This window comes from Gossypium hirsutum, chromosome D09, assembly GCF_007990345.1.
Source record: "Gossypium hirsutum isolate 1008001.06 chromosome D09, Gossypium_hirsutum_v2.1, whole genome shotgun sequence".
NCBI classification, from domain to species: domain Eukaryota; kingdom Viridiplantae; phylum Streptophyta; class Magnoliopsida; order Malvales; family Malvaceae; genus Gossypium; species Gossypium hirsutum.
Window position 1 is genome coordinate 24480538 of NC_053445.1, and position 72089 is coordinate 24552626.

Consider the following 72089-nt stretch of genomic DNA (forward strand, 5'->3'; position numbering starts at 1 on the left):
ACTTCGTTGAATAATATTGTTAAGTGGCTAATGTGGATTTAGAAAAAAAAAATCTAACTCATCAACATAGGGGTTTTTTTTTCCATATGGGAATTAAAATTGCCTTGAATGTCTTTGTTCAAACCAAATGTGTAGACAAAGTTAAGCTTATTGTTGAATCGGATTCCTGAAATGCTCTACAATGGATTATTGATGCCTGTTCTTGCCCATGGACTGTTTGGAAAATTTGCGAAGAAATTGAGGAGCTGTTTGCTGCGATCCTTTACGTTTGTTGTTAGAGAAGCGAACTGTTTAGCTGATACCTTGGCTAAAGCAGGCATGGAAAGATCTTTGTTCTTAGCTTGGTGGTAATCTGTTGTTAGCTGGATTGTTCTTGATCTCGCTCAACATTATGCTACAAAAAAAATGTTAATATAATTTTCCAAATGAGACAAGCATTTTAAGGATGTAATTGAGTCGTGGTGGAATAAAATACAAATACAAATTTGGTAAGACTTTATGGATGAAAACCATTATCCATGTGAAAGGAAAAAATTCCACACCACCCGATGAAGATTTTTAACAGTATCATTCTAAAATATAACAATAACAGAAATGCAAAAATATTAATATATAAAAAATGTTTAATATCAAAAACATTTTCCTAAAGTAATAAAACAAATCTTGAAACCAATATCAATGAAATTGAAATCTTAACTTTTAGATCCCTAATCTTAAACAAAGGGTTTATGTATAGAAATGGTAATTCTTAAGCCCTAAATCCCTTAGCCAATCTCATAAATCTTAAACCCAAATGACTACATTTCTATTTTGATTCATTGTTTCATTCCAGATTTCCTTTATAATTTCCATCCGTGATCTTAATATAAAATTTTGAACAACCATTTTCCTTCAATAATCAAACTCAGGAAGATGCCATGATATAATTATTGTAATTAGTATTTGTTTTATTAAATCATTAAGATTTCAGCATCAAAAACAAAATGAATCATGACAATATATACATATCTTAGATTTGTTTCTTTAAATACAAAACTATGTCATTGTTTTTGGCTTTTTAATTAGTTAGGGATATTATTTGCTAGTTTTAGATATTTCTTTCCTTCACTCATCAAAACATAAAACTTCAAAGCCCTTGCAAAATTAAAAACAAAATGAGACTGCTCATTTATTTAATCTTCTTAAGTGGTTTTAGATTTGATGTTATTGCCACCATAAAATAATGGCTTCTCAACTAAGCAATGAGAGAAAGAGCATTATATACACACACTTAAGATCTATCAACTTTCCAAGCATAAAACAAATTTTTTTCATCATGATCTAGAGAGAAACTTGTTATACCAAGAAGAAGCATGGTAAAGCGAAAAAAGAAAAAAAGTTTATCCTTGTATATATATGTATATTATTTGATATACACATAAGATAAAGGAAAACCTAAAATGTTTACTTGAGCTTGCTAGCTTTAGTTTCCATGTGGTAGGATATGCAGGGATTCTTAATTTCTCCATAATATATACTTTCAGTCGTGCCAACAAAGAAGCATAATGATACATCTTCTTATTATGTAAAGCCTACCTCTTTCTTCCCTAAAGAACCCTCCATTTCCCTTCCAAGACCATGGACAACTCCTCTTTGACCCTCCTATTTTAGAACTTTTCATCTTCATCTCTTGCTTTTATCAAATTTGTGGGCTTGATTGCTTTCTTTTAAGTACTTGAGAGAAGCTTCTCTTCACTGGAATGAGCAATGATTGACTCTTTTTCTTCTTACTTTTTTTCTTTTCGGTTTGCATGAAAAACTAAGCAGCACAAGGTGTGTTTTTTATAGGGACGAAAAGCAAAAGTTTGGGCTCCACGATTGGCCCCAAACTAAAGGAAATTTAGATAAAATAAACTTTCCCTTTTCAATTTTGAAATTAAGTAAATAAAATATAGAATAATTTAATCCGTATTAATTTTAAAATGAGCAACTAAAGAGAATTAATCACAATATTAGTGTTTTTCATCAATTATACATTATTTTGATTAGTATAATAAAAAAAACTTAGCCTTGAAAGTTACACATTATATCAATTTGGTCATGATTTAATAAATTTATCTTGTAACATTTGTATAAATTTTGAGGCTGAATTTGTTGAATATTTTAGAATTAAGACCAAAATGACAAAATATATAAAAATTGAAGATTAAATTTGTTATTATACTAATTAAAATTATGTACAATTAATTAAATACATTAATGTTATAATTACTTGTTTTAAAATTTTCACTTTCGAAATTAATAGAAATTAAATTATTTTAATTTTTAAAAAATTTCTAATTTACCGTATTTCGAAATTGAGAGTACTGAAGAGGTTGTTTTTTTCCACGAAATTCAAACCACTATATCTGTTTTAAACAAGGGAAACACCGAGCTCCTAATAAGGCATTGGTACCGAGCACTGTACTTTGCACCCCCACCACCACAATGCCATGCCGAGCAATTCAATCGTGGCTTGTGGAATGTGTTGAGAAACCAGCTTGACATGTGTAAGCAAGCCTGGGGGGCCATTTTCTTGGTCCAATTTCTTATCCGCTACAACATGTTTTTTCTTTCTCAGCCTAAAGGAAGAGAGCAATTTGTGTCCTCAAGATGTCATTATCAATTGGACTATTTTGGCACGAGTGGACTATACTTTTAGAGAGTGGAAGACCACAAAACAAAATGCTCCCATAGAGTTTCTATAATTTCTAGCCTTACATTGTGTCTAAATCCCTCAACCACCATAAGTACTTGTTTCACCTGAACCAAAGCCTCTTCAAGTTCTTTCATACAGATATAATTGAAGCTTCATTCTTAATTTTTTAGGTTAATATATCATTTGGTACTTATATTTAGTTTTAATATTTAATTTGGTACTTGAATTTTTTTCTCAATTTGATACTTAAGTTTGACTTCAATATTCAATTTGATATCCAAATTAAATATCACATGGCTCGATAAATATTTAACATATGTGTGCTCTAGTAAAAAGTAGAGGCACCTAATTGGCACAAAAAAAAACTCAAATATCAATATAAAAGAAACTTATGTACTAAATTGAATATTAAAACAAATTCAAATATCAAATTGAAAAAAAAACTTAAATATTAAATTCAACATTAAAACCAAATAGAGATATCAAATAGTTAATAATTAATCAATTGTTTTGGGGATAATATTTGTGGTAGTGAAAGAGGTCCGATTAGTGAACTTTTGATGAATTCAATGCACAAATGTAAGTGGAAAAGACATAGGTGTCTGGTTGGAAGAGATAGGGTCCGACGGTACACGTGAAATTCACACGACACACACGGTTGTTGTCGGTGACATGAACGACAACCTAAGCTTATGACATGGTTTTCAACCACATTCTCTCTTTTCTTTAACCATCACCTCTATTTTTGTTGGTTTTGGGGGCTTCTTTCTCCCCTCTTTTACCTTTTTCTTTTCCTACAATGGAGCTTTTCTCTTCTATTATGCTTGGAAAAAAGCATAAATAATAATTATTTTTGTTTTGATTAGAATTTTCAAAGATGGCACAATTCGTCTAAGAAATTATTAGTATTTGGATCAAAATATTGAACTTTATAATTTAGTTAAAATAAAATCCGTTTAAAATATGAGTTAAACTCAAGCTCAATCATTTAAGGCCTGAGCTTAGTCAAATTTGTCCAACTTTTATGTTTATAATATATATATATATATATTTTTTAAGTTAAATTCATTAATTTATTCAATAAATGGAACTTACAATTTAGAGAAAAAAATATCAAACACTTGTCGTAGATGGTGAAGGATAAGTTCCATCAACACAACAAAGACTTTAGCCTCAACATCAATAGAACATTATGACATGTTGAAAATTGGTTTTGTCACAACTCAAACAAACATATCTGGAGTAATTGCAACCATTTAATACGATAAGGAAATCAACCTCAGATGGTCCAAAGTGGCGAGCAAAAATCGACAAAAGAATCGAGCATTCACCAAACTAGAGAGGGCGACAACAAAATCATCCCTAAAATCACTTGTAAAACTAAGATTACATGCATAAGCAATACTAAAAAACGTGCTACAAGAGCATATAAGAACTTATAAAAGTGAAGACTTATAAAACAATGGAAAAACAAACAAAAAAAACATACAAAACTTAAGACAACATTGGTCCAAATCGACACGTGAAATCATTTATTATTCTAAAATACTCTCGAAATAAAAACGGATTAAGAAGCTGACGAAGAGCCACCCACTTTTTAAGAAAAAACTACAGGTGGCCAGTGGAGTTTTAGCGAACGACAAGCACCGTCATTTGTCCATCACAACTTGTGGAGACAACAAAAATACCCACAAAAGAGATATGTAAACTGAAAAGAGAGAAGACATGTGTAGTGAATGAGAAGAAAAAAGAAATAAAGGGTTGATGGGAGAAGAAAAAGGCAGGTAATAACCAGCCCGGAGGCTGGCACCGTCGCTGAACAAAACAAAAAATAAGAAACAAATGGCTTGGAGAGAAAAAAATTTTAAGTTTATAATATATTATACTATGCTATCTTTATATATACTATTTAATACATAAAATTAAATTTATAGTAATATATAATACTATAATTTAAATTAAAAATTTGTTAAGTTGTCTATATATATTTTTTAATAACTGAAAATATATTAAATATTAAATTAAAAATAAAATGAGTGAACATAAAATTAATGTTTTAGTCATTTACAAATATGAATGAGTTTAGATAAAATTTTAAATTGATTTTTCAAATTAAACCAAACTTGAATAAATATAAAATATGCTAATATCATACTTAAACTAATTTAACCCAACCCAACAACATCTCAAATTTCGATAAATAACACTTCTTTCCTACCACTTTTCAAATCTCTTTCATATATATATTTTTCCTTTTCCTCACTTTGACTCATTGAATGTAATATGTACTTAAAAATGGAATATAATTTAAAGTTCAAAATTTGTATGATTTGATGGAGTTATAGACTTCCCTTTTTGGGTCCTGTATAAGCTATAAGTAAACAAAAATTATGAATCATTTCAATTATATTATATTACACGTGACCAAGAAAATACATGATTAAACAAGTTGGATTTGGTACAAATCCCATTTCAATAACCAAAATCAGATATCAAATCATCCAATTAATACATGGAAGGTATTCTTTTTAGTGCTCATGGGAAGCAACTTATAAATATCCCTAATGAGGATGAAAGGTAGTTTGGTGGAATCCCCCAAAATTAAACTCTTAAACACATCAGTTAATAACCAATCATTCTAGTTATATAAAGTACTGAAGAAAAAAAAGAGGCTTTAGGGCACTTTTTGATCATGTTCCACTCATATTCTACATTCAAAAGCAATAGTTCATACATTGTGTTTCCTTGTCCCATTCTTCAAAATAAATCCCTAAGTTTAAATTCATATATTCTGTATCATATTTTAATATCTAAATTCGAATACGTGAGATATAGATACTTACGAATTACAAATTTCAATATAAAAGTTAAATTTGTTTAAAAAAAATAAACACTTAAATCAAACTTAATTTATTTTTATTCAGCATTAATTTTCAAAAGTACTTTAATTTTGGATTATACACAATGCTAAACAGACAATTTTTAAAGTGAAATGACATTTTAACTCTCCTTTATAATCCAGTATATTTTATGTAATATTTAAATGTGATATAGAATTATTTTCTTATTGAAATTTGTTTCAAATATATAATTTTATATATTTGAATGTGTAAGGGTTAGATTTTAATATTTAAACTATAGTTTATATAATCAAATTAAAATTTAACATTAATTGCTTAAAAAGTATTTAAAATTTATATTTTATATTTTAAAATATTAATAATAAGTTATAAAAAAAATTTATATCTTTATTGAAATATTAAAATATTAACGAATTCAAACATCATTTAAATGTATATATATAAATTACTTTACATCATCATGTTCAAAATGAACATTTTATTTCTTAAAAGCACTTTTTTACTCTAATACTAACCGCATAAATATTAAACTAAAATTTTCAAAATCATTTTTTTTATGAGCGTGTATGATGATACAAGCCAGCTAATGGTATTGGAATAATAGGAGTCCAAAAACAGTGAGTTAGGTTGATTGAGGAAATGACATGATGCATGCCAGGAAAGTTCAGCTTCAAAGGAAGTAGGGATCCTAAAGAAATGATATCAAAATTGAACTATTGAGAGAATATGTGAAGAAAATAAGCATGCATGCATCTGTGAATTAATGTTTATTTATTTAGGTCCCTAGAAGAAACATAGCATATGCACCATACCTAACACTATGTTGAGAGCCTTAATTGAACCATTCTAAGTATCTTTTCTACATTATGAACTTTCAATCTTATACTAGTTGTCACCATTTCAATCCCCTTTCCTTTCCTCCATCTACCCTCAACAAGCCCCCAATATGTATTTGCCGGTTTGTTATACACTATTAGTGATTTAATAGTGTATTACAAACTTACTTTTGATGGAAATCATTAAGGTTGTGTTCTCCAACGCTTCACCGATAAACTTTTCTATTAAAAAGTGTTTTTCTTTAAAAAGTAATGAGGAATAGACGTTTGTGCAGAAAATTTTTTAATTTATTTTAAGTGTTTTTTCACAAATGAAAAAGTAAAAATTTTTAACTTTTTTTAGCTCAAAAGTGCTTTTGGTTGGTATTTTACTTTTTTAACATTACTATTTCTTCTTCCAAATAGACGTTAGAAGACTTTTTTTTTCCTTTTCTCTTTTATTTGAACTTTACTTTTTCCTCTGGTTCTTTGTTCCTGTTCTCCACCGGTGAGTTTATCTTTTTTTTTCTCTTCTTCTTCTCTTTAATTGATCATTATGCTTTAGTTTTTAGTTATTTTCTGATTGTTTGATTTTATGAAATAATTATGAAATATTATATATTAAAATATTAAAAATAAGTTATAATAAATTATTTTTTATATTTTTGCTAGAATAGCATAATATTAACTAATTTGAAATTTATTTTAATGCATATTTATTACTTTATAATATCATGTCTAAAATGGAGATTTTATTTCTCAAAAGTACTTTTTGACAGCAATACCAAACACTCAAATTTTTCAAAAGCATTTCTCAAAAATATTTTTCCACAGCACTTCTCAAAAGTACTTTTTAAAAGCATTACCAAATTAGCCCTAAAAAAAACCCAAATGATGTTTGTTGATTCCTTGACAATGTAGTGCATCAAATATAAATCTAATATTTATTATTATTAGATTTTTTAATTCAATCAAGTAATTATAAATAAATTTAAATTTATGAATTAATGTAAATTATATAAAAACACGAGAAACACACGCAGTATCATTAAAATGAAATAAATATATGATCATTCGGCCCCTTTACATAATGCGGATAAACAATTACGTGAATTATGTTTATTAGTAAACAAATCTATACATTGACATTAAATTTCATGAGGAAAATTTATTAATAAAATTTAAAAATAAATAAAATTGTTTAAATTTTATTATGAATATAAATCCTATTAATAAATTTTAAAAGTAAATATTCATAGCTTTACCTTTTAGCTAATGGCATCACTTGATTCAAAATCAATGTAGATAATGTATAAATATTTTTTTTGGGGAAATAGGTCATTTTTGGAGAGAGTGTGTGAAAGCGCATTCAGTTGAACGCGTTTTCTGCACAGTTGGCTAGACATACTTTCCTCCAACTGTCATTTCCCAACAGCCAAAATTTAAATGTTGCCAACGGTAAAATTTTTTAAAGGGCAACAGTAATTTTTTTTCCTAAAAATACCAGGTCATTTTTCGTTCTTTTCACTCAAATCTAACTCTCTCAATTCTCTCACCTCTCTTAATTTTCTCAAGTTTTGTTTGAAATTTTTCAATACACTTGTTTAAAAATATTGTAGTTTTATTTAATTATTTCATATATTATTCAGTTCGATTAAATTTTCAAGAATGACAAGTTCTATGATTCGTTTTGATGACAAACACATTTTCACCGCTCAATCGATAATGGTAAGGAAAAAATTTTAAATTTCATTATTTTCCATTAAGTTAATTTTAAATTTTTTTAATTTTTAAAATATTTTAAAATATTTTATTTTGTCAATAGAAATAGGTGAATAATCGTGTTTTGGAGGGGTTTATACATAATTTGCCAAAAAGCCCAGACATTGAAATTTGTGGTTATTTGCAATATGCAAAATTCTTACATGCGTTTCGTATGCTCGTGGGCTACAAATTGGATCCTAAACCCTAAACCCTACACTTATCAACTCATTGGTAGAAAGATAGAGACCCGAGACACAAACATTCTATCTTCCATACGGTGAGTGTACAATCACACTCAAGGACTTAGCTTCACAACTCAGTTTACTAATGAATGAGCCAATAGTTACGGGGTCAGCGGTCGTTCCTGGTAAAGAGGACCTTTGCGAGACATTTTTGGGGAATGTGTCAAACAAGTTTCAAGGTGGTCAGATAGATATGAAATGGTTGCAAGATAACTTCAAAGACCTTCCTTCGAATGCAACTAATGTTGTCAAAGAAGAATATGCCCGAGCATTCATCTTGAGGTTAATTAGAATACCCAATAAATCTCAAAATTTAGTCCTGTAACATCCCACCCGGTGAAGCCTTAGTGTTTGGATACTATTTAGGGAAATAAGATAGATGAGCTAAGTTTCGAATATGTTAGAACTAGACTAAGTATAAGAACCCTTTGAGCATGCCAGTGACGCCCTGATGTTGGCGAACACTAGGTTGACACATAATGACCAAGAAGTGTGCCTAGTAAGGAAGGATTCGCCCAAAAGCTTTGACGACACATAAAATGGGCAAACTCTATTATGGATAACGGAAACGATCTTTATGATGCAAATTTACGTCAACAGTGTAGAGTATCCTCTAAGGTTGGCTTTGAGGCAGTCAAGATGGAAGGAACAATAGTTAGGAACCAACCAAACAAGAACCAAGACAGTTAAGGACCAAAGTTAAGTACTCGATTAGTTTTCTTGGGCATTGTAGATTGGATAAGGCCACCCAATGACTGATGTGATGTTTAACAAGTTTCAATAAAGACTTGGTTTGACTTAAGTGTTTACGATCAGTTAAGAAGAAAATATCTTCTCTCTTCTTTTTCAAAAAATAGTAGGACTAGAAGAATGGTGAGGTACTCCTCTAAGCTAAGATTGAGACCACAATGTTTGAACAAGATTTTCTTAAAAAGTAAGGTAACGTCCAGTATTTGGGTGAGCTCTGAACTTAATAAGTAAAGTAAGTGTTACTTCAAATGGTGAAGTATTGTCCGCCCTACTAATGCTCTTGGTGTGTTAAGTAGGCGCATAACTAATATTGGACTAGGGCAAAAAACTGCCTTAGAAAGAATAAATCAATAGGAAAAAAAATTAGTAAGGTATTAATAGAACTCGAGTAATAGGGTCATTGCCAAGAAGACATGACATGCCAAGTGTGATTGGTTAAGATACTAGCTACGCTCAAAAGTAATAAGTAAGGACAAATGATTGATTAAGGCCTAAAGGTATATTATATAAATATATGTAATTTTGTACACGTTTTTTTTTACAGCTGTCGAACATTTACCTAAGGACTGTGATGCGTGTCAAATATTCATAGGAACAAAGGTAAAATATCAAGGTAACTCGGATAAGAAATAAGAGACATTTCTTCTTCCTTTTCTTCTTCTTCTTCTCCTTCTTCTTCTTCTTCTTCTTCTTCTTCTTCTTCTTCTTTTTCTTCTTTTTTTTTTCTTCTTTCTTCTTCTTCTTCTTCTTTTTCTTCTTCTTCTTCTTTCTTTTTCTTCTTCTTCTTCTTCTTCTTCTTCTTCTTCTTTTTCTTCTTCTTCTTCTATCTATTTATAAAAAGGGGAGAAATAGAGAGAATTCCTCTTATCCTTCAAGCTGAGTTGAAGACATGGATCTAAGCTTTGAGATAACCCTTGATAAGGTAAGATCTACAACCTTACATGATAAGTTGTTAAGGAGTAGCTCAGTTTAGCTGGGTAAAGTAAGTATGGTAAAGCTTTATTTAGAGATTTTTTATGCTCAAAATGAAAGAAAAAGGGTTAAGTGTATAGATATTAATGAGTTCTCATATTCTAGCAATTAGGGGCTGTCAATCTACTCAATAGAAACCTGGATCTGGTGTTTGGAGTTGTTAAAGACGCAAGTCATGTGAGTCCCTAAGTCGACAAATGTATTATGCATGTTAGAACCTTCTAAGAAAACAAGCTAAGAATGTATGATGTGATGATTCTGTGAGAAATGTATGTCTAATGAACTTGCATGAATGATTCGTATGGAAAATAGATATGATCTCTAAGGTCAATGCTTAATATGTCTGAATGACTAAAGTTTATATATGTGTGTTTTGATGACATGAAGAAGTCTACTGCGAAAGAGTCTGTCATGAGTAAGCTAGATGTGAATGAGTCTGTGTCTATATTTGGAGTTGTCTAAATAGGTCCGTCGAGACCAAAAACATGAATATCTAAAAGGAAAAGTACATAGCACTCTGAAGACCATTCTAACACTCCTAACCCTTATCTGTCGCCAAAATAGGGTTACAAAGCATTACCAAACTTTACGGATTAAATACGAACATTTCACAATATTTAATAAACATATCCAAAACCAATCATAAATTATTCATATTGTCCCTTATATGAGCCCTCGAGGCCCAATATGCACCTTAGAAGTGAATCGGGACTAAATTGGATACTCAGGAAATTTTTTCTAAAATTTTAAAAATTTTCTTAGGAGCAGGGGACACACACCCGTGTGGCCGGCTGTGTGGCTCACACGGCCAGAAGGCACGCCCGTGTCTTAGGCCGTGTGGGCATTCGATGTGAGGCACACAGCCGTGTCCCAGACCGTATCCATACTGTTGGATCGCCGGCACCCCTACGGCACAGCGAAAAAATTTAAAAATCGGTGACCCTAACCACGGATCCATATGTGAAGAACGAATCGGGGTGAAAAAGGTTATGAAATTACCTAATGTTATTCTGAGTAGACAGTAACTTCTCAACAATGTGTAGTCTGATCTACAGTCGAACCAAGCCGCAATCTATTGAGACTCCGACCTCTACGTAATCCACCCAGTTGACTACAAATGGAAGAAATCCCCAAAACAATTTTGAAAGTGGTTTTTCTTTTACGGCTGCTAGACCCACAAAACAAAGAAAAACAGGATTCTAATATATCCTTTTATTTTTAGGGTTTTTAGGAATTAAATAAATATAATAATATTTTTAAACCGAAAATTATAATTACATTAATTATAATATAATTTCGGTAAATCATATATTTATTTGAATTCATATGTTAACCAAATTCATGTCCTCATTATGCGTACAACAACCTTGTACATAATGTGTTGGAAATTTGATTACCGAATTAAATTAATTCTATAATTAATTTAATTCAAGCGAAACCCAAAAACAATACCAACTATGGTTTATTCCGTTCATTTCAACTATAGGGTGTGACCCTGTAGGTTCCTGTAACATTAGCAGTAATATTTGAACGATTCCAATGTTACAAACAATGAGTGGCATCTAGCAATGCATCATTGCTACCTAAGTCACAAGAGATCATGATTCAACATAAACTTTTTATGATTAACCTTTTATGCAATAATCCTTAAGTCCTTTATCTCTGGATTGGACACAAGTCATGGAATAGTCACACTTGTATAGTCCATTCCATGTTCCTTGATATCTTAAGCAGACTACAATATACAAATAAGTACGACATCTCATATCAACTTATTTGAGCATGGCCATGCATTTCTAGTCTCACTTAATCAAGTGGCCTAAGATATTACTCCCATTATGGACGAAACTAGGTCATTTTAAAACCATTTTTCTCACCCAATCTTGGTATCAACCTATGCACAACAAATTTTACACTCACAAATCATACAATACCCTCAATTCAAGCCAATACCAAGTTCTTATAACTAACATATCATCACATACAATCAAATATCTTAACTTACCAAATTAACAACTTACACCTAGGTGTATATGCAACCATGCCTCAATAGACCCATTAATTTTCCATCATCTAAACATTTCAAACGTGCTTCATACATTATTTATCCTTACTCATATAAGTTGGGTTGAAATGTAAACAAAATATAACTCTTAATATTTACACAAACCATTATCACCCTATACATTCCATATAAACCAAAATATACATTGCAAAAACTACCAGAACAAGTTGGCAATTGTGGCTTGATGTGTTGATCCAATTCCCTGACCTCACGATAATCTACAAAGACATTAAACAAACATAAGCTTAATGAATCTTAGTAAGTTCGTTGGTTTTAAACATAAATCTTACCAAACATTGAACATACTATAACCAAATCAAGTAAATAAATCATTCAAATTACATTTCCTGCCAACCACAACTTCAATTTATGAATTCACTTAATTCACATCAAAGCCATCAATAACTTTAAGTCCTCATATACTAATTTCATATGTCACTTACCAACCTTACTGAATCTAAGAACGACTTGCGGATATGAGTACATCATATACAGAAGCTCGAAGGCTGGACAAAAGCACACAAGTGCTAAACGGAAACCCATAAGGGTTGAACGGAAGCTCATAAGCGGTGAATTGAAACCCATTAGGGTTAAACGGAAACTCATATGAGTTAACTAAAGCTCATGAGAGTTAAACGGAAAGTAAACACGAAAATTCATAACAAATACTAAACCTCGGTTTACTTAGGAAATTTTCCATCAATTCCTCCTTTGCACTGAATGACTATACTCAATCTCGCGTTCCGTTTGTTTCTAACATTCAATTCAATTTCATAACTTTAACAATAATTTTATTTTTAACTAACATACAATATTAAAGCTTAACCATACGAACTTGCCTAGGTTAAATTGTGAAATTTTTAGTAGTTCAGGGACTATTCTGCTAATTTCCCTTTTTTACGATTCTCTACGGGCCATTGATCTAAAATATAAAATTATTCATTCATTAGCACATAATTCAGTTTCAATTCAATTCACAATTAATACCCCTCAATTTTAAAAATTACAAAATTACCCCAACTTTGATAGTTTTTACAATTTAGTCGCTCATCAATTATTCTATCAATTGAACTAATTTCTTCTCAATTGAAAATTTATCTAATTATTCTACGCTATCATACAACCTTTGATAAACAGAATTTATTAACAAACCCTAATATCTAACCTTTTTTCACAATTTGGTCCTAAAATAAATTTTCTATTGAAATTACTTAATAAAATCATCATATAATAAAATTAAAGCTCTAAATACATGTTAACTCATCACAAACATCCAGCACTCATCAATGGTAACTTTCCAAATTACCCATAAAATCAAAAACTAATGACATAGATAGTTGGACCTAATTGTAAAAGTCTTAAAAACGCAGAAATTTCAGGAAAAGAGTAAGAATTGAACTCACATGATGTAAAAATATGAAAACCAGCTTATAGAGACTCTTCTACGGTGTTTTTTTGCTGAGAATTATGAAGAAATTCTCTAGAATTCTCTTTTAATTTCAATTTGTAAGTTAAATTTTTACTAATTTTCCAATTTTACCCTTATTTCACCTAATTCAATGATTCTTCTCTGCTTATGCCGCCCAAGCCATCCTCTTTGGGCTAATTTTCCATTTTAGTCCTCCTTTATTTATCATTTGAGCTATTTAATCATTATTTCTTTAATTATCAAGTTTTACACCTTTTTCAATCTAGTCCTTTTTAATTAATTAACTATCAAAACGTTAAAATTTTCTAACGAAACTCTAATACTAACTCAATGCCACTCCGTAAATATTTATAAAAATATTTACGACTCAATTTAAGAAATTAAGGTCTCGATAACTCGTTTTCAAAACTACTTAACTTAATATTTTCTTCTAAAACACAAATCACTATTTCAAAAATCTTCCTAAATCATATTTAACTCATAAATATTCAGTAATAAAAGTTTTGATCTCACTCGTCAGATTTAGTGGTCTCGAACCGTTGTTTCTAACACCACTAAAACTTGGGCTATTACAACTCTCCCCCCTTTTAGGAAATTTCGTCCTCGAAATTTGTTACCTAAGAATAAGTTCAGATATTGTGATCTCATCGATTCTTCTGTTTCCCAAGTAGCCTCATCCGAACCATGACGATGCCATAATACTTTAACTAACGTTACCCGTTTATTTCACACTTCTTTAATCTCTCGAGCAAAAATCTTTACCGATTCTTCTGAGTACGTCGTATTTAGTTGTAGTTCAATTTCACTATGAGGAATCACATACGAAGGATCAGATCTTTATTGTCTCAACATCGATACATGAAACACATTATGAATTTTCTAAAGTTTCAAAGGCAGAGCTAATCTATAAGCTACCGGGCCGATTATTTCGATAATTTTATACAGTCCAATAAATCTTAGGCTTAACTTTTTTTTCCTACTGAACCGTAACACTTTCTTCCATGGAGAGACTTTTAAGAACACTTGATCACCAACCACAAATTCTATATCTCTTCTTTTAAAATCTACATATGATTTCTAATGGTCATAAGCAGCTTTCAAACTGTCCCGAATGATTCGAACCTTATCTTCAGTTTCTCGGATCAAATCAACCCCCACTAGCTTGGATTCACTTAGTTCAAACCAATACAATAGAGTCTTACATTATCTCCCGTAAAGAGGCTTAAATAGGGCCATTTTTATACTAGATTGATAACCATTGTTATACGCAAACTCGACCAATGGTAAATACTTTTCCCAGCTACCTCCAAACTCGAGTATACAACATCTCAACATATCTTCTAGAATCTAAATCACTTGTTCTGATTGCCCGTCTGTCTGAGGATGAAATGTGTGTTAAAACTTAACTTTGTACCCAAAGCTTCTTAAAATTTATTCCAAAATCTTGATGTAAACCTCAGATCCTGATCTGAAATAATGGACGTGGAAACCTCATGGAACCTCGCAATCTCAAATATATACAATTCCGTCAACTTCTCAAGCGAAAAATCTATTCTAATCGGAATAAAATATGCTGACTTAGTCAATCTGTTAACAATCACCTAGATCGAATCTTTCTTTCTCGGAGTCTCAGGTAATCTGGATACAAAATTCATCGTGACATGCTCCCATTTCCACTTAGGAATCATGACAGGTTGTAATAAACCCGTTGGTACCTGATGTTCTGCTTTCACTTGCTGACAAATTAAGCACTTAGCTACAAACTCACAAATTTCTCGTTTCATACTCGGCCACCAATACATCCATTTTAAATCACAATACATCTTCATACTACCCGTATGAATGGAGTACATACTGCTATGAGCTTTAGAAAGAATATCATTTTTCAAATCTGAATTATTCAGAACACAAATTCTATTACGATATTGCTACATACCGTTATCATCAATGCTATCCTCTAAACTCAAAATTTCCCAAACCATCTGTCATTTCAGCACTAATTTCGGATCCTCATTTTGTAATTCCCGAATTCGTTAAAGGAACACAGGTTTTTCTTTCAACTCCGTTAATACAGAATCATCCTCATTAATAGACAAATGAGCGTTCATTGCTCGAAGTGCAAAAAAAGATGACTTTCAGCTAAGTGCATCTGCAACTACATTAGCCTTTCCTGGATGGTAGTCAATAACCAAATTATAATCCTTAAGTAACTCTAGCCACCTTCTTTGTCTCAAATTCAACTCTTTCTCAGTCATCAAATATTTCAAACTCTTGTGATCCGTAAACACATAACATTTCTCGCCGTATAAATAATGTCTCTAAATCTTTAAAACAAATACAATTGCAGCCAACTCGAGATCATGTGTAGGATAATTATTCTCATGCGATTTCAACTGTCGAGAAAATAGGCCACTACTTTTCCTGACTGCATCAATACACAATCCAATCCATTTAGAGATGCATCACTGTACACAACATACGGTACACCCAATTCTGGCTGAGTCAAAACTGGTGCTTCCGTTAACATTTTCTTCAACTAATCGAAGCTCTGCTGACACTCATAAGACCTAACAAATTCTACATTTTTCTGCAATAATTGAGTCAATGGTGAAGCAATCATCGAAAAGTTCTTGAAAAAACATCTATAATAACCTACTAAACCCAAAATACTTCGTACTTCAGAAACATTCTTCGGAGTTTTCCAATTAATCACTACTGATACTTTACTCGGGTCCACTCAAATTCCTTTGGCTGATACAATGTGACCCAGAAATCGAACCTCGTGAAGCTAGAATTCAAATTTACTAAACTTTACATACAGTTGTTTCTCTCTCAAAGTCTATAGCACAATTCTCAAGTGTTGCACATGTTCTGGTTCTGTCTTGGAATAGATCAGTATATCATCAATAAACACAATCACAAATCTATCCAAATAGGGTCGAAAAATCCTATTCATTAAATCCATAAAAGAAGCAGGAGCATTAGTCAAACCATACCTAGTTCTGAAAGTAGTCTTTGGCATACCACACTCTTTAACCTTCAATTGATAATACCCGGATCTGAGGTCTATCTTCGAAAATATCACAACACCTTTCAGTTGGTCAAATAATCCATCAATGCGAGGCAAAGGATATTTATTTTTAATTGTGACCTTATTTAGCTATCTATAGTCTATACACAATCTCAAAGATCCGTCTTTCCTTTTCGCAAATAAAATAGGTGCACCCCAAGGAGACATACTCGGCCTAATAAACCCTTTGTCTAATAATTCTTACAACTGTGCTTTTAATTCTTTCAACTCAGCTGGTGCCATATGGTATGGTGTTACTGATATCGGAGCTGTTCTTAGAACCATATCAATTACAAACTCAACTTCACGATTAGGTGGTAAACCCGACAATTACTTAGGAAACACATTAGCAAACCCATTAACAACTAGTAACTGTTCTAAGTTTGATTCAAAATCCTGAGTATCAAGAATGTAGGCTAAAAATGCTTCACTACCTTTACGCAACAATCTTTGAAAAGAAAAAGTTGCGACAATTCTAATAGTATCATTCAAATTCTCTAATTCAACCGAAATTACCTTCCCTGTCTATCCTTTCAGATTAATCCATTTCTCTAGACAATTTACTATAGCATCATGCTTCGTTAACTAATCCATTCCCAGAATAACATCAAATTCCTAAAACGGTAGCAACATCAAATCAGCAGGGAATTCACAACTTTTAATTTTCAATAGACAATTTCGACACACTAAATTAACTATCACAATTTGGCCTAATCGATTAGTGACTTGAATATCATAATCAGTATACTCAATAGGCAATTTCTTTTCTGTTACTAATACAATGAAAACATAAGAATGCGTGGACCCAGGGTTAATCAATGCATATACAATAACATCAAAAAGATAAAATGTACCAGCAATTACGTCTGAAGTCGTAGCTTCTTCTCTCGCTCGGATGGCATAAGTACATGCAGGTGCCCTAGCCTCTGACTGGGCAGTAGAATCTTTCATACCCGAACGAGCAGTTCCAGTAGCACTGTTTTGGCCTGAACGTCTACTTCGTTGAAAAGTGGCCAAACTATTTCTCTTTTTGCTCTTCCTCCCCTCTTTGCAATCAAAGACAGTTCCGAATAAAATGGTCAGTGGCACCGCACCTGTAACAAGCCCTCGCTTTGCCTCTACATTCACCAGGATGATATTTTCTACAATATTTGCATTTGGGCCTAAGAGTATTCTTTACACAGCCTACACTAATAATAGGTCCAATAGATACCTCGAAATCAGGTTGAGTCACCCTATTCTTATTTGATCGTTCTAGCATTGGGGTTGCCCGACTGAAATAATCTCTAAACTTTTTCGCAGGTAAAGCTGAAAATGACTTGGAAGAACTTTTTTGTAGGATTCTTTATTCCTTCAATCCCGTTGCATTTTTCTATTGTACACCTCTTCCATTTTCTGAGCACGATCTAACAGAATGACAAATTCTTAAATTTCTGTGCCCCCAATCGTCATTCTAATTTTGTCATTTAACCCTTCTTCAAACTATATGCACATTTCTTCTTCATTTGGTATAATTTTCCGGCATATTTGTTGATATATACGAATTCTCTCTCATTTTCGGCTATTGATCGATTTTCTTGTCGTAAGTCAAGAAATTCCCTCTTCTTTTTATCCAAGTATCTTTTGCCGACATATTTCTTTTTAAATTCACTCTAAAAGAATTCCCAAGTAATTTTCTCTTTCAGCACCACGGTCACTATAGTCATCCACGAATTATAAGCTTCTTCATTAGGTAGTGACACAACACATCTCAGATAATCTTCGGGAAAACAAGCTATTTCCTCAAAAACTCTTATTGTGTTCTGAAGCCAATATTCAACTTTCACAGGATCATCATCCGATCTAGCCTAAAATTCTTCAACCCCATACTTTTTAAGTTTTTTATCAGAGTACGTTTACTGGATTCAGTCATCGAAGGAGGTGAAGGTGCAACTAGAGGCACTTCGAACGGTGCAGTAGGGGGAGGAGGCTACTGAGCCATATTTTTCTCTTGCATGAATTCACTAAACCATTTATTCACAAACCCAAAGAAGCTCTTATTCTTGAGCCGGAAGAATTGGGACGTTACTACTTGTCCCGTGTTTAGATGTGTATACTCTACTATTAGCCTCATCATGTTCAATCTGTTTAGATCTATCTCACATCTTTACAATCTATAAGAAAAAAAAGGGTTATATCAGATCATACACATTACACTATTATAGATTTATATGGCATGTATTTCTGGACATTTTACACACTACATTCGTTCTGAGAATTGGCTAAATCGGGTTATGATACCAATAAATGTAACCCTTATTTGTCGTCAAAATAGGGTTACGTATCATTACCGTACTTTACGAATTAAATACAAACATTTCACAACATTGAATAAACAATCCAAAACCAATCATAAATTATTCATATTGTCCCTTATATGAGCCCTCGAGGCCGAATATACACCTTCAAAATGAATCTAAACTAAACTAGATACTCAGGAAATTTTTTCTCAAATTTTAAAAATTTTCTTAGGAGCAGGGGACACACGCCTGTGTAGCCGGCCATGTGGCTCGCATGGTCAGAAGACACGCCCGTGTCATAGGCCATGTGGCCATTCGATGTGAGGCTAATTTACCCTTTAAGTCCTCCATTATTTATCATTTGAGCTATTTAATCATTATTTCTTTAATTATCAAGTTTTACACCTTTTTCAATCTAGTCCTTTTTAATTAATTAACTATCAAAACGTAAAATTTTCTAATGAAACTCTAATACTAACTAAATGACACTCCGTAAATATTTATAAAAATATTTATGGCTCGATTTATGAAATTAAGGTCTCGATACCTCATTTTTAAAAGTATTTAACTTAATACTTTTTTCAAAAACACAAATCAGTATTTCAAAAGTCTTCCTAAATCATATTTAACTCATAAATATGCAATAATAAAATTTTTGATCTCACTCGCCGGATTCAGTGGTCTCGAACCACTATTTCTGACACCACTGAAAATAGAGTTGTTACAACCATGTAGTGTAAGACCATGGTTAGGCCATGGTGTCATATGAAATATGTAAAGTACTATTGGTTGAGTACTAGGGATAAGGGGCAAACCTCATGACGGTGAGTTTAGGCAAATCCCTATCGTCAAAAACACCAATTTTCGTATAAGTGAGCATTTGTGGGTATTTCTGAAAAAAAGTCTTTATAGTGATCTCTGTTAAAAGAAATCCTTTGTGGCGATCTCTGTTAAAAAAAAGCATTTGTGGCAATCTCTGTTAAAAGGATCCCTTTGTGGCGATCTAAGATAAATGAATGTTTTGTGGCAAGACTCTGAAAGGAAAGTCTTTGTGGCTATCTTTGGAAAGGAATGCCTTCGTGGTGGAATCTGAGGAACGGATATCATGGTAACTGTCTAAAGACAATGCCTTTGAGTGGACACCCAATGAATGGCGAAACTTATATAGCTACAAAGGATGAATAGAATGGTTAGTGTGGGCCAAGTACGTGGCAAGAAAATATATGAGTTAAAACTAAAACTAGAGAGTGCACTAAAGTAAGAAAGATATGGGAAAATTCTGAGATAAGTATTGGTCGCAATCTACACCCCCCGTAGATAATGATAAGACTAGTGAGTAAAGAATAAGTTATTATATCTAATAATAAAGGTAAGTGAAGATGTTAAGGATTATGAAAAGATTAGATTTAAGAAAGGGTATAGAAGGTAAAAATGGGTCAAGTATAATACACACAAGAGAAGGAAAATGGTTTTGAAGAAAAAAAGATCGTAGCCTCAGTGTTGCATTCGCCAAAGAATGAAGAAACATCAAGAAATACTCAAGGATGCGCAAAACAACATATGCTATGTAGAATGAATGAAAAAGATCTTCTAAGGTTTAGCTCACTAAGTTCTCTAACAAAATTTGTTTTTATTTTCAAGTCTATAAAGGAATATGCATCAAGAGACGATGTCTGGGCTACGCCAAGGAAGCGGTGCACTAGGCTGTTATACATACAGAGGAAAACAAGTGGCGTGTCAAAGTCTATGCCGAAGTTTATTAAGTACTATCCCAAAGTGTATCCTGTAGACTAATATATAAAGTAGGAAAGTCTGAAATTTTATTAAGCCAAAACAATAACCATACATGGTAATTTTACAAGAAAATCAATAGTGGCCATAGATAGACATTTGTACATAGGCGAAATGTAAATGTAGTCATACAATGTATGCCATAAGAAATTTTGTTATAGAAATATAGACGATACATCAATGACTAATAAGAAAGTTTCAAGTTACATCGGTTAAGGCATAACACCTAAGATTTGGATCCGATAGATCGGGTCAGGTCGAGGGCATTACAGGTAAACATAAGATGGCTACTACACCTAGTCAACTTCAAAGAATGTGAAAAAATGAGTTGGAGATCAACTATGTTAGCCACGTTGTACAGGAAGTTGTGTCAGATGACGAAACCAGATAAGATTTCAATCGGTGGTTGCTTGCTCCTACTACAGTCATAGGCGTGGTGGAAACTACCATTCTACGTCCCTAAATGAACGACCCTTATACATTCCTATTGGTGACAAGGTAATGTTCATTTGATACTAATACATAGTTAATATAGTAAATGTTGTTTATTTATTATATCTTTGAATTAACTAATTGTTTGAGTAGGTGGAACCATGGGCCGAGTTACGTGGGACTACCGGAGTAGCTCAAAGATATTTGATTGTTGTTAGATCAACGCTCAGAAGCCGATGTTAGTTATTGATTTTTTCAAACCTATAATAATTACACAATGATTTGGAATCTAGAATAAAATTTATAATTTTGCACTACAATTTGAATGAATGTCATACACCTATCCGGATATCATAGAATGTATCCCATGCTAATTTTTGGTCATTCGGAGTATGTGGGATGCAGTACTTTGGGTGGGGGCAAAAAATTTCATCGCCACTACGATACATGGAAGCACTGCACAAGTTTCATCTTCGAAGGAAGACCAACAAAACTTGGTGATATTTTCACAATTAGTATATTGATATTTGGGATTGTAGGACGAATATCTTAACCATTCATGAAACTTTTTTCTTATTAGACACGACCTATTTGGAGTACATGCCTTGGTTCAGACTTGCCGGCAAGCCATATCCACTGTCGATAGAGGCAATGAGTAGGTAACTTCCTTCGAAGAGGGAACAATGACCACTCCAGCATCGTAGGTCCAAAACCAGTTCCGCGTTGGGTTCATCGTCAACTCCAACCTAAAAAATGTCACCGATGTCTGCACCACATCCCGATCAGTTCTCTCCATATATTCATGTTCCTTTCACTAACCCCATGTTTTTTTTCACAAGCACCACATTATGCGCCACAGTATGCACAACAACAGCATCTTGCATCTACACCACCAATAGGCATGCATTTCGGGGAACCTCCGTCCCTAGCATACTATGCCTCAATGCCAATATCGATGTCGACGTAAATGTCAACACTTGTACCAACACCAATGTCAACACCAATGTCGTCATCAATGTCAATACCAATGCCCACATCAATGCTGACGTATCCAAGTTTTACGACATTATACAGTTATTCATCGATAATGTCACAAACACCTACAACGTCATTATTTTATCAAAGTGGTTCATCATCACAACCACCTTCTTATAGAATGGATGACACACGATGGAAGGCTAGGATGACACCGCACTCAAGCATGGAAGAAGATGATGGTGATGAAGACGAAGACAAAGGTGGAGATGAAGATAAGTATGAGGGTCGATGTGAAGAAGAAAAAGGTAAGGAGGATGATCACGAGTAATAGGAGGAGCTGACACCCTAACTTATATGTAGAAATCCTACTCGCAACCTTCAGCCACTGTCCTATGGCACACATTCAGGCCAACGACGCCGATGATATATTTCTCATTTACTTTTTGTGATGTAAATATAAATGAAAGAAATAAAAAATGAATTTTTTTTATATTTTTGTTCCAGCTCATAATTGTCTTTGTTAAGTTCTAATTTAAATTGTATATAATTTTCCATATATTATATTTGATATGAAATATGTAACTGTCCAAAAGTCAGTGGTGTCAGAAAATGTTGTTTCGAGACCCCGTTCTCATAAACCGAAGCCAAAAACATTTTTACTTAATATTTACAGAGTTATATAGTAGGCGAATTGAACTTTGGATAGGTAGTTTTATCGAATTAGTGATTAATTAAGGTACAGGGACTAAATAGTAAAAATGGTAAAATTTCAATTGCTAAAGAAATTTTAATTGGTACATGAAGTAACGCTTAAAGTAGCAATTTTTCCACTATATGAATGTTAGTAGGTGATGGCAAATACAAAAGAAATAAAACAAAAATGAATAAACAGATTTTTGTAGCAAAAAAAAATTGTAATATTTTTTTGTACAAAAAAATGTTATTGACGTTGAGGCCTCAACGTATCCCTCAAAACATGTTGCCTTCATATGCCCTGGGTTTCTAAAATAGACGCATAACCTCTGTTGATTATCCCTCTCTTGAACATCCATATTGGTGTGTATCCGAATATAAGTCGGGTGGTCTTTTGGGACACAACGCAAGTTCATATTCGGGGCCAACTTGAACAAGGTGTTAGACATTAGAGGCCATAAACTCTCATCTAGGATGGGTGGGAATTCATATCTCCATACATTATGCATACGTTCTAATCTGTACACATCGTTAATATAAGACAGGTTCTCTATTCGTACATTTGCACATGAAATAATTACAAGTGCGCATGGGAATCAAAGTGTCTGGAATCTCCCATAATCGCAAGTCCCTTCTCGTAGGTCAACACGATATGATGCCCCTGACATGTCTTGGTTGGGTCTAGCATATTTCGTGACCCGCAATCCGAGGTTTGGATGCGAGCGATACCCTACATAAATAGTGTTTACTCTTTCTGTATTTTGCCTAATTTCTTTCATGACATCTTCGCATAAAACGTGATCGTCCACTATCTGGCCAGTATATGTTGCAGCCCGCTTTGGAAATAAGGTTTTCAAGCGAAAGTATATATCTTAGACAACTGAGATAATCTAAAAATTGTGCATCCCCTGTAGTACGAAATTGATGCACTCCACTAGGTTTGTTCTCATGTGTCTGTACCATAAACCCCAATCATACGATTGTGTCAACTATTCATAGGGTATGTTGGCAAGGTAGTCCGCACCGACACTATTAATAACGCGTAAGTTATTCAACATTTCATGGAAACGATGTTGGATGAGCTCGTACTCTATCAAGAAAAGTATACCCATGAATGTAAAAAAATGGATGAAATATGATTTACCATGATTGTGGAAATAGTGGCAACTACATACCCATGTCAATCCATTAATCTCACTCACTTTTCGAAGGCCATTTTGAATGGTAGTTGGAGTCGACATGTTCTACACAGTACCTATTGTGTGTGCGATCAAAAAGGCTACTATGTCGTTCAATAACAACCAAGATTTCGGGTCCTCTGTCGGATATGACACATATGTCGAATTGTTGGCAAACGCAATGACGCAATCAACTAAGGAAGAAATCTCAATCATCGGTCTTTTTGAAGGGAGTTATTGCAAACGTTATCGGTAGAATCCTTAGATTACCATCCTAGGCAACAACCATCAATAATCGATGCTTATACCTCCCATACAACCAAGTGTCATTAACTTGTACTAAAGGTTTGCAGTGTCAGAAAGCTTCCCTTATTGATCGCATATCCAAAAGAATCTATGGAATACTATTTTTTCAGGGACCAAATGATCACCAAAATAAACTGGGTGCGTTTCCAAATTAGTTACAGAACTTGGTACGTATTGATCCGATACCTTACACCATTGCCACAAAATGTTATACGACCTGTCCCAGCCATGATACAACTTATCCATAACCTTTTTTTTTGGGACCCATTCCTTGTAATACGATGGCATCTAATCGTACTAGCTACAGATGTTGACAATCAACACCAGGACAGGAACCTTGGGACTCGCTTTCAACATAGGTAGAATTATTTCAAATATCATTTCGGAGTCTACCCTTGGATGATTCTGACTTACACTTGCAAAGTATGAGTTAAAGTTACGTCATTGGGAAAAACGAAGAACCTAGTTAGGTCACATTATGTTACATATCAGGTGGTCGTATCCTACGCCTACTGCCACACAAGTATGTGGACCGGTATACTTCTTTATCATCGACAAGCCCGTTTTCTTTTGAAAAGATGTCATGATTTTCCATTTGCACCTCTCGTCGTGCATTGCGAGCTTTCCCTTTAATTTCTCCAAACAGGACTTTGAATGCAATAGTTCATGTCGTTCTTGAAGTAGTGTCACTTCAGTGCAACAAGAAAAGCATCTTTGTTGGGATATTCCATGCCACCTTCCAACACCCGGACATTTGACAATGAACCTGAATAGCTAGGTGTTTTGTGCGGGAGCTGTCAGAACTCTAAACCACTTCCAGCAGATAGGTTGATCTTGGTCATATGGGGCAAAGGTTCATCTACCCTGAATCATGGATTTGGATCCGTAGCAGTTTTTGAACCGCCATCGTTAGAACCGCAAGGTTCTAGCTCATTTGGAATCTGCTTTGACTTAGAAGAAAAAGTGTTACTTTTGAGCCATCCAGACCAGACTGCCAAATTGGATTGGGGTCTGATTTTGATCCGTCAACAGTATCTGCTACCCTTTCTTCTTTGGTAGCATCTTCTTCCTCAGCCACTTCTTCATTTTCATCTTTAACCAAAGGGTTCGATGTACTTTCGTTGGACCATATCGTATGAAGTAAGTCATCAGTTCTTCTATACCCCATGTTACGATCCACATCTGCATTGGATTACCAACTGGTGTAGGTTGATGGCCCCCTGTATAAGTTCTTCTGCTCCAAGACATCGAACCACCAAATTTGAAATCAAACGTACTGACCGAATATCGTGCCCAGGTTTTGAGGTTCGGGTTATGCTCTTACACTAACTGATATTGACCGCCCAAGTTGAAATTGGTTTCTAAAATCGAATAATGTCTACCCATTGATCCTTTTGGGACATCATAATAGGAGCATTGTAACAAACCGGTGAACTCACCGCACAACCGTGTTGTAGGACATCCTAATATGCTCGACAAACTTGACATATAACTCCATTATAACATTTCCACTTGAACAGTGCAATGATATGGCCGCCTTCAGCTTAAGCTCTCCTTTCACATACATCAAATAGCTTATACTTAAAGGGGTAAACCAATGCCAGATATCTACATTGTAAGCTTGAAATTCTTCCTCAGCTCAAACCCCTAACTTTTCTCCTAATTCTAGTTTGTAGCTCACACAATCGAATGGTATGACTGAAAGTCAAATCCACAGACTAGGCTCCTACAAATACGACCCCAACGTCTGTATTACAAAATTGACCATTGTAATAAATTACGGATTTCACTTGTCAACTCATCTCAATTTAAAATGAATTAGATATTTAGAACAAAAAAATCTTCATATGGTTACCCAAAGAAATGTAGACGAGACTCGAAGTGTAACTTTTCAAAAAAGAATGAATTTGTTGCGTGTCTAAGTTCTGAATACTTCTTTAGTTTAATAGAAAAAAAGAATGAAGAGAACTGGAAAGCGTGCTTCAAAGTGCATTTCAGAATACGTGTTTCCATCGAATAATAATAATGAAAGGCTCTTCTTTGCTCAATAACGTGTTTCAGAGGTCACCTAATTCCATCAGATGCATGCTTCAAAAGGTCTTCAATGCTTCAAAACGTACCTAAGATTTCCAGGGGTAAGGCACTTCTGGCAAGCTTTTAGTGGAAATGGTAAGAAAGCCCATCTAGCTGGGCAAGCTTTCCTGCTGAGATGGCAAAAAAATGCACCTAGTTGTCCATGCTTTCCTTGTATTTAGTGGAAAGGGCATCTAGCTAGGCGTGCTTTCCTGCCATGTCAGCAAGAAAGGTCGCCCAGCTGGACGAGCTTTCTTACCACCACCACTCAAAGCCTTCCAAAAGTGCCCTAATCCCGGGAATCTTGGGTAAGAATTGAGGCTCATTTTTTAGATATTCAATGAAAACGCGTCTCCTGCAACGTGTCTCCAACCATGGGTTTTTTCTTTCCAATTTTACCCTTCCTCTGCGTCTATAAAAAGGGGCTCTTCTTCCATACTCCATCATCCCTAAACATATCATCTCTCCCAGCCTCCATCCTTCTACTTTATAATATTTTCTCTCTCGGTTCTTTTCCTCACTTCAATGTTAAAAAATTTCATCGCTAATAAAATATCTTGTTTGAGGTATTCTTCAGTTGTCAGTGATGCAATATCAGTCTGAGACACACGCATGTTATATATCTTGCCGAGATGGGACCATTACCTAGGAAACCTATCCTATGAAAGTCGGGTTTTGAGGTATTTTTTATACAATCATGTGCAAAAGTCAACGTAGAGCTCTTCATTGATAACCATTATGAAGTCATGGATTGGAGTATAACTATAACACCCCTAACCCGTATTCGTTACCGGAACAAGGTTACAGAGTATTACCAGAATAAACAAATCAAATATAAACATTTCATAGTATTTAACATTCATGTCAGGTATTATTCATAAAGTCCCTTATATGAGCCCTCGAGGCTTAAAACATACATTAGAAACAAGTTGGGACTAAACCGAGTACTCAGAGAGTTTTTCGTAAAATTTTAAAATTTTTCCAACGTGCAGGGGACAAATGCCCGTGTGGTCAAGCGGCTCACACAGCCAAGTGAAACGCCCGTGTCCCAGGCCGTATGGGCATTCAAAATAGGGCACACGGCCATGCCCCAGCCCGTGTCCGTACTCGTGTAACTCTCTGACATGGGTCATACGGTCAAGTCACACGCCCATGTGCTAGGCCGTGTATAGGTGCAGAGGTCACACAGCCAAGCCATACGCTCGAGTGTTAGGGCGTGTGATCAATACTGAATATTCTATTTTGAAATTTTTAAAATGTAGGGGACACACGGCCAATCCACACGCCCATGTGCTAGGCCGTGTGTCATACACGGCTGAGACTAGAGGTGATCATGGGCCGGGCCAGGCTGAGTTTGGGTCAGGCCCAGACAAAATTTTAGTCCCGTTTTCTAGGCCCGGGCCCAGCCCAACCCAAAATATAGGCCTAAAAATTTATCCAATCCCGGCCCAAAAGAAAATTACTAAGCCCAAGCCCGGCTCGGCCTGGCCCATATTAAAATTTACAACACCAAAATAGCATATTTTAAAAAGAAAATAGCATATTAAATTTTAAAAAGTATATTTGATTAAAAATAATATATATATATTTAATATATAATTTGGGCTGAGCCAGACTAGGGCCAAAAAAGTTTTACCCGAGGCCGAGCCCGTTTTCTAAATGAGCCTCATTTTTTGCCCAAACCCATATTTTGGGCCTATATTTTTACCCAAACCCTCTCATTTTTTAGACGGGCCGTCAGGCCGGGCCGGGTAGCCCAACCCATGATGACCTCTAGCTGAGACACACTCCTGTGTGTCTGCTCGTGTAAACAAAATAAGGTCATTTCCAAGCCTTATTTCTCAGCCATTTGGTCTTATACCTACATTAACATTTTAACACATTCAAAAACGAATCCAAGACATTTAAACTAAGTCATAAGCATTTCATATACCTCATTTCTCAATATTCAAATTTACCATATTAATCAAAACATTTATTTGCTTACTTTTACCTACTATACTATCTCATCTCATGCATCAATATGCTTATAACTTATCCATCACTCAACCACTTCAAACACAACAAACATGAAGAAACCACACATATTTATACATAACAAAAGTATGTCTAACTTAAGTCATTCCAATGGCTAATTATAACCAAAACACATATTTGTCATCAATGGCCCAATTGAACCTATCATGCCATTATACCAAAATTTAGTTTGTTACATATACCGAAATGAGTCGAAGGATAGTGTGATGATGCTCCAACCAGCTTCCAACCACTTCGAGCTTCTGAATTACTATAAAACAGGAAAAATAATACAAGGCAAGCATATTATGCTTAGTAAGTTCGTATAACAGGAAATTAACTTGCCAATCATTTACATTTAAAGTAAGTATGTAAAATTCATCCAAAGAAAATTTGGCAATTTACCTAAACACATATAATCTCAAGAAATATGTTAGTCACGTACTTCATGTGAATATCAAGAATCAAAGATAAGCTCATCATGTAAGATTTTCATATACATATGCTTTCCACATCATATATCCATATAACATGTACATTTTCATAATAATTCATTCAAGTTCAGATTATCCCATGTCGGAACCTTACCCGTTGAATTTACTAGAAATATTGATGGATGCACATGTAGTACACTTGAAGTGTACAAATTGTAATCCGTTAATTCATATTCAGGAGTGTTCCTTAGAGCACATAATTGGGAAGCCCTCTCTCAAGCCATATAACTAGAAGCTCATGTGAGCCATGTATCGGGAAGCTTATCCGGGCTGTATAATGGGAAGCTCATAAGAGCCATAATCAGGAAGCTCATACGAGCCAATAATGGGAAGCTTCGGAATGCCATATATCAAGAAGTTCAAGCGAGCCATATTGGAAAGCTCCAGAGAGCCATTAATTAGGAAGCTCACAAAGAGCCTTCAATCGGGAAGCTCACGAAGAGCCATATAATAGGACACTCATAAGAGTTGCGGTGTGTCCAGAACACATGCAGGATCACAACCGATTAGGATGCTCCGAAGAGCTATAAACGTGAAGCTTGCAAGAACTATACAACAGGAAGCTCGAGAGGGCTAATAATGGGATGCTCTTTCGAGCTATGGTGTGTCCGCAACATATGCAAGACCACCACCAATATGAGAAATCATGTATCCATCAAATTTCATTTATTCAAACGGGACTTGACATTTATCGACCTGTGTCAGATATGTAGTCAATTTCATACAAGTCAATTCACAATTCGTATACATAAAATTCAATTCAAACATATAAATTCTCAATTTAGTTACACGAACTTACCTTGATAATTGTTCGTGTACACGAAATTCTACTAATCCGACACTTTTTCTTTTCCTCGATCTATATCTATCTTCCTATTTAAGTTATTCGGATCTATACGAATGAATTTAACATCAATTTAATACAATTCATATTCAATACAATGCAATTCATATCTTAAGAAAAATGACCATTTTGCCCCTATACTTTTAATTAATTTCGATTTTGTCCCTAGGCTCGGAAAATGAAATTCATGCAATTTAATCCTTATTCCAAGCCTAGCCAATTTTTACATGTAATATTTACAGCCCATGTAATTCATAAAGTTTAGAATTTTTCCATGAATTGTACATCTTTACAATTTTGTCCCTAAATCATAATTTCATCAAAATTAACTTTACAAAAGTTGCTTATCTATCAACAACCTTTCATTTTCTACCATAAATTTCATAATTCAAGCATATTCATCCATGGAAAACCCCTAGTACTTTGATAACTTTACAAATTAATCCCCGAGATAGCTAAATTAAGCTATTACGATCTTGGAAACATAAAAATCATTCAAAAACAGGACAAGAATGCTTACCCAATTAAGCCAAATAAGCTTGTTTGAGTTCTCTTCTTTTAGCTAGGGTTTCCATAAAAAAATTTGGGAAAGATGATGAAAAAGATGATATTTTATTATTTAATTAACTTATCATATTTTATTATTTCAAATTTCCAATTTAGTCCTTTTCTTTATTAAATTTTCCATGGATGAATCATCATACTTATCTACTAACTTCTCTTAATGGTCTATTTGCCATATAAGGACCTCCAATTTTGAATTACATAGCCCTTTTTTATCCTTTTAGCTACTAGAATTCAACTTTTCCTTTTATCAATTAATCATGTAACCGATAAAATTCTCTTAAAGAAAGTTTTATACGATATTCTTATCTCATGGTAGACCATAAAATAATTTTAAAATAATTTTTCTTACAGACTCGGATTTGTGGTCTCGAAACCACTGTTCTAATTTCACTTAAAACGGACTGTTACAATAATGAGGGACCCAGTTGACTGTCATTATGCAGGCACCAACTCAAACTTTTCAGATACCCAGAGATATTGCCTTATAAATACTATATAGAAGTTTGATGGCATAATCATAGGAAAAAAATATAGGGCTTTCTGCTATAATCAGTGTAACTTTTTTATCCATTTCCATGTAGCTAGTATATTTAACCTTTTTTTCTTATTCAAAGGTCGGCACCGCCGTGGAAGCAAGAGGACTTTCAAGCGAGGAACGACTATTGCGATATAGTAAAAGTGATGCCCTTTTCGAGGTGACAATGGTTGTTGTTATTAAATAACCCATTAATAACTACAATTGTTGTCACGTCAACTCGAGTTTGACCTCTACTGTGCCAGAACATCTGCTCTCTGCCTAAGAGTCCTCTTGTGTTCACCTCGGTGTCAACCTTCAGCTAAGAATGAAAGGTTAAAGATACTAGCGGCCTGGAAATAGAAAAAAATATATGTTGATTACACTAGAAAGCCCTTTGCTTTTCCCGATGATTATGGCTTCAATCTTATGCATGGTATATGTAAGGCATCATTTACAGGTATCCAAAAAGCTTAAACTCGTGACCACATAATGACTGTCAATTGGCCCCTAGTTATACTCGAACCCGTGATCGTATCATGGCCACCGATTGGGACCTCCACTTAAACTTCAGCCCATGATCGTATCAAGCACTATCACCTCAAAGCCTGACTTTAATAGGATGGGTTTCTGAGGTAATGGTTCTATCCCAGCACGACATATGAAATTATGTGTTATAAGACGCGTTATCACATCAGCGGCCCCTCAAATCTACATATAAACTTTCACGATTTCACTCTTAAAACCCTAAACCCTAATTCTTAACAAAAAACTCTAACTCTAACCCTAAAATTAAAAAAAAAACCCTTAAAAGTTTGAACAACTCAATTCGAATAACTCAAACTTTGAATTTCTTCGACTTGATTCGAGTTTTGCACACCCCTAGTTTAAATCAGTACCAAGTAGTCTTTGTTTTGCTTTGGTCAAAATTTTAATGTGTCTCAACCATTTCAGTGTGTTTCGGTCTATTTCAGTCAATATCAGTTTGTATCGGTGCATACCGGCTCCTATTGATTTGTGCAAAATTTTAAAATTTTTTATTTTAACCACTTTAAGTTTTCTATAATTATATTTAAAATTAAAAGCTATTAAATTAAATTATTGAACTTAATGAATAATTTTAAACTTATATTTACATATAAATATATTTATATGAATGTAATGGAGATGTATTTGTATCTATATGTAATACATAATTTTTTTTTAACAAAATAATATATAATTTATTAAGAAACTAAAAAATTATACTATAAATATATGTGAAAAGTATTTAAATGCATATATAATTTATCAAAAAACTAAAAATGAGTATATATGTAAAAAAATATTTAAAAAATCAATAAATCCAAAACAGTACATTAAAACATGTCAATATCGATAAATCCAAATAGATACATCAAAACATATCAATACGGGTACATACTAGTACCCAAACAAAAAGTGATTAGTCCACCGGTATAGTACTGACTATCCTGCTTGTGACACTAATTTAGTCAATAATTTAATTATAGTAAAGATGTTTGTTATTTTTTAAAATAATAACTTTTAAACCTTTACAAATTTAATTAATATCCGATTAACTTATGACACCAACTCAAATAAAAAAATTATAATAATATAGAAACAACATCTATCATATTTGAAAATTGATAACTTCTAATTAGGATCAAACCAATTCATAAATATGAAAATATAAAAGTTTAATGTTGCTCTCTTAGCAAAACAAGCTTGGCGATTGTTAGCTAATTTGAACTCGCTTGTTGCATGTTTGTTAAAGGCTAAATACTAATATTTTGAAAACCAAACTGGACTGGCCGGTCGAACTGGGAACTGGAAAAGTAACCAGTCCGTTCAACAGCAAAAATCCTTTTGAACCGAGTATCAGAAAAACCGGTCGAACCGGCTTTTGGAAATTTTGAACTCCCTGGATTAGGTCAAGCTGGAAAAACGATCCAATAATAAAAAAGTCTGGTTCTTTTCAACTATGAGACCAAAGCAGAAAAAAATAAATAAAAATAAATTTAAAATTTTGAAAACTAAAAGCTAATGTCCTAAATCTACCCGTGACCCTCACCCCCCACAGTCCCACACCCATCAGACCATCAGATTCTTCAGCCCCAGGATAGCACCGTCTACTCTGCCTCACCCACCCTCAATCTAGAAGGGTTTAAAGTTTAAATAGTAGAGTTATGAAGAAGAAAAGTTTAGGAAAAAGAAAAAAATATGAATTATTGAAAAAAAGAAAGAGAAGTTAGAGTGAAGAAGCCAAAGTAATCTCATCAGAAAAGAAAAGAAAGGACAGTGAAGGTCACCCACTTATAGTATTCACGAATAAGAACAAAAAATAAAACAAATATTAAAATAAGTAAAAAGTATGGTGTGTATTTACACACCTTGAACTAGCTAATGGTTGGATTCGGTGTCTACTCAGTGAAGAATGGAAATGTTTGGCTGAAGCTTTGTGACTTTGATTACCCAGACTTCTCATTTCTTCGATAGTATTATTTTTTCAACCTCCTGTTTTGCGTTATCTCTTCTTAGTTTCAAGACTTTGTATTTCCCCTTAATATCTTATTATTATCAGATGGCATTTTCTTCAAAAAGAAATATTTTGAAATCGAATTTCCTCACCTCCATTTTCAAGACAATAATCTCAATTTTTTAAAAAGAAAAATACGTGCACTGGAATTAGGATGGCGTAACAAACCCAAGTTGAGAACAAACTTAAGATCGAAAGACATGGATGTATATTATTAGCTATTTTGAACATAACATGATTGTGTTACATGTACAGTTTATTAAGTCTGTAAATTTAATTTCAATGCCATATTCTTCTCACAAGAACAAACCATAAATGAAGAAATGGCTAAGGGTAGATGTCACTAATATCCACGCGGAAGGTTCAAGTTTTTCTCAACGACGGCAGTTTCCTCAGAGCCATGGCTGCATTAACAAAAAATACATGTAGAGTCAGATTAATCTGAAAGGAAATCTGGCTTAGTTATAGTAATGATTAGGGCACGTTATCACCTGAGGTAGCTTAGAGCGGACATTCGGTATAGACAAGTAAACACTAGGATATGCAAACCAATTGTGTAGAAAAATGCAAATGTTCGAGCACACCTGCACTTACAAACCAAGTATTTCATTAGCAAATCAACGAACTTTCTAAGCAAGCAGGTATTATTGCGTCCACACGTCACGGAGAGAATTGCGTCAGACTCCCTTATACAATGGTGACCACATTAATTTAACTACGGGCCAACAAAAATGTGCTACTACTATTCTTATTTGATATATAGAAGGGATATAACACCCAAAAGAATGTAAAGGTACATGCACATAGAAATTCTGCTCATTTACAAATGCACATTTTTAGACAGGGAACAACACTCGGACCAAAGTTGACCTATAATAAGCATTTGAATGAAGTCAACTACCTTACACAATCATCCTGCGTTAAATGATCCAAACCCCAGATCCAATTACTATTCGGTTTGCTGTTTGCAAAGTAAAACGAGAAAAAAAGTTGAGCCTACTATAAGACATACCCCAACCTACGTGAAACCTATATTCACCCGCTTAAGAGTGACTATCCTCAAGAAAATAATGAAGTGGAAAGAAGACAGAGACCTAAACTCAACCTTGGTCACAATGCTAGACACCCCAAATCTACCAGCGTGATTGCCACCTTTACAAATGTGCATACACTCAAAAAGAAAAATGAAAGAAATGGAACAAGAGATCCTGCCAAATAAAGCATACTATACACTGTATATGCAATAGATGATGAAACAAAACCATACTTGTTTCCCAGAAGAAAACGTCCGCTGCTGAGTGTGATTCTGTCTCTGAAGCCCAGCTCCTTGTATCTTTGATCCCTCTCCTATGTAATAAATGAAATTGATTATTCCATTATATCCAACAAACAGCATGAATAGAAATGTGACCTGAACTCGAAGATTCCATGAATGTAAATGTTAACTGGATTATTTTGATATTTTCATATGAGTTGGCATGGACGGTAAAAAGCTGTGAGTTTGCATGTCTTGGCTGTTCAACTTTGTTCCCAACTAAAATAAGCTTTACAAGGACAATTCTTCTTCATTTATATTAGCCTGATAAAAATATGTCTCATAGCAACGGACAAGGGTGTGTATCAACATCTTATTTTGAATCAGTCTTGATACTTGCAAAGAGAAAGAATATTTGAGCATTGTTCCAAAAGAAACCAGAATTATCAGATCATTCATTGCATGTATGATGGAATGTATGGCACAAATACAAAATCTGATTTATGCTTGAAGATATGTAACTAAGAAAATTAAGTTGATTTAGTTCATCTAATAAAAACAAGCCTGTGAACACCCACAGTTTCTTCTCTTCTAAAATTTGTAAATTTGTAATGAATCAAACAACAAAGGGAACTCTACATGCCTAAGTTCAAAACTAAACTAGATCACGTGATATATGTGAACCTGACAGAGCTACATATTTCATGAATGGAGCTCAAGTTTACCAACCTTTTTTGAGAATGCTGCAAAGGGATTAATATCATCCTCATATATCTTCTTGTACTTGGATTCAACATCTGAGGTGAAACCACTTTCAAGATCCTCGGCATACTGAAAGGTGATCAGATACAAGAAGACAGCTTCAAGATATGATACTATAGTCACTAATGAGAATCATGAAATGTACTAAAAGCAACAAGTACCTTCTTTGATCCTCTAGAAATTACTTTCTCCTGGTTATAATCCTGGACATAACGAATCTTTCCATAAAGTTTAACATTATCAGCTTTTGTTTTCTCCAGTTCTGTTGTTAGCTCCCCTATCTTCTCCTTTAATTGCCTTATTTCCTATAAGATAAGGAACATTCAACAACGTTATTTTGCAGAAACCATAAACTTAATGCATATAATAAGAATTCCATTAAACAAAAATTGAAACAAAATGCAAGTATGCGCAGAAAGGTGGACGGCATACTTCTTCAGTTTCCCGCAAACGTGCCCTAAATCGATCACGCTGATTGCAGATCACCTTCAGCATTGAGCTTTGGTCTTGATCTGCGGAAACTTGTTTCTGATCTGTGTTCTGCTCCATAATAGGAAATGAAATAATAAATCAGAGTTCATTGTGAAAATTGAGTTACTTCACTTGCAAAACATTTCCTGTCAATAAATATTTACTATGATCCATGATATCAAGAATTTAAATACAGAACTGAACATCACTAGTCAGAAACATGATTCTTTCAACAATACCTCCATATGTGGCCCAACAGTCTCAAAAGGTAATGCTGCACTCAATGAATACATAGGACATATGACACTAAATTCTTTCCTAACCTAACATTTAAAATGAAGAAACTCAGTAAGTGTTGTTGACACAGATTCTGTACACACATCTAATTTTTCAGCTTAAGTTGGACAATCTGACTTCTTGACAGAGGACCCTTTATCTGAGTAATTATCCACTTGTTCCCATGCGCGTGCACAAAAAATGGAAAAGAGAAAGGGAAAGAAAAGGAAAAGAAGATAATAAATGAATAAGTAAAAGATTAAGAAAGAATCTAATAAATTTCCCAAAACCGCACACTTTGAGGTATCAAGTTCCCAGGTAATTATACTTCATGCTGGCAAGAATAGCTAAAAATTACATGAAGCAAGACAGGATTAAGCAGTGAAGCTTAAATAGAAAATATGACCGAGTACAATGTGCAAGTATAAAAGTACAAACACCATGTTAATTAAATTCCTATTTTCTTTGATACAAAAATTCTATCTTAAAGGATATATTTTCTGGTAAGTTACACATGTAGAGTAACAAACAGAAGCAAGTACAAACACCATGTTAATTAAATTCCTATTTTCTTTGATACAAAAATTCTATCTTAAAGGATATATTTTCTGGTAAGTTATACATGTAGAGTAACAAACAGAAGCAAAAATACCTCGGAAAGTTCATTCCCTCCACTCTCTGAAAGATCCCAATCATCAAAAAGAGTTCCTTTCTTTTCTTTGGAACTATAACCCTGCATTGAAGATAAAAAGATGCGGATGAAAAGGAAAGGCTGCAGTATGCGGGTCTTGTTTCAGATAGTCCAATATCATTATATCCATGGATGGAACAAAATAGAGACTGATAGTTTCAGTCTTTCACTATGAAAGAGAATTCACAAATATGCAGCAGCCAGGAAGTCATTTAAGGAAAATGCTGTAAGAACATAATGAAGCTGATTAAAATTGCCATTTTCAGAATCTTGTAAGAAATTAATCCAAACCTTCAATATATCATCTTCTAATTTCTGTATCAGCTTTTGTTGTTCATTAACCTTTTCCGCGAGTTCTACTATTTTGCCTTCAGCTGTTTCCAGAAAAGATGTTTTCTCGGAAAGTTTCACCTGAAAACCAGTAAAAGATACATGACCACAACTAGTACATGATAATTAAAACAGATCAAAAGCATCAAAATCTAACTAATATCCAAAATTCTCCATATATGTCAATGAAATATGATAACTGCAGATATCCACAAGATATCGACTTCTGTATAGTTTCCTCTGGACAAGATCTATTTATATTTATCTTTGTTGGAGAAAATTGGGAAAAAGAAAAACTAGGAAGCAAAGCACCAAAACATACCTTCAGCTGTGTAAGTTCATGTTCCATTTTCTTATTTTTATCAAGAAGAAGAGATTCCATTTTACTCATCTCTTCCCCACTGGTAGCTGCTTCCCAATCTTCAGCCTCAATTGAATTATAACCCACTGCCTATACAGTCAATAATGAGAAATACATTGAGATGCTATCAAGTGAGAAGAAACAAGAAAAAATTAATATAAAGTCATGCGTAAACTGCAACAACCAGAGCAAGACAGACAACAATTTTTTCTTTTTTCGTTTTACATATAAAAATGTAAGGCAACATAAACAGACTTTTGATGTAAAGTATACAAGTTTGAGTACAAATCAAACACCAATTCATCCTCAACATACTTATTGATCCTTAATTGGCAATTATATACCCTCTTCAACAAAAAGATACTAAAATGGCTACAAGTCACCTGTAAAAAGATGCTTAAGTGAAACATCAAGTATTCCCACATGCTAAAAAACATATACTCTTCAAGAGTCGAGCAACTATGGGAATTAATGAAAGCCACTTGCTCCTTGCTTCCTAAAGTTACTAAAAGCTATGTTACTCGGACTTCAGTGTGTGTGTGATGCGGGTAAGTGTCTGACATGGCTATGGTCAGATCTTTCTAAGTTTTTCCATGTATTTGGAGGATTATTGGATATCATATGCATCATACCCATTTATTGACGTAAGTGTTGCACATGAGCACTTCAAAAAAAAATGAAGAGTCAAGAAACATAGACTAAAAGGTAAAAGTGAAGAGTAAAAGGCAACATCATATGTAACTGAAAAGAGAGATAGAGGGAGAGGGAGGGAGGGAGGAAAAAAAAGAGCCAATGGCTACAATTTAGAGAAAAGTTATTTATATAAAAGTAGAATAGTACATTATGCTATTAAGAAGATTTAAGATTTTAACTTCAAATCTTTAAAAATTTCATTTCTTTTTGTCTAAAAAATTAAAGCACATCTACTTTTGCTTCAAAAGTAAAATGCGAGCCAGTAAAAGCAACAATCAAAGGGAGTTTCTTCTAATTCTTTTATGATTGGAAGTTAGCATCACTAGGTACAGTACAAGCAAAACAACTAAGAGAATTAGTTACCTGAAGGAATTGGTAAAAACTGAGAACTTAGAACCATCTTTATTTCAGAAACTTGATTACGCAAAATTCTTAAAAATTGGTACCTACTGAAAATTAATTAGCCCATGGAGATCTACGTAACCAAGAAACCCTTAAAAGGATGGTTTTACCTGCAAAATTTTCACTTTCTTACGCAAATCATCAACCAACTTTTCTGTTGGCCTTGCTTTAAGTTCTTTCTTCATCTCCTCAAGAGCAACATCCTGATTTGCATAGAAGAGAAAAAAGGAAATATAAGGGGAAAAAGTCCTTTCTTACAAATAAAAGAACATTCATTTCAACAAATATAAAACCAATGCGGAAATAAAGATAAGTGACTCAATAACGTCAACTCTAATCAGAGTCCTATTTCCAACACATTGAATAAAGCACCATAGATGAAAATTCTCCAAGCTCAGTAAAAGTTTATATAAACTAATAATTATGCTTTGGTTTCCATAAGAATAAGTAAAATATGTTGAGTAGCAAATCATAAAAATTATTTGTAAATGTAAAATTCCAAAGTTAATCCCAACACTTCAAGGATTAGTTTCTCTAGTTTCCTTGCTTGAATAAAGAGATTAAGAAGGTTTTTCCCAGAATCTCTCTTGTTTTATTATTTATTTTTTGTTTCTGGATTTAATTTGATTGCATCTCCTTTAGGGATTTGATTACTACTAGAATTGAGGAGTAAGTAGTGACAAACATGTTATTTTTCTGCTATAAATTCCACCAGCTTCATATTTATGAAATAAGGATAAATAATAAAATTTTCCTCTCTGAAAATATTCATCTCAATTCTATTTTCATCTCTGAAATTCTATAATTTATTAATCGCTCAATTGTAATTTCATCTCTAAAATTCAACATGGTATCAGCGATTGAACATTGATTCTTTTATGACGAAAAAAGGCCCAGCCTTCGGAATGGCTACCGACAATATCATTGGAAGATGCTCCATTGCTAAAATAGGTAATTTCCCTATGGCCTTGAGCACCCCAAAAAAACAGGTGCATTAGATCATATAATTAGTAAAGCTACATTATTTACTACTAACAGACCAAACTCTGAAAGGTTTGTACTGCTGATGGTACATTGTCCAAAGTGGCAAGGATAGGATCAATAGTTATCACTGACAGAATGATTTTAAAATTTGTGCTATCAGTTCCCAATTTGCTTGTCATTTGCTCGTCCATTAGCAGACTCGCCAAATATATGAATTGTGTTACTAACTCTTTGTGAATTTGAGGACTAGGAATCAAGGAGAATGATTGGCAATGCTAAGAACCTTCGAGGCTCTATATTCTTATTAGTCCTAATACTCCTGGAGAACAAACTCAAACTACAAGTAGTGTGTCATTCCCAATTTATTCAATTCCTTCCAATAACGATAGTGCAATCATGTTGTGGCAATATAGGTTAGGTCACGCCAATTTCCGGTATTTAAAAAGATTATTCCTGACACTTTTCAATGAAACCAATCTTGAGACTTTCCAATGTGAAGCTTGTCAATTATCCAAACATGTGAGAAACAATTATTCAATCCAAGGGTATAAAACATCCCATCCTTTTGCAATGATTCAAAGTGCTACACATAGGGACCCTTTAGAGTCAACACCACCTCAGGAGCTTGGTGGTTTGTTTCATTTGTTGATGATCACACACAAATAACTTGGGTATACTCGACGAAAGAAAAACAAAGGCAGGCAACATCTTTAAAATTTTCAATAACATGATCCAGACACAATTCCAAACAAAAATAAAGGTATTTCTATTTGATAATGCCAAATACTATTTCAATTCCATACTTGGAGAATATCTTATAGATCAATGAATTGTGCATCAAAGTTTGTGTGTTGACACAACCCAACAAAATGGGACAACAAAAAGAAAGAACACACACTTCCCAAAAGTAGCCAGATCCATTCTGTTCACCATGAGAGCTCCCAAGCATTTTTGGGGTGAGGCAATTCTTACAGCCACATAACTAATTAATAGGAGACTTTCAAGAGTTCTAAAATTTCAAACACCTTGCCAGTCTCTTCTCTCCTACCCAGATATTCGACTCATCTCATCCTTACCATTAGAAGTGTTTGGGTACATAGTGTTTGTTCATATACATCAACAACATCGAAGCAAACTATATCCAAAGGCCATAAAATGTCTTTTTCTTGGTTACTCTCCCACCCAAAAGGTTACAAGTGTTACAAGTAACTAGGAAATTCTATACTTTTACAAATATTAAGTTTTTGAAAATCAACCATATTGTCCAAAAACTTCCATTCAGGGAGAGAACAATTCTACAATACAAGAATGTAGTTTTTAGCCGCCACATCTATCTCACCTAAAATAGAGTCAACCATTCCTCCCACAACCTCCATTCCCCAACAACCATCCTCAAGCCAACAACCATGAATCCTCTAAAAGCTAAGCCAGACACTAACACACATATTCCTATCCTGCAGAATCTGCAGTTGACAAAGAACTAATTGTTTATTCCATGTAGAAAAAGGCTCAAGAGGAAACAAAACTACACACTTCCTGAGAAAAACCATGAATCCAATTCAAGTCCAAATGTTCTAGGTAACACATATCAGAATATTTTTTATGATCTTAGTATTCCTATTGGTTTGAGAAAAGGTGTAAGACGATGTACCAAGCATCCAACCTACAACTTTGTTTCCTATTATATAATCTTTCGTAAAAATATTGACCATTTGCTACTAATTTATCCAATGTAGAAATTCCAAAGAATATTCATGATGCTTTAAAAAAAACAAAATGGAGGGCTGCCATCCAAGAAGAAATGAATGCTCCTATAAAGAATGGTACTTGGGGACTCTTAGACTTGCCAAAAAGGAAGCAACCAGTGGGATAACAGATTTTCACTGTCAAACATAATCTAGATGGGAGTGTAAGTCGCTACAAAGCAAGGGCTGTTACCCAAGGATTTACTCAAACCTATGGTATTGACTATCAAGAAACCTTTGCTCCTATTGCAAAGCTTAATATTGTTTGTGTTTTGCTATCTCTAGCAATTAATCCAAACGGCCCTCTTGACTAGTTAAACATAAAAATTGCTTTTCTCAAAGGTGACTTGGAAGAAGTTTACATGGAATTCCAACATGCTTTGAGACAAGAGCCAAAACAAATGAAGACAATAAGCTTCAAAAGTCTCTCTATGGTCTCAAGCTTTTCTCGAAAAACACCATGCTTTTCTCAAAGGTGACTTAGAGCATGGTTTGACAGGTTACAAAGGTAACCAAGAATTATGGGTATTCCCAAGGTCAAGATGATATATCCTATTTACAAAATTCTCTCATAATTGAGAAGTTTCTATTCTCATTATTTATGTTGATAATATCATTGTCATTGGGATAAAAATGAAGAAATGGGCTACTTGAAAGTACTTGCTAAGAAGTTTGAGATAAAAGACCTAGGACCATTAAAATATTTCCTAGGCATGGAGGTTGCCAATTCAAAAGATAAGTATTGTAGTCTCACAACGAAAGTACAACTTACTAAAAGAAATTGGAATGTCAAATTGCAAGCTTGCTGACGCTCCAATGGAATCAAATTATAAAAAAGGTTTCAAAGAAGGTACTCCACCATTTGACATAGGAAGATATTGACTTTTAGGAATGCTTATATACATGTCCCACACAAGGCCAGACATAAGCTTCCCTATTAGTGTTCTAAGTCAATTTATGAACAAACCAAATGAAGAACATCTTGAAGCAATTTATCAGATTCTTAGATACTTGAAAATGACTCATGGTAAAAGAACATTCTTTTAGAAAGGAACAACTAAAGGAGTTGAAGTCCACTTGGATGCTAATTGGCAAGATCCATTATAGATGAAAGATCAATTACAAGCTACTGCACCTTTGTATGGGGAAACTTGGTAACTTGCTGTAGCAAGAAACAGTCTGTTGTCTCTAGGATTAGTGCCAAGGTAGAGTGTAAAGCTTTAGCTCAAAGGATATGTGAAGGATTATAGTTGAAAAGGTTACTTCAAGAGTTAAGGATCTCAACAAGAGAGCTGATAAAGGTGTTTTTTGATAATTTTGCAGCAAGAGGTATTGCTAGAAATCCTATTCATAATGATAGAACCAAACATGTTGAACTAGATCACCATTTTATAAAAGAAACGGTCGAAGCTGGAATATTGAACCTAATTTACACACCTACTCATCACCAAGGGACAAATGTTCTAACAAAAGCTCTTTCAAGAATTGAATTCCAAGCTTGGAATGATCAACATATATTCTCTAACTTGAAGGGGGGTTAGAATTCCATAGTTAATCCCTACACTTTAGGAATCAATTTCTCTAGTTTCATCGTTTGAAAAAAGAGATTATGAAGGATTTTCCTAGAATCCCTCTTGTTTTATTTTTATTTTATTTCAAGATTTAATTTGATAGTATCTCAATTTAAGGGATTTGATTAATACTAGAATTATCGAAAAACTAGTGGTAAACATGTCATTTTTCTCCTATAAATTCTAGCAGCTTCATGTTTATGAAAGAAGAGAAAATAACAGTGTTCCTCTCTAAAATTATTCATCTGATTTATGTTTTCATCTTTGAAATTCAACGGTAAATGAACAGACTATAGACTTTTAAAGGGTAAATTGTGCTTATACTCTACGTGATTTTGTTCTTAACATTTAACACCCATGGTTTCACTCTGTTATCAAAAGGTAGTGTGTTGAGTGTGAAGAAAATATTAATTACCAAAACACTTAGGAAAGGAACAAATTGAAAACCATAATCTTGGAACTTTTTGTGAATGAATAACTACTGAATTTTAAAGGGCAAATTGCACTTACACCCCATTTGGTTTTGTTTTTAACATTAACACCTATGATTTCATTCTGTTATCATGAGGACAATTTAAAAAAGCCCCTTTATATGAGCCTTCCATCAGCTTCAATGTTAATCAGCTTCAATGATGCATTAAACATTACAAAAGTTGTAATAGTTCGTGCAATTGGATAATGTTTTATGCAATTCGTGTTACACAGAACTTTATTAGATTTGTAATAATTTGTGTAATTAGCCAATGTTTTGTGTAATTAAACAAAACATTACAAATATTGTAACAATTTGTGCAATTAGGTAATGTTTTGTGTAATTATACAAAACATTACAATAGTTGTAATAATTTGTATAATTGAGTATGTTTTGTTTAATAGTGCAATTATACAAAACATAACAAAAGTTATACTAATTTGTGTAATTGGGTAATGTTTTGTGTAGTTGAAGTTGATGGAATGCTTATTCTAGAAGGCTCAACCTAGAACTTCTCGTTATCATAGGTAGTTACAATGTTTAGGTGAAAGCAAAAATGATGTTTCACATGATGTCAAGTACCAAGAGAAGTATTACATGGTGTTTCATAACTAAAGTGAAACATAAATGGCATAATTACCCAATTTTTTAAGACTAGAAAAAAGTACAGTTAGTACACATTGCACTAATTGGGGGAGGAAAAAATAGCAATAAGGTTTTCTACCTTTTCATTGAGCAACGAATTCAACTTCTTGATCTCGTTGACATGTTGCACTCGTTCATTGGATAACGTAGTTTCAATATTGTGAAGTTCCATGTTCAGCTCAGAGATTATCTTTTCTTTGGAACTTAGGGAGGTTTCAAGTATGGCATTTGAATCTACATCACTGTGTCGAAGAAATGATCAATTGAGAAAAACACATTGCAAATATAAAATGGGAACCGTAGAAAAATGGATATAAACACAAATGAACAAAGAGCTACTATAATTGTTCACATACCACATATAGAACAATATTTGACCAGCATAGAAGGCAATGATATGATGTAGAGACAAGAAAACAATTGCTGAGAAGTTATACCTCATTAACATACAACATATTTACTTCACATCAAATGATGTTTTTAAAAGGAAACTTGACATTTCAAATTCCACTAACAATGTCTATCCGGCCTTTACTTAACATAAAATGATGTTTTTAAGGGGAAACTTGACATTTCAAATTCCACAAAAAATGTTTATACAGCCAGCTGTCAAAGATAAACCCAAGAGATTCAAGCATGCCTAGCTATATATGAAACGAAGAAAGGAAGAAATTTAAAGAGGCAAAGGAACATGTGATTAGAGAAGAGCCAAAATAAAAGCTTCTCAGCAACAAATTACATATACTAAGAAATTAAAGAGTGGGCGTCCTAGACCAAAAAGGTTTTTGTATTTATGACCTTCTGCAAATGCACAGAAAATTTCTGACCCCAATGACAATCAAAACTACACACTTTCACATGACATGTAAAAACCTTGTAAAATAAAACATGAAAACAGTTATCAAGTATCAGATGTTAAAGCCTATAATAATAGACACAAGTACCTTTTTCACTCATTTCTTTCAGAAAATATAATAGCTAGAAAGGATTGCACTTTTCACAGTTAATGGTACTGGAGAACTTTACCTTCTCTTGTTTTCTGACTCTTCATTTGCTGACTGCAATTGTGAGCGTAGAAGCCCCTGCAAAGCATCCAATTACCCACATGGAACATCAAACTTATATATACCAACTAAACAAATAAAAATAATAATGCTTGCAAAATCTTCATATGCTGCAATCACTATGTCAGCAGAATCCACTACAGTGCATATCAGAATAAAAATTGCAAGCATGATCTGCTTAACTAAATTAACTAGGTTCAAGGATTTATTTATAAGTAGCACAATGCAGAATTTGAAGCCTTTAATTAAATAATTATTACAGAGATTAATATGCAGCCAAATAGTTCCAAGTTGAAGAAAGGCCGCAGCAGTCCTTTTTATTAACTAGGTCAGTATCAATTGCCATATGCAACTATACTCCCATCTGCTCTCATATTGGCAAATCAAGATCTTAAATGAATGACATGTTTATTGTGTCAGAATAAGCTAAAAAATTATATTTTTAATCTACCTTCTCTCTCTCCAGACTAAAAAGCCGAGTTTGGGCTCGCTCTACTTCATCCATCAAAAGGTTGACCTCAGATTGCTTTGCTGCCCTATCTTCCTCTGCATGGTTAAAGACAGTGTAAGACACTAGAAGCAAGGGCACATAATCCCAGAGAGTGGAAAACATAACAAAACAAATGAAAAAAAATTTCTTTTGACAATTAATGGAGTCAAATAACAGATTTGTAGAACAGAACAGTCAGGTCAGCCTTTCACCTGACTGAGCACGAAGTTCAAACAACTGGCTCTGTGCAAGTTCATGCAGTTTTTGCATGTTTGATACACTTTCTTTAGCTTGCCGTAATTGATCTTGCAAAGATTGCTCCCTGCATGAAGTATATAATTTATATACATCAGGGAACATAATACTAGAAGTTAAAGAACAGGTTCATTAAGAGAGCTATTTACACACCAACTATTATAATGGAATTCTGGTGCAATTTGCAGCTACATTCTAATACTTTTGCATGAAGAAAGGAATATGTCTGACAACAGACAGGAATATCTAACACCAAAACCACTAGGAGGAAAAGATACCTGTCTTTTAAGACTTCTAGAGTTTTCTGGTTTTCTTCTGCTAAACTGCGCTGCTTCATCTCCACAATTTCTTTCACTTTTTCCTCCATCTGAATGCATGGCCAAGATTAACCATTCAGCTGTATACTTCAAAAATAAAATAATTTAACTGAAGGGGTGAAAACATAAAGATAAGGAAAATAGCGAGGGAAAACTTGAAGGCAATGATGCTTAACTTGCCAGAACTGTGTAGATAAGAATTATGGAACATTGCCAAAACATTTCGCTAGATTTTCATCACAACAAATTTCTAACATGAACCCAATCATTGAACCGGCAAGAAAAAGTAAGCATTAGGTTCTTTGACATGCATCTTAAATCAAAAAAAAGAAATAAGCATTAGATCCTTTGACTTACATCTTAAACCACATTTGTAACCAAATAAAAAAAGTTAATTTCCTATAATTATGATCAGCATAATCATAATTCTCCTGTGTAAGATTATATCTCAAGGCAAATTAACTAAATCAATGGTTAAACCTAGATGTAGATAATAAAAGGCAACATCCTAAGTCAGCCCTCTATTTTTCTTCTTTTAAAAGCAAGGCAAGCCAACATGCAATAAACATGACATGACATGCCACTATTGTATTTCGAAAAGAAATTAGAGAGAACTTCAATCAGGTGGGCTTTTTCTATGCTTATTGCCTTGCAGACAAGCATGCCTAGGCACATCAGGTGTGCACCTAATCAAATTAGCTTCAACCAGAACGGTCCCAAGGCACTTTTGTTGCCTAACACTAAGGAACAAGGCATAGGCACGCCTAGGAACACGCCCTGACAATCCTGCCTTGAAGAAGATTTTCTTATTCATATGTCTGGATTCCTTCCTAGTATTCAAGAAGGCATGGGTTATTTGAAAACTCAAGATCACTACATCTTGGAGTTAAGGAATGACTCTTGATCTCATGCGTGTTACATGCTTAGCACATTAAAGTTGACAAATATGAACTTCGGAGATTTGGCTGCTTCTTTACTTTCTTTATGTTTTATTTTCCGTATAGTTCATGTGCTTTAATTTGTTTTAGATTCAGCATGAGGCCAAATCTTGCAACATCGACAGATAGAGCTGTAGAACATAGAATACATAGACCTAGAAATGAATATCAACCGGAATAAAAAAAAGCCACTCTCTTAGCTTCATTGTCCATAGAAAAACAAACCAAATGTAAAAAGAAGTGAAAAAACATAAGAAGATAGAGATTCAACTAGATAAAGGAAAGACTAATCCATGACATGCATCACTTATCAATTTTATGTTGCAAGTCTCTGACATTAGTTTCAAAGTGATGACAAGTAATTTCTTGATGCCAACAACTGAAACAAATATGCCTACTTCTAGAATGAAGAAAAGAAGTAAATATAAAAGAAAATAACCAGAGATTGGGGATTGGGCTAAAATTCAGATTTTATAACACATTCTATGGAAAAGGTCATGTTTAAGACAACAAGCCAACGCTTTCTATGAATACAAAAATAGATTCAACCAAGCATTATTTTTAATTACTTGAGGAATTGATGTTATATGTTTGTTTATTAATATATACTACAAGTCTTTCCTTTATTTATTTTTTGAATTTCTGGCCATGTTCTTGGAGTCACTTTATCATCATAGTCACTTTATCATCATAGTCACTTTATGACCAGTTCAAAAGACCAGTTTAAGTAAGATCACAAAACATAAAAACACAACACTGCATTACTGAAAATACATTTATTAGCAAACCAAGCACTGCTAACCTGCTGCTCTAATTGTCTATTCCGCTCTTCAAGTCTTCTTATCGTTGCCTGCTGATTTTTTAAGTGCATTGATTCTGTTCTGAACTCTTCAAGCTCAACTTTCATCTTCCGGTTCTCAGATTCCAATTCAGAGATTTTTAGATCTTGCTCCTGAAGAAGTATGTGAATCCAATGAAACAAACTCACATGTAGTACATTAAAAAGTACATAAAAAGAGATAATTTTGCTTGGAAGACCTGGAGCTACATACATAGAGGGGAGTAGAGGATAGATAATGTAATGATAATTTTTTTCTGTCAACATTTTTACAGTTTTCAACTACAACATGGTATATGCATGCATACTTTTATTTTAGGAATGATAACATATTTCCCAGTTAAATTTTAAAAAATGTCAAAAACAAATAACATGTTAAATTTTTTATTTTTTCGTGCTATGTTCCATAAAGATTGTTGTTTGATGTAACCCAAGTGAAATTGCTTCTATGCATTTCAAAGCTAGAATTAGATACACTAGCGTAAAATTTTGCATAAAAAAGTTATTATAGAAATTCATTTGATAGTTTTACTCTTTCCCCCCTAATGGAAAAAAAATGATAATATTTGAAACCATTTGCACACAGTTAAATAATTAGTGCCACCAAAATACTACCCCTAAGCATTGTTTAATTTGAATCCAAAAATGTATGTCTGAACCTTAGTGTTACCTAACATCTCAGACAAATAATTCATTGGTCGACATTAAAGAATTCCAATCAATTAAAAACTGAATTGAGGGAGGCATTCAACTAATAGAATGCAAATTTTAGTGGGATCTCATTATAAGTACCATATATCACAGATAATACTTACAGAAATTGAAGCAAGAGCAGGATAAGGATCAGGAGCCTCATAAAGCTTTTGATAGATGTTAAGAAAAGCATTCTCGCCAAATTTTGCCCTCTTGGTAAGATTATCAACTTCTTCTTGGTAGCCCTTAAGTAATGAATTAAATAAACTTAATTTTTCCTCTGGCGCAGCTTTCTTGAAATCTGTTATGATGAGAAACAATGAATTTGACTAAGGCATTTCTCTATACAGAGTAGACCTATAGCAAAAGGAAATCAATGAGCATGGATGCTAAGAAAAAGGGAAAATTTTCAACTCGTCTAACTTTCACAGTAATAAGTAACTGATATTAAGTTTTTCTCTATAATTAGCATTCCCTCAACCTTCTGTTCTTACTTTGCTTCCCAGTAACTGAACCAAAAAATGGAAATTATTAGCAGTTTTGCATTTGATAGAGTTCTTTGATTTGAATAATAATAATAATAATAATAATAACAATAATAATAACAATAATAATAATGATCATGATAATAACAATAATAATATTTTTAAAGAAAAATAAAAAGGATGAGACACTTGAGGATTTGGCACTCATGGATCAACATGCACCTAGAAAATAGTATGTTAACTCAACAGTAAAATGTTAGAAAACATAGCATCATTAGGCTACCCTGCATCCTTGTAAAGAATGCTGAAGTCTTTTTATGATTACTGCACAAACATGCCATACATGTAGGAGCAAACAATACCTCTTGTACTCTCAGCAAGCTTCCGCCTATTTTTCTGGCTGTTTTCCTGATTTTCAGCTATTCTGAGTCCTTGTTCATCAAGCACACTTTTCTCTTTTTCCAGATCAAATTCTGTAAAAGAGAAAAAAAGACATAAAGGAAATTAATACTCATCCCAAGAATAATTAGTTTCCTATTTGATTATACCAGCACATAGTCATGCATATTGCACAAGAATAAATGTTATTACTATTATATTTTTGGGTAAACTAGCAAAATAGTCACTTTTGTTTGGCTCAGGTTACATTTTAGTCATTTATGTTTGAAATGTTACGTTTTAGTCACTTATGTTATCATGTTGTAACATTTTAGTCACTGAGCCGTTAGTTTCTATTAACGGTGTAACAGTAAACTGATGTGGCACGTTAAATCATCATTTCAAACAAAAATTCTAGGTTAATTTATACAATCGGTCCCCATATTTTTTCGTTTGGAGCAATTTAATTTTTTTCTTTTATGTTTTTTTTTTAACTTTCTTTCTTTTCCATTCTCTTATGATTCTCCCTTTGTTTTCCTCCCTTCTCCATTTCTTTCAACGTAGTTTTTCTATGTTTTATTTTTTTGAACAATTTAATTTTTTTCGAGTGAGGCGAGCTTGTGGACTAGTTACAAATGGAAAGCATATAAAAACTATGTTAAAAGAAATAAAGAAGGGAGGAAAATAGAGGGAGAAGCGTAAGAGAATGAAAAAAAAAGTTAGAAGAACATAAAAGAAAATTTTTAAATTGTTGAAAATGAAAAAATATAGGAACCAATTGTAGAATTTAACCTAAAATTTTCATTTGAAATGATGATTTAACATGCCACATCAACTTACCGTTATAGTATTGTCGACAATTAACGACTCAGTAACTAAAATGTTACAATACGATAACGTAAGTGACTAAAACGTAACATTTCAAACATAAGTGACTAAAATGTAACCTAAGACAAACAAAAGTGACTATTTTGATAATTTACCGTATATTTTTTAGGTTATATTTCTGAAGTATAAATACATTTTTTTTTATAAATGATTTAATATAAAAAAAGGAAATAAACATAAGGTGAAACTAAAAATACCATAAATTATAGAATTCACTAAGAATTCAAATCTCATCAATCACTAATTAGATGTTACTGATTCTATTTATAATCCTATCATAAATAAGAATTATATAAGCGCAATTTAATAATACAAAACAGTCTAAACCGATAAAAATTCTTTTCCTAATTATTTTTGCTGGAACCATCACAGATGCAGACGAAAAAAATTGGAGAATATTGAAAATTTGCAGTACTTGACTCATCTTTCACACTTTCTCCTTCCAAAACTATCCAATTTTCTGGAAGATTGATTTTTGTTTTTTTTTTAACATGGATAGAAATGGCAACCTCTTCTGATTTCGTGTCTCATTTTTCTCTCCCACCCTCAGAAAAAGAGTAAAAAATCAAACTAAAAGCGGTCAAGATTTTCAACAAAAAATGCAGCCTGATTAGTTAACATCTAAATATAACTCCAATGGAAATGGTTGAACAAAACAAAATTAACACTTAAAGAAGAATAATTCCGAATGAAGCTAAACTTGATGATACCTTTCCAGAAATTGGAGACAACGGAGACAGGAGAAGAGGAAGGATTGGTTTTGTCGCCGTCGGATCCGCCTTGCGGAGCATCCATTTTTTGGGAATTCGGATCTCGCCGAATGCTAGGGTTTTAGCGTTGGTTGAAAATGGATTGTAAGGATTTGAATTAATTTCAATATTTCAAGTAGCGGTAAGGAGAGTAATAAGATCGAGAATGAGATAGGATATATTTGGATGATTCGTAGATCTGTAAAAGCCTTGAACCGAATTGGATCTTTAAAGTTTCTTTCAGAACTAAACTAAAATAAAATAAAAATAAATAGCTTTCTCCTCTCAGTTTTCGGTTGAGTTGTCGCGGTTGCAAGCTTACTAGATTTGGTTAAACGCTCAGGGTTAATTTGATCGGTTCCGGTGAAATTAAATATAGTAATGGTGATGAGATCGATCACTTAATTTGCTAGTGATGGGATTGAATATTTTAAGGATAAAATTAAAGTTTATGTTTCACTGTGTGTTTATATTTAAGGATTTAGGGCGTAAATGAGATTTGGTATTTAGTAGATATTTGAATTCTATTTGAAAAAATCGAATTCTATTTATAATTATTGAATTAGTAATATTTAGACTCGAATGGCTTGCAAGTTTTATCGAGTTTTTTTATATTTTTATATTATTAAATTATGTTAATACTCTTAATACATATTATTAACATTAAACTTAATTATTGAACTAAGCTTGAGTTTTAGCTTGAATACAAAAATTAATAAATAAGCTTAATCAATTATATCTCAAGCTTAACTCAAGGCTAAAAATAAATGTCCAATCGAGCTCGAGCCAAGTATTGAGTTCTGAATTTTGAGTCGAACTCAAGCTCAAGCTTGGCAGTATTTGTGCTTAGCTCAGCTCAATTACACCCTTATAGAGTACAAAATGACTTTTATAAGGTGAGAATATAAAATTAGGGCTTAACTCAAAAATTGATAACTAAATTATACTTTTTTATCTTGGTATTTAAATTTCTTAAGTAAATTACATAAATGGTCATCCAACTATTAGTAAGTTTAAAGCTAGTCCATCTAACTCTAAAAAATTACAAAATGATCACTTAAATTATCACTTTTGTTTTTATGAGTCCAATTTGGTTAAATCACTAAGGGCACGTTTGGTTCGCTATAATAGAATAGAGCTGTAATTGAATAGAACTGTAATAGAATAGAGCTGTAATGGAATAGAACTGTAATAGTAATTCAATTGTTTGGTTGAATGGAATGGAATAGAACTGTAATAATATTCTTGTGTTTGGTTGAATGGAATGATATTGTAATAACATAAAGAAAAAAAAGTAAAATGACTAGAATACCCTTAGCAGAATTTTTTTAGATAGATAATTATTGTTATTGTTATTAAATTTTAATAAGATTATTAATATAAATAATAAATAATTTAATCATATTTTAACATAATTATTATTAAATATAATATAATAAAAAATCATAATATATAATACTATAAAAATAATTATTATGTTAAAATATGATTAAATTATTTATTATTTATTATAATAATAAATAATAAATAATTTAATCATATTTTAACATAATTATTATTAAATATAATTTAATAAAAAATCATAATATATAATACTATAAAAATAATAATATATAATCTACTTTATTATTTTTAAACTGCAATACATATTTAACGTGCTAAAATATCATTAGTGAAACAAATAATTTAATTATTCTACAATAAAAAATAAAATATTAGAAGTAATAAATAACTTGAGAATTATATTTCACATTCAAACATAAAATTCATATATTAACAAAAAGTTACATGATTTCATTAGTTTATATGTCATAATCCACTATCATACATTCATGGTTTTTTCATTGCAAAAGCCAATTAAGTTCACATACAACAGCATTGACTGGATGAGGTTTCAACTTCCCACTATGTATATATGGTTCTTTTCATACATCTAGCTCATCTTTACAAAAACTATACAAAGATAGGATACCTAAAGTTAATTAGAAAATGGTGTCATCACCACCACCGCCATCAAGAGTAGTTAGATTACAACTACAAGGTCTGCTGGAAGCTGGTTTGGCTGCTAATTTCCTTTATCTAGAAAAGTAATCTTTATTCCTTTCTTCCACCCTGGCTTCACATCAATGGTTAATATTTCTAATTCCTATGCTTGTCGCCTGTAAAGATCCAAAGTATTGTCCGATCAGCAAGATCAAAAATATAAAGCTACCAATAATGATGCCATCATCACAACAGTGTAATTAAGGTGAGAATATCTCAGTTGAGTTCATAGTTTTTAGCATGAAAACAATATGCAAGCATCGAAAACACAATATCAAAGAATATGAAAGAAATAAACTCGTCAGCCACCATTCGATCGAAAATATAATTTATTGTCTTTATTTTCCTCTCTTGAGTTCATAAAAAAATGCATGCTGTGATAGTCAACTTGCAGAAACTAAAAAGTATATCAAAATGAAACTTTAGTCAAGCAAATGCAATAGAGGATCATGTATGAGATGAAGATTCATACCCTATGCATTAACTATAGTTCTTGAGATCTTCATCTTCCTTGTTGAACCAGTATACAGCTCTTCAAGGGTGCAAGGCAAATTGCTCTTCTTTGAGGGTCACTCAAGACCTGAATCACAAAATTAACTTAATTCCCCATAAGAAATCTATGAAGATGACAGATACTGGCATTTGCATCTATCCATGCTTATCTATACTATAGTGATCCAGGACAAGTTTGACTCTATTGTATTTTTGTATCATTAAGCACATGTTAAGATCAGATAAGTCGTCAAAATAAACAGAAAAACCATATTGCACCTGTTCTAGGGCAGTGACTACATTTTCTTTCGGTAGTTACCGGCTCCTTTATGATGTACCAAGTCCTCGTTTGGAGCCAGACACCATAATCTGCTCTCTAGTAGTTTCTCAAGGTTAGAATAAACCATATTCTGGGACCTCTAACGTGACTACCATAACTAATCAGACTAACAAGATAACATGGAAAAATAAACAATAGTTTAGAATCTAATACAACATTGGAAAGAAAAATCAGACACATAATTACATAACCAAAAGCTCACTAGCAGTAGTCGGGTCCTATGTTACACGGATTTGGGTGAGTATCGCATGTGGGTAAACTAATAAACTGGACTCTGCAAATGCCGTACATTTATTATGTTGTTAGGACTCCCTATTTTTCTTGAAGTACTTGTGTCTAACACTCATGTTTGACAAATATAGAGAAGATACGACCTTTAAGGATCCTCTAAATACATGAAAAAACTTTAAAAAAATCCATACATACTCCTAACCAACACTCATATCTGAGTACAAGTAACATAGATGCATTTGTATTTTATCCCTCTTCTTATTACCATTCATCAATTTCTTACTCCAATCTCTAATTCACTTTCAGGAAAGGCAATAGCAATAAAGATTACATCTCTAACACTAATAAATAGCTGTGCTATTGGAAAATTAAAAGCCAAAGCAACATGGCCTGAGCATAATCACTCCCAGACTACTATAGCAACTGAACAAATCAGAGTAGAGCTAATGTGCTAAAAACGAGTTGCAAGTTCTCCATGAATAACATTTAATTACACGAATGACAGAGAAGTCTACAAGAGAAGACGAAGACGTAAGAAAATTCCAGCACACAGTATATATCACGAAAGGAAGTGGTTGTTCAAAATAGCAAGTTTAGTAATTAAGCTTAATTCCAAAACACAAACGGCCAAATTCCTTGCACTCTTTTTTTTTCTAAATCAATTGTCTCAACAAAGATCACATGCAAGAAAGGGGTTAAAACAAGAAGTAGAAGTAAAAGGGTACAAAGCATATTATGATTCCACATAAAACTTCAGCTCCAACGGAAGAATGAACAAACTTCAATCCAGAATCTAAGAATTCAACTTTCAGGTAAGCATTTTTCCTTACCTTTCGAGAATCATAATCACTCATTCAAATCAAATATGTTGCAGAACACAGATGTCAGATTCGTATAATTTAGGAGAAATGAAAAAGCTCCAGCAACAAAGATTTTATGTGAAGTAGATATAGAATTTTTTTAAAAACACATACCTCGTGTTGCAACTGCCATTTCTCACTTGCTCGTCCGCAAAGCATCTGGAATTACAAAAAAAACGAAATGAAAATTTTAAAAATAATGAAAAACACAGTGAAACAGAACTAACAAAGGAAGTGAACAATTAAAGAATGACCGCAAAATGCAGGAAAAAGAAAAAAGAGAGCAAGAAAGCAACGATGGAATCAAACCTAAAATACCTTTGGGAGATGTTTTCTTCTTGAAGATCTTCAACATGAGATTAACTTCACTAGTTTGTCCTTCAAAAACAAACAAAAACCCTAGGAAACCAATAGCAATGTGAGAGCAATAGCACTTCCAGTGAGGGAGAGACCTGGGCATCCATAACCCTGCAACCCAGAAGAAGATTGGAAGGAAATGGGAAGAAGAATGAAAAAAGACGTGAGAAAGAAATGAGAAGGGTAAAGTTGAAACTCAGACCTAATTTTTCATTCTGAATAGCTATTCCGTGGGGAGAGTGCCGAATGGTAAATGACAGTTTTGCGTCGAATAACCCTGCATGGAATAAGGCTGTAATAGCCCATTACAACCAACCAAACAATGGAATAGGTGGGGGCCACCGAATTGGGGGAATGCATTCCTATTCCCCCAACCAAACATGCTGTAAGAGTTTGATAATGTGGTTATTAATGAATGACGTGGAAATTTTATCATTAATTCTTTTACACATAATATCCATGTCATTTTAAAGGTTATATAAATCAACAAGAAAAATATTAAAACCCCAAAACTAACCATTTTAGGTGTTTTAAAATCCTAAAAAATTAAAGTAGCGGCTTCAAATTCTTCCATTGTAAAGAAAGATTATTTATGGTGGATATTATAAGAGAAAAGACCTAAAATTGAAAATGGAATGAATGACCTTTTACCCATTTCCGTAATGACTTGATTTTTACTAGTGTCAAAAAATATGGTTTCAAAATCTCATTTCTGTAAATTGGATCTATAAAGGCAAAATATAAAGATTTATAAAGTTAGTATGAAAACATATTGAACTTTGATTAAGTAATTTAATCGAGAAAATGGTTAATTAAAGCTCAGGGACTAAATTATAATAGCCTAATCGCTATTGAATTTTAATTTAGAAAAAGGTTAAGGACCTAGATAATAATTATCCAAAGGGCCAAAATGATTATTTAATCATTATTCAACATAGGTTAGTGGATGATGATGCTTGTTTTCACTTAATTAATCTTATAATTAAATTAGCATAATAAAACCTTAATTAAGTTAACCAAACAAACTTAATTATTAACTAAACATGATATATATATATATATATATATATATAGATTAGCATAGTAGAATTCCACTGAACTTTGAAGAATGAAGAATGAAGAAAGAAGAAAGAAAAGGCCTTAAGTTTTCAACAATATTCGACCACAAATTAGCAAAGGTAACCAAACCTTTTTCCTGTAATTTTTATAGATTTATGATCATGGGAGCTTGATTTAGCTAGCCTTTGTATCAATTTGTTCAATTGCTAAGTTTTTAGCAAGTTGAAATTATAAAGAAATTGATGAATTAGACTTGAATTTGATAGTTATTAAGCTTAGATCATGATAAGGAATAAATTGTAAAGTTAATTAAGCTTGTTAGATAACTTTGTAACATTAGGGACTAAATTGAATAAATTGAAACACATGTCAAGAGATTATGCGATAAATAAAAAATATAGAGTCCTTAATGAAAGAATATGAAATCATATTTTGATCTAATGTTAGATATCAAAAAATATGCATATTCTGAGTATAGGGACTAAATTTGAATAAAATAAAGAATATGAGTGGCTATGTCTTTGAATGTGAATTGAGTATAAATTTGTAATGACATGGTTTCTAGTAGTGTTAGAAAAGGCAATTTTCAAACCCCATTTCTGAAAACTGAGCTCATAAATATTTAATGAATATATTTAGGAAGTTATTATATAGATGAACTGAATTTTGGATAAATAATTTAGTTGAAATTGTGTTTAATTAGGGCTCAGGGACTAAATTGTAAAGTTTAATTGCTATAGAATTTTAATTAGAAAATGAATTGAGGACTTAAGTTGCAATTAATCGAAAGATTAAAATAGCAATTAGACCATGATAATTATATGCTAATGAATGGTTGGATTAAAGGGACCATTAGTTTAGTTAAATTAATATTTGTTAAACTAAACCATGTTTAATTAATCTTAATTGTATATATAAGTTAGTGGAAGAAAGATGAATAGCTTCATCTTCTTCCTCGTTTGCACGAAACAAAAGAAAGAAAAACACTTAAGGGAGTTAAAGCTTTTGGCCAAAAATTTAGAAATGCAATTTAGTCATTTTCTTGTAATTTTTATGTTTTTGAAGTCATGGGAGCTTGATTTAGCTAGCCCATGTACCAATTTGTAAAATTTTTAAAGTTTTAGGAAGTTTCCATTGTTGATTTCTTGAAGTTTTAGGTGTTAAATTGATAGATTTTAAGCTTAGTTTGAGAAAAGGACTAAACTATAAAGCATTATTGATAGTTTCGTACATTAGGGACCAAATTGACTAAATTGAAAAATTTACTATATAAATAAGAAATAGGGGCTCACTAATGAGTAATAGTGAAATCAAAATTCAATTTGAAGCTTTAAATTGGAAGTTAGGTTAGTCCCGATTTTAAGGACTAAATTGAATAAATTGTAAAATTTGCATAAATTTATAATTGATTATGAATTTGTTGAATATTGATTGTGTTGTATGCTTATGTTAATCTATAGCCAACATTGACCTGGATTAATCGAAAGGGAAAGGAAAATCCAAAGTTGTCGACGAATAGCTTGAAATTTCTGGTTTGTAATCCTATGATTCGAGAATCATTTATTTTCTGCATATTTATACATTCTTCATTATATGGAGTTGGAGGTGATTACTTGATGATTGCTTGAGCTAAATTGATATGATTTAGATTGAATATCAAAGCAATGACTAAGTTGTGTAGAATAGAAAACTTTATTACTTACTTGATATGTATAATTGGTATGAATTTAAGTTGAAATATGTTATATTATGTGTTGAATTGATGATTTGATGATGAAATTAGTATAAGAAAGCATGAATTGAATAATATAATGAAGTTGAACGTGGTTACCTTGTTAGCTGTTCGAACTGAGTCGGTTATAGTTGGCATGGCATAGGGTCAGAGTACTGAGTAAAACCATCGTGTTCGGGCAATCCAGGGTGGTAAATATTATGCATTGAGTCATCGTTGTTAGGCAATACAGGGTGACAGATTGATTGACTTGAGAAAACCATTGTTGTTGGATAATCTGGGATGGTATTATTTATCGTTATAGCGTAATCATTGAGAAGCAACTCGGGTGACAGATCCGTGTATCCGTACCGAGTCCGTATTTGGTTAATAGGGTTAAAAATAGAAGAATTGGTTAAATGGTAATGAAATGTAATGGAAATATGAGTTGTGATACTATTAGATTTGAGTTGAAAATAAGCCCTGGGGGCCAAATATGTATGAAAGAGCTATTAGGCTCCAAAATTATTAAAATGTTTAAGTGAAATGGGACTTATAAACTTAATTGTGATACTAATGTATGAATAAGTGTCATATACATGAACAAATGTAGAAATGAACTAAATGCTAATAAATTGACTGTTACATGAGAAGTTAATATGTATGTACAAAAAATTGGTATAATGTTATGAATAAAAGCATAAATATATGAAAGTGAAAGTAATTTCATTAGGGATTAGTTTTATTGAAATTGAACATTTGGATATTGAGAGTAGAGTGTATATATATAATTACATCTTGAAATGATGTTAAAGAAGTGCATATAAGACCCGAGAATGGTTATTTATTGTATTTTTTGCGTAAAATTCTTATGGTTGTATGCTTATGATGTGAGTTCTTGTAACACCCTTACCCAACCTTAACACCCAATCCGAGTGTGGAGTGCTAAAAATGAGCCGATTTGGTCCTAACCACTAATTTAAAATTTAACTATTTTAAAGTTTAAAAGCCTGTCAAAAGATTTTGTTGGTTTTCAGGCCACATATAACCTTAGCAACAAAAACCTGACGCTTACACAACTCATGAAGGAATTACAGTCCTATGATTTGATGTTGAACGACGGTCAGCCGATCCGAAGAAAAGAAGCGAATATAGTCGTTGCTTCTTCCTCAAAAGGGAAGGGAAATGCATTAAGAAAGGTAAGGCTAAGGTCTCTAGGCCACCACAAGTGGAAAGGAAGAGAACCAAAAAGCCTAAAGACTGTGTTTATTATTTAACTGTCAAATTAAATTAATTCAATAATTAATATAATTCTCATGATAGTTAAATTTAATACCAACTGTGTTTAGATTCTGTTCGTTTCAACCATAGGGTGTCACCCTGTAGGCTCTTGTAACATTGGTAGTAATATAAGAACACTTCTAACGTTACAACAAATGAGTGACATCTAGCAATGCATCATTGCTACCCAAGTTACAAGAAGTTGTGGTTCGACATAACCTTTCTGTGATAAATTTTCACATATATTATATATGTTTGTCCTTTATATCTCGATTGGACTCAAGTCTGAAATAGTCACAGTTGCAAAGTCCAATCTCATGTTTCTTGATACCCGAAGTAGACTACAATAAAAAAATAAGTGTAATATCTTATATTAACTTATTTGAGCATGGCCATGCATTTCTTATAACACCCTTAACCCATATCCATCATCGGAACAAGGTTACGGAGCATTATCGAAGTTTACAGATTTAAAAATAGTTTACACATATCATTTACTATTCATAACCAAAATCAAATATATTCAATCATAATGTCCTTGAAATGGGCCATTGAAACCCAATTTATGCTTTAGAAACAAGTCGGGACTAAATCGAGAACTCAGAGAATTTTTCACAAAATCTCAAAATTTTTCTTAGGTGCAAGGGACACACACCCATGTGGCTAGGCCGTGTGGGCATTCGATGTGAGGCATATGGTCATGTCCTAGCCCGTGTAACTCTTTAACTTGGGTCACACGGCCAGCCACACTCCAGTGTGCTAGATCGTGTGGACAATTTAATTTTCAAAAATTAGGTGCAGGGGTCAGACGGCCAAGTCACACGCCCATGTGTTAGGCCGTGTGGCATATACGGCTGAGACATATGCCCGTGTCTCTACCCATGTGAGCAATTCAAAGCATCCTATTTCTCAATTTTAAGATGAGGGGGACATACGGCCAAACCACACGCCCGTGCGCATGACCGTCTATCACACACAGCTAAGACACACGCCTGTGTCTCTGCCTGTATGGACAAAATAAGATCATTTCCAAGCCGTATTTCTCACCCAAATTGCCTTCCATCTACAAAAACACTTAAATATGTTCACCAACCAATTCAAACCATTCAAATCAAGTCAAATTCATGAATTAAGTATGACATAATATCACCTATATGCATATTGGACTTAATGCGCTAACTCAGTTTAACCATCAATATAACGATATGCTTTGCATCACTTAACCATTTCAAACACATACCAAGCATGATAAATCTACACACAAATGTATATACTTGTACTTCAAAATATAACTATTACAAGTCATTCCAATGGCTAGTTTTAACCAAAATATTTCTTCTTTATGCTTAACTTAGCTTATACATGTCATTATACCAAATTTTAGTTTGCTTTATATACCGAGAAGCCCAAGGGATAGTGTGATGTGTCTCTGACCAAGTTCCAACCTTTACGAGCTTTCGAGTACTATAAAATAGAGGAAGTAAAATAGAGTAAGCATATTATGCTTAGTAAGTTCGTATAATAGAAAATTAACTTACCAATCATTTACATTTAAGATAAGCATACAAAATTCATCCAATGAAATTTGGCAATTTGCCTAAACACATATAATCTCAAGAAACTTGTTAGTCATGTATTACATGTAAACATCAAGAATCAAAGATGAGCCCATCATGTAATAACTTTCATATACATATGCTTTTCAATTCATATTTCCATTTAACATGTGCATTTCCATGACATATCATCTTAAGCTCAGTTTAACCATGTCAGAACTTTGCCCGTTGAATTTATTTGAAATATCGATGGATACACATATAGTACACTCGAAGTGTACAAAACTATAATTCGTCAACTCATATTCAAGGGTACCCATTAGGGCACATAATCAAGAAGCACTCTTTCGAGCCATATAACTGGAAGCTCATATGAGCCATGTAACAGGAAGCTTATCCAGGCTATATAATAGGAAACTCATAAGAGTTTGAAATAGAAAGCTCATGTGAGCTTAACAGGTAACTCCGAAGAGCTATTATCAGTAAGCTCTAGATAGCCATATATCAGGAATTTCAAGCGAGCCATATTAGGACACTCATAAAGAGCCTACATCGGGACACTCATAAAGCGTTGCGGTATGTTTGCACTGTATGGAGGATCCATACCGATCATATAACAGGACGTTCACAAAGAGCCGTGGTATAAGCACAACACATGCAAGATCAAAATCGATCGGGATGCTCGCAGGAACCATGTAATGAGAAGCTCGAGAGGGCTTATAACATGATGCTCGTAAAAGCTATGGTGTGTCCGCAACATATGCAAGACCACAACCAATACGGGAAATCCTGTATCCATCGAATTTCATTTATTTAAACGAGACTTAACATTTACCGGGTATTATCAGATATGTGATTGATTTTCATACAGAAGACATTTATACAATTCACAAATATACAACATTCAATTCAAACATATTAATATACATAATTTAGTTGCACGAACTTACCTCGATAATTGTTTGTGTTCGAATGCTACTAATCCGATACTTTTTGTTCTCCTCGATCCAATTCTGAACTAGGTCTATCCGGATCTATATATGAGTAAATTTAACTCATTTTAATACAATTCACATTCAATTTCATCAAATTCACATCTTAGGCAAAATTACCATTTTGCCCCTATACTTTTAATAAATGACGATTTCTTCTTTAGGCTCGAAAAATAAAATTCATGCAATTTAATCCTTATTTCAAGTCTAACTAGATTTTTCATATAACATTTACAACCCATGTAATTCATAAAATTTAGAAATTTTCCATAAATTTTACATCTTTACACTTTAGTCCCTAAATCACAATTTCATCAAAATTCACTTTACAAAAGTTGTTTATCTATCAACAACCTTTCAATTTCGACCATAAATTTCAAAATTTTAGCGTACTCATCCATGAAAAACTTTTAATACTTTGATAACTTTACAAATTAATCCCTAAAATAGGTAGATTAGGTTACTACGATCTCGAAAATATAAAATTACTAAAAACGGGACAAGAATGGTTACCCAATTAAGCCAATTTAGCTTGCTTTAACTCTTTTCTCTTAGCTAAGGTTTCCAAGAAAATAATTTGGGGAAAGATGATCAAAAAGATGATATATTGTTATTTAATTTAGTTATCATATTTTATCTTTCCACTTTCCAATTTAGTCCTTTTCTTTTATTAAATTTTCATGTATGAATCATCATAAATATCTACAAACTTCTCTTAATGGTCTATTTACCTTATAAGGACCTCAAATTTTGAATTCCATAGCTATTTAGTCCTTCTAGCTACTAGAATTCAGCTTTTGCATTTTATGCAATTTGGTGCTTATAAGCTCATTATTGACGTTACTGACCACGGTGACACCTCCATTCTTTGGCGCACATTGGAATGGACTCACCCAAGAGCTGTTAGAGATTGGGTAGATAATGTCGTCATCCAACCATTTGATTATCTCTTTATTCACCACCTCTTTCATAATAGGGTTCAAACTCCTTTGCTGCTCAATAAAATTGCCATAGAAGTCTTTCAGCAGAATTTTGTGCATACCGGGTATGGAGCTGATTCTTTTAATATTTGTAATTGTCCAACTTAATGCCTTTTTGAATTTATTAAGCACAACTAACAACTTAACCTCCTGCTCATCAGTCAGATAAGCAGACACAACTATGGGTAGCGTGTTATCCTTTCCTAAATATGCGTACTTTAACTATGAAGGTAGAGGTTTTAACTCTAAGGTGGGTGGTTCTTCTATGGACAATTTAGAAGGGCTGAAAGTTCGAGCAGATAAATCTAATGTGTCAAACCTCTTTCCAAGTTTATCGACAATTAGTTTGGATTGCAACAACTCATTGTGGTTTCCTAGTGGCTCTTCATCATCAATATCAACTGAATCTGATTCACTATGCTCTTTGTTATGGTATTCTTTCTCAAATTTCTCTTCTACGACGACATTTAACAAACCGACAGCATAACACTCATCAATATCTTCAGGACATTTCAGAGCCTTGAAAACATTAAAAGTGATATGTTGATCGTTCACCCTCATAGTTAATCTCCCTTTTGAACATCAATCACAGTCCTACTTATTGCAAGGAAAGGTCTACCCAAAATAATAGGCACATCTTTGTCAGCTTCACAATCTAACACAATGAAATCAGCAGGAAAAATGAATTTATCTACCCTTACTAGTATATCCTCGATTTTACCTTCTGGGTGTCCATGTGATCAATTTGCCAGTTGCAAGGTTATTGTGGTAGGTCTTGCTTCACCAATTCCCAAATTTTTGAACACAGACATGGGCATAAGATTTATGCTCGCTCCTAAATCACACAAGGCCTTCCCAATGAATTGGTTACCAATTCAGCAAAGTATTGTGAAGCATCTTGGGTTCTTCAACTTTGGAGGAAATTTATTTGTCAACATCGCAGTGCACCCTTCAGTGAGTGTGAATGTTTCAAATTCTCCCAATCATTTCTTCTTTGAAAGTATGTATTTCATAAACTTGACATAGTTAGGCATTTGCTCCAAAGCTTCCACTAACGGTATATTGATGTGAATTTGCTTAAGGACATCCAAGAATCGCCTAAAATGTAGGTCTTATTTGTGATTTTGAAAGCGTTGGGGAATGGTGGGGGTGGGCTAACTTCAGGTTGTAATGATTGTTTTGCCTAGCCATTGTGTTCGACATTACTATTTGAGTTTGCTTCGACATGACTTGGTCTAGTTTTCTCAGTTGCGGTTCTCTTCTTAGGTTGTTCAATGGTTTTGCTTGTAATTGTTTCTAAATTCGTTGATTTAGGAACAACATTCTTAACAACTCTATTGAGTTGTGTGCCACTTCTCAAAGTGAATGCTTTACAATGCTTTATAATATGGGAAATCCAGTATCCATCGAATTTCATTTATTTAAACGAGACTTAAAATTTATTGGGTATTATAAGGTATGTGACTGATTTTCATACAGAAGACATTTATACAATTCACACATATACAACATTCAATTCAAACATATTAATATACATAATTTAGTTGCACGAACTTACCTCGATAATTGTTCGTGTTCATAGGCTACTAATCCGATACTTTTTATTTTCCTCGATCCAATTTTGAACTAGGTCTATCCGGATCTATATATGAGTAAATTTAACTCATTTTAATACAATTCACATTTAATTTCATAAAATTCACATCTTAGGCAAAATCACCATTTTACCCCTATAGTTTTAATCAATAACGATTTCGTCACTAGGCTCGAAAAATGAAATTTATGGAATTTAATCCTTATTCCAAGTCTAATTGGATTTTTCATATAACATTTACAGCCCATGTAATTCATAAAATTCAAAAAATTTCCATAAATTTTACATCTTTACACTTTAGTCCCCAAATCATAATTTCATCAAATTTCACTTTACAAAAGTTGTTTATCTATCAAGAACATTTTATTTTCCTCCATAAATTTCAAAATTTCAGTATACTCATCCATAAAAAACTTTCAATACTTTGATAACTTTACAAATTAATCCCCAAAATAGGTAAATTAGGTTACTACGATCTTGAAAATATAAAAATTACTAAAAACGGGACAAGAATGCTTATTGAATTAAGCCAATTTAGCTTGCTTGAACTCTTTTCTCTTAGCTAGGGTTTCCATGAAAATAATTTGGGGAAATATGATGGAAAAGATGATATTTTGTTATTTAATTTAATTATCATCTTTTATTTTTCCACTTTCCAATTTAGTCATTTTATTTTCTTAAATTTCCTTGGATGAATCATCATAAATATCTAATAACTTCTCTTAATCATCTATTTGCCTTATAAGGACCTCAAATTTTGAATTCCATAGCTATTTAGTCCTTCTAGCTACTAGAATTCAACTTTTGCATTTTATGCAATTCGGTCCTTTCTATAATTAAACATGAAATCAGTAAAATTTTCTCATCGAAATTTTCATATGTCTTTCCTATCATAATGCAGACCATGCAATAATATTAAAATAAATTTTCTTTCTGAGTCGGATTTGTGGTCCTGAAACCACTGTTCCAATTTCACTAAGAACGGGCTGTTACAACTCTCTCCCTTAAAGAATTGCCGTCCTCTAGAATCTTACCAGTAAAGAGGTTCGGATATTGCTTCCTCATTGTTTCTTTTGGTTCCCAAGTAGTTTCTTCTATTCCATGTCGTTGCCAAAGAACTTTCATTAAAGCTACCTTTTTATTTATTAACTCTTTCATTTCCCGTGCAAGAATTTTGATCAGTTCTTCTATGTAAGTCATGTCAGGCTGAATCTCAACTTCTGCTTGAGAAATAACATGTGAAGGATTTGACTGATACCGTCTCAACATTGACATGTGGAGAACATTATGAATTCTGTCAAGCTTGGGTGGTAATGCTAATCAATATGCAACAAATCCGATTCTTTCGATGATTTCATATGGCCCAAAGAACCGTGGGCTCAATTTTCCTTTACGACCAAAATGAAGAACATTCTTCCAAGGTGAAACTTTTAGAAATACTTTGTCACTAACTTGGAACTCTATTTCTTTATGTTTTAAATCTGCATAGGATTTCTGACGGTCAGAAGCTGCTTTCAAACTGTCTTTGATCACTTTCACTTTTTCTTTAGTCTCACGAATTAGATCAACTCCAATACAACAAAATTATGCATTTACGACCATATAGAGCCTGATATAGTGCCATTTTAATACTGGACTGATAACTATTATTGTATGCAAATTCAACTAAAGGTAGATACTTTTCCAAGATATCTTCAAATTCTAGTACACAGCACCGAAGGATAATTTCTAAAATCTGAGTCACATGCTCAGACAGACCATCAGTTTGAGGATGGAATGCGGTACTGAAATGTAACTGTGTACCCAAAGCTTCTTGCTACTTATTCCAGAATCGAGATGTAAACCGAGGATCCCTGTCTAAAATAATGGAATCCGGCACTCCATGTAGTCTAACAATCTCAGAAACATATAACTCTACTAATCTATCTAGGAGAAATCCATACGTACCGGAATAAAGTGTGAAGACTTTGTTAAACGATCAACCATTACCCAAATAGCATATTTCTTTTTCGGGGATAGGGGTAATCCTGATACAAAGTCCATGGTAACTCTTTCCCATTTCTGTTCCGGTATTGTTACTGGCTGTAATAATCCCAAAGGTACTTGATGTTCAACTTTAACTTGTTGACATATCAAACATTTAGATACAAATTCAGAAATATCCTGTTTCATTCCCAACCACCAATACATCTTTTTCAAATCATGATACATTTTGTTACTTTAAGGATGAACAGATATAATACTATTACGAGCTTCGTTCAAAATTTTCTGTACAAGTTCTGAATTCTTCAGTACACATATTCTGCCTCTGAATAACAGTCAATCATCTGGCGTAATTTGAAATTTTGAATCAGAAATTAACTCACATTGTACCCCGTTTAGCTTGTAATTCACATCATTTTTCTGAGCTTCACAAATCTGCTGTAGAAATGTTTGTTTATCTTTTAACTCAGCTATGATTGAACCATCATCAGATAACAACAATCGGGTATTCATTACTTACAAAGTAAACATAGACTTTCTGCTCAAAGCATCTGCAACCACATTGGCTTTTCCCGGATGATAGTCGATAACCAGATCATAATCTTTCAATAATTCAAGCCACCTACGCTATCTCAAGTTTAAATCCTTTTACGACATCAAATATTTTAAACTCTTGTGATCAGTGAATATATGACACTTTTCACCAAATAGATAGTGTCGCTAAATTTTCAATGCAAAAAAATGGCTGCCAACTCTAAATCATGTATCGGGTAACTCTTTTCATGTGGTTTAAGCTGTCTAGAAGAATAGGCTATTACTTTCCTTCTTGCATCAAAACACAACCCAAACCAATTAATGATGCATCACTAAAAATTACAAATTCCTTACCCGATTCAGGCTGAACTAAAACTGGTGCTTTAGTCAACAAAGCTTTCAATCTGTCAAAACTCTGCTGACATTTATCAGATCATTCAAAGTTCACATCTTTCTATAACAACCGTGTCATTGGAAAAGCTATCATCGAAAATCCTTTTACAAATCTCCAGTAGTAACCAGCTAATCCCAGAAAACTTCTAACTTTAGATACATTTTTCGGTGGTTTCCAATTAACAATTGCTAAAATTTTATTCGGGTCCACTTTGATGCTTTCAGTAGATACTATATGCTCAAGAAAATCAATTTTGCAAAGCCAAAATTCACATTTACTAAATTTGGCATACAACTATTCCTCGTGCAGTGTTTGCAGAACAATTATCAAATGATCAACATGTTCATTTTCATCTCGGCAGTATACAAAAATATCATCAATAAATACCACCACAAATCTATCCAAATACGGTCTAAAAATTCTATTCATTAAATCCTTGAATATCGCAGGTGCATTAGTCAAGCCGAACGGCATCACAAGAAACTCATAATGCTTGTACCTGGTTCTGAAGGCTGTCATTGGCACATTTGAATCTTTCACCTGTAGCTGATAGTAACCGGAATGAAGATCAATCTTTGAAAACATAATAGCACCTTTCAACTGATCGAACAAGTCATCAATACGAGGAAATGGATACTTATTTTTAATAGTGACTTTGTTGAGCTGCCGGTAATCAATACATAATCTAAACGACCCATATTTCTCTTTAACAAACAAAACTGGCGCACCCTAAGGTGAAGAACTAGGTCGAGCAAAATCTCTGTCCATTAGTTCTTACAACTGAGCTTTCAACTACTTTAATTCTGTAGGAGTCATTCTGTAAGGTGCTATAGATATAGGTGTTTTTTTAGAAACAAGATCTATGGAAAATTTTTCCTCTCTGGCCGGTGGTTATCTGAGTAATTCTTCTGGAAACATGTTAGAAAATTCAAAAACAACCGGCACAGACTTAATCTTCGATCCAGATACTTTAGTGTCCAACAGATATATAAGATAAGCATCATACCTTTTCCTGATATATTTTTATGTTGACATAGCTGAGATCACATTAGACAACCCATCCAGTTTATTAGATTCAGCACGGAGCAATTCACCATTCTGACATTTTAATACAATATATTTCTTTTCACAATTTACCACTGCATCATGCTGGGTTAACCAATCCATACCCAGGATTACATCAAATTCGTCAAATGACAGTAACATCAAATTAGCCAGAAAATAGAAACCTCGTATCATTAGCGAATATTTCTTGCAAATTTTATCCTCCATCACATATTGGCCTTGGGGGTTTGATACTTGACCACGAATTCAGTGGATTCAACAGATAAATTTTTAATAAATTTTAAATTTGTGCAAATGTATAAATGTGTTGAACCAGGGTCTATCAAAGTGGTAATATCAGTATCAAGAAGAGAAAAAGTATTAGTAATGACGTCTGATGCAGAGGCATCCTCTCTTGCACAAATAGCATATGTCCTTGTTTGTGTTCGTGCTTCAAATTTAACAATTGATTTTGTTGTACCTCATCTACCACTGACATTGCCAAGGTTACGAGGTAGTCTACCTCTCGAGGAAGGGTTGCTCGGGCTTGAAGTCTGAATAGTATCTTTTTTAATCCATTCTGGTCAATCTTTGAGATAATGGTTAAGAAGAGAATTACATCTAAAATAGGATCCGCTTGTCATGCGACACTCACCAAAATGAAATTTATTACAATGCTTGCATTTAGGTTTGGGATTCCCGACACTTCCAGAACTTGCTACTAATGGGGCCAGAGATCTCGGATTAAAGCATTGAGAGCCTCGAACTTTCCAAGAATACCCCACAGATGTGGTAGAACGATTATGATACTTTTTTGATTTCTTTGAAGTTGATGGTTGTGACTTTCCCATAAATCTTTTACTCAAGGTTTAGGCTTCCATCTCTACCTGTCTCTTTTGCTTACTTAATTATTCGGCTTTATGTGCCCGATCAACCAGTACGTCAAATTCTTTTAATTCCAGAATCTCAACTAATAGATTAATGTCTCCATTTATTCCCTCTTCAAACTGTTTACACATGGCAACTTCAGTCGGGATACACTCTCTGGCATATTTATTTGATCTGATAAATTTCCACTCATATTCAGATACAGTCATATTCCCCTATTTGAGTTCTAAAAATTTCTTCCGTTTCTGATCTAGGAATCTCTGCCTAATATACTTCTTTTTGAATTTTGTTTGGCTAAATTCCCATGTAACATTCTCCCTCAGTACAATAGAAACTAGAGTATTCCACCATTGATAAGCCCAATCTTTTAGCAAAGATAGATCATATTTCAAACATTCGTTAGGCGTGCAAGATAATTCATCCAGAACCCTGATAGTATTTTCTAGCTAGAACTTAGCCCTTTTTGGATCATCTTCAACAGTAGCTCTATATTCTTCTGCCCCATATTTTTGAATTTTATCTACCGCAGGCTTACCAGTTCTAATAGGTTTTGTACCTTGTGGCATATCAAGAACTGGTTGAGGAACATGAGGGGGAGGTTTTTGTACAGCAAGATTTGTTCTCAAATATTCAATGAACCATTCATTCATCATTTGAAAGAAGGCTTCTTTAGCCTCCTCGCCTCATCCCTCAGATATGGGCCTTCTAATACTAGAAACAGCTCTTTGAACTGAAGCTTGACCATTGCTCTCAGCTTTCTCGGATTCAGCTCGATTGGACGACATTACTATATGAAAAACATGTTTAAAATGGCCAGGAGAGATTACACTATCACAAATTAAATAATGGCATGTATAGCTAAACTCGTGCTTGCCACATTAGTCTAAAAATCGGTTAAACTGTAGCTCTGATACCAATAACTGTAACACTCCTAACCAATATCCGTCACCGAAATAGGGTTACGGAGCATTATCAGAGTTTATAGATTTAACAATAGTTTATACATATCATTTACTATTCATAACTGAAATCAAACATATTCAATCATAATGTCCATTGAATGGGCGCTTGAGACCCAATTTCTACTTTAGAAACAAGTCGGGCCTAAATTGGGAACTCAGGGAATTTTTCGAAAAATCTCAAAATTTTTCTTAGGTGTAGGGGACACACGCTCGTGTCGCTAGGCCGTGTAGGCATTCAATGTGAGGCATACAACCATGTCCCAGCCCGTGTCCATGCCCGTGTAAATCTCTGACTTTGGTCACACGGCCAGCCATATGCTCGTGTGCTAGGCCATGTGGACAATTTAATTTTTAAAAATTAGGTGTAGGGGTCACACGGGCAAGTCCCACGCCCATCTGTTAGGCCGCGTGGCACACACGGCTGAGACACACATCCATGTCTCTACCCGTGTAAGCAATTTGAAGTATTCAGTTTCTCAATTTTAAGATGCAGGGGACACACGGCCAAAAGACACGCTCGTGCGCATAACCGTGTGTCACACATGGCTGAGACACACGCCAGTGTCTCTGCCCGTATGGGCAAACTAATACCATTTCCAAGCATTGTTTCTCACCCAAATAGCCTTCCACCTACAAAAACACTTAAACATGTTCACTAACCAATTCAAACCATTCAAATCAAGCCAAACTCATGTATTAAGTATGACATAATATCACCTATATGCATATTAGACTTAATGTGCTAACTCAATTTAACTATCAATATAACGACGTGCTTTGCATCACTTAACCATTTCAAACACATACCAAGCATGATAAAGCTACACACAAATATATATACTTGTACTTCAAAATATAACTATTACAAGCCATTCATATGGCTAGTTCCAACCAAAATATTCCTTCTTTATGCTTAACTTAGCTTATACATGCCATTATACCAAAATATAGTTTGTTTTATATACCGAGAAGCCCAAGGGATAGTGTGATGTGTCTCAAACCAAGTTCCAACCTTTACGAGCTTCTGAGTACTATAAAATAGAGGAAGTAAAACAGAGTAAGCATATTATGCTTAGTAAGTTCGTATAACAGAAAATTAACTTACCAATCATTTACATTTAAGATAAGCATACAAAATTCATCCAAAGAAATTTAGCAATTTGCCTAAACACATACAATCTCAAGAAACTTGTTAGTCATGTATTGTAAACATCAAGAATCAAGGATGAGCTCATCATGTAATAACTTTCATATACATACGCTTTTCATATCATATTTCCATTTAACATGTGCATTTCCATGACATATCATCTTAAGCTCAGTTTAACCATGTCAGAACTTTGCCCGTTGAATTTATTTGAAATATCGATGGATACACATGTAGTACACTCGAAGTGTACAAAACTATAATCCGTCAACTCATATTCAGAGGTACCCATTAGGGCAGATAATCAGGAAGCACTCTTTCGAGCCATTTAACAGGAAGCTCATATAAGCCATGTAAAAGGAAGCTTATCCGCGCTATATAATAGGAAACTCATAAGAGTTTGAAATAGAAAGCTCATGTGAGCCTAACAAGTAACTCCGAAGAGCTATTATTAAGAAGCTTCGGATAGCCGTATGTTAGGAAGTTTAACCGAGCCATATTAGGACGCTAATAAAGAGCCTATATCGAGACGTTGATAA

General features: G+C 33.3%; 2 protein-coding genes and 1 long non-coding RNA gene across 4 annotated transcripts; all 3 read right to left on the bottom strand.

Annotated features, from left to right (window-relative positions):
* Positions 1–1086: 1086 nt before the first annotated feature.
* LOC107892983 (uncharacterized) lies at positions 1087–1771 on the bottom strand. Its single transcript, XM_016817988.2, has one exon. The coding sequence runs from the start codon at positions 1664–1666 to the stop codon at positions 1520–1522; it is 147 nt and encodes a 48-aa protein (XP_016673477.1). The 5' UTR covers positions 1667–1771; the 3' UTR covers positions 1087–1519.
* A 31763-nt stretch (positions 1772–33534) lies between these two features.
* On the bottom strand, positions 33535–51550 carry LOC107892018 (protein CASP). The gene is made up of 19 exons (XM_016816980.2): positions 51064–51550; positions 49450–49560; positions 48725–48903; positions 47874–48023; positions 46095–46183; positions 45774–45883; positions 45523–45617; positions 45034–45089; positions 44087–44249; positions 38701–38793; positions 37457–37585; positions 37096–37215; positions 36766–36846; positions 35799–35906; positions 35528–35671; positions 35334–35435; positions 34617–34696; positions 33841–33933; positions 33535–33753 (listed from the first exon to the last, which is right to left on the bottom strand). Exons 1-19 carry the CDS (start codon positions 51146–51148, stop codon positions 33693–33695), a joined length of 2049 nt encoding a protein of 682 aa, XP_016672469.1. The 5' UTR covers positions 51149–51550; the 3' UTR covers positions 33535–33692.
* Positions 51551–52878: 1328 nt separating this feature from the next.
* Positions 52879–55713, bottom strand: LOC107892019 (uncharacterized). Of its 2 annotated transcripts, XR_001682408.2 has the most exons (5): positions 55628–55713; positions 55387–55536; positions 55183–55227; positions 53618–53725; positions 52879–53261 (listed from the first exon to the last, which is right to left on the bottom strand). It is a non-coding gene; the product is annotated as an uncharacterized lncRNA (long non-coding RNA). The 2 variants fall into 2 exon arrangements; XR_001682406.2 differs by having other exon boundaries at positions 55387–55704.
* Positions 55714–72089: the final 16376 nt, after the last annotated feature.

What these genes read in the sequence shown, in the direction of transcription:
- LOC107892983 (XM_016817988.2), bottom strand. Translation starts at nt 1,666, where the DNA reads ATGAAGATGAAAAGTTCTAAAATAGGAGGGTCAAAGAGGAGTTGTCCA.
- LOC107892018 (XM_016816980.2), bottom strand. Translation starts at nt 51,148, where the DNA reads ATGGATGCTCCGCAAGGCGGATCCGACGGCGACAAAACCAATCCTTCC. An exon ending in AGAAAGTGAAAATTTTGCAG is followed by an intron (nt 37,586 to 38,700) that starts GTAAAACCATCC and finishes TTGACTGTATAG; the next exon opens with GCAGTGGGTTATAATTCAAT. An exon ending in TTTCTAGAGGATCAAAGAAG is followed by an intron (nt 35,436 to 35,527) that starts GTACTTGTTGCT and finishes ATCACCTTTCAG; the next exon opens with TATGCCGAGGATCTTGAAAG.